The sequence below is a fragment of the Urocitellus parryii genome, chromosome 9 (genome assembly GCF_045843805.1).
Source record: "Urocitellus parryii isolate mUroPar1 chromosome 9, mUroPar1.hap1, whole genome shotgun sequence".
NCBI lineage: Eukaryota > Metazoa > Chordata > Mammalia > Rodentia > Sciuridae > Urocitellus > Urocitellus parryii.
In genome coordinates this window covers 8,208,345-8,276,700 of record NC_135539.1, presented here as the reverse complement: position 1 = coordinate 8,276,700, position 68,356 = coordinate 8,208,345, and the positions used below count along the sequence as shown (strand labels likewise).

The following is a 68,356-nucleotide window of genomic DNA, read 5'->3' as shown; positions in this document are numbered from 1 at the left end:
CACCGCACTCCCAGAAAACAGTAGGTTAGGACATGACCCAGCCTCTACACAGCCTCCAATGCCAGCCTCCAGGGAGCACCTCAAACCATCCTCGGAGTCAGAGCTGTCTCTGCTGGCCCAGTGGCTCTCATCATCCCCACTTGTGGCTGCATGCTGGCAGGGTCAGTGAGCACTGCAGCCAGCTCCTGAGGTGTCTGACATGCTCATGGACACTGTGGGTCTTCTATATGGGCCTGGTGTTGGCATCAAGTTTAGGAAGTGCTCACAACAACTTTGTTGGAACTCCATTTCCATTTTCTTGGAGCACTGAGCAGCTTTTGTGTTGTGATGCAATCCTCCGTCCACCTTAACTTGTCCCCATGTATGGCGGTGAGGTAGGGATCTATGGCCACGTTCGTGGGACACAGCTTTGTTCGGGGCGGTGGTGAAGCTGATCTTTCCCCTCCCCACCCTCTGGGTGCATGGTCTGGTACTGAGCTCAGTTCTCTTCCTTTAACTCAAATCAACCTTCAGAAGTGAACGTAATCAGCCGGGTTATGCATGACTCCGAAACAGCTGGTTAATTCAGTGAGAAGAATTGGGCACCAGATGTGGTGGGATCGTGTAACCCGAGGCCAGTTCTCTGCTTTCAGCTTCAGCAGGGATTCTGAAGATCACTTGTTCTCTGACTCACGCCCCAAGTACGTACCTCCCAGGTCTCAGGCCCCGCGCTAGGCAGGGTCCTGCTGGAGCTCATGACCTGTACCCTCCAGAAGCCAGAGACAGACAGGCACGTGCACACACCAGTGGGTTGCCGTGAGGGACAAGCATCACAGAGAAATGGGCTGTGTGGCACATGGGGCTGGACAAGGTGGGCTTCTTGGAGGAGGGTGCTTTTTTGTCTGGGTCTGAAGATAGAACCCACATGCAAAACTGGGGGGTGGAGAATTCCAGGAGGAGCAGCAGAAAGGCCCTGTGGTAGGAATGGTGTCCTGGGGAAGGGAAGAGGTGTGAAGGGCAGAGAGTGGGCCATGTAGCAGAACTGGGGTGGGGGGTGATGCCGCCAGCCCACCTGTGCACCAGGAGCCTCCCCAGAGCTCAGCGGGGTGGGCAACTACCCCTTCTGTTATGAACCAAAGGGGGGACCCCAGAACCTGTCCACCATGTCCAGGTTGCCCTCCCTGCAGCCCCCTCCTCCTGAGGCAGCCCCGCCCTGTTCCTCCTTGATTCTCAGCGAGCTACACCCCAGCCCTGCACTCAGAGCTGCAAGGTGGTCACAGGCAGGGTGCTCCATGAACCTGCTAGTGCGATTGAGCAGGGGAAGGTGAAGACAGGAGTCCGTGGACTGACACAGGACAGGGACACCAGCCTTAGTCCAGCCCTAGGGACTGGGCAGGGAAATGGTGTAGGGCCAGATGATGGGCAGCTGCTGGAGGGAGGGCCAGAGAGCAGCCCTGCGGGGGACAGTGAGTCCCCCAGGGGTCCAGCTGCTGCCCCTCCTAGCAGGAGGGCAGCAGGCCGCCAGCCACTCACCGTCCAGGCGGGACTGGAGGCGCCCTGGGCCCAGTGAGCATCAGCTGCGCCCCCTCAGGAGCCAGGGGCTGGTCAGAGGCCATAATTGGGCTCTGGCTGTGGCAGCCCTGGGCGAGGGCGGGCTGTGGAGGGGCTGCGGGAGGGAGGCGGTTTGCTCAGCATTAAGCCTGGCTCCGCTCCGCCGGCTGTGGAATTCCTCGTCTGATCCGGCTCCAGATTGGCCCAGGAAACCTTGGGGGAGAGTTGATTGGTGCCATGGTGTAGTGGCATGTCCCTCCTGACGGGCGCCAGGCGACTGTGGCGGGAGCCCTGGCCCACGCCTCTCTCCTGGGGCTCTCTGGCTCCAAGGCTCCCATTCCCCTGCCCACCCCACCCCCCTGTGCCCAGGCCAGCCTGCCCAGGCCTAAGAAGGGGAAGTTGGGGCAGCTTCAGCTCACTCCCCCAGGGGCACTCACCCTCAGAGGCAGGTCCCCAGAGGACTCATGGAGTGACATTCGTCACATGCGAGGTAGGGACTCACCCTGTCCACCAGCTCCATGCCAGGCCCAGGCCCCAGATATGGGGGCACCCTGTCCCAGGCATCCGAGCGAGGCAGGACACTCACATGGGGGCTTCAGAGGCTGTTCCAGGCCTGGGGAGCCAGTGTCCCCTCACTTGGCCTCCTGGGCCAGCACTCCACTGGGAGCTGCTGCTGAGAGGAGAGAGAAGGCTCTGGTGGGCTTCCTGCAGGGTTGGCCTGGAGTTGCTGCCCAGAGGCCATGCAGGTGAAACAGGAAGAGGCTGGTGGCCTCATCAGGGTCATACGCCCCTTCCCAGGACCCCAGTTCCCCTCACTGGGCCCCGCTGAGCGAGGCAGCCTCTGGGCAGGCAGGGAGGGACCTGTTCCCTCAGTATGTCAGCGTCTTCCCACGCCCAGCAGAGGGGTAACACCTCGGCCAGGCAGGCCTCTCAGTGGCCTGGAACTGCTTCCCCGCACTCCGGCTTCCCTACGCGGTGGTCAGGCCAACAGGCTGGGATTGTGCACAGAGTCCCTTCTGAAGCTGCCAGCCCAGTGTGGCCTCTTTGCCAGGTTTGGGCCCAGGGGCGGGAGTCGTCGGGCAGGGGCCCATGGGAGGCCCGGCCAAGATGCCAGGGAAGAGAAAGGGCCCAGACAGCCTCGCTTTCAAAGCCCAGTGGCTGGCCGGCCTCTCCAGGCTGCGGGCTGGGTGCTTTGTGAGACCCCACTCCTGTCGAGCTGTGGGGGGACATGTGTGCTGTGAGTGCCCTCAGGGCCCAGGGCTACGAGAGGGCGTCCCGCACAGGTCCTTAGCATCCCCGTCTGAGCCCATCTTCTGGACAGCCTGAGGCCATCGTGTGGCGCTCCTGTGGGACCTGGGGGCACTACCTATAGGCACTGTGTCCAGAGCGACTGCTGGCCATGGGGGCACCTTAGGCCAGGACTCTGGTCCCATCCCCCTGTGTCAGGTAGCCAGGTCCCCACCTGGTGTGAGCATCCATGCCCTCAGACCCCTGGGGAGTGTCAGGCGGAGGCCACATCGTGTTTCCTGCTGTTGGGGCCAACGTCCTCATCCCACACATCACCTGGCACCCGATTCCCAGGACAATTGCATCCCAGCAGAAGGAGCCCAGGCTGCTGCCGGGACGTCCCCTCTGTGAAGCAGTGACCTGGCCCCAGGGGTCTGCTGTGACACCGGCTCGGCGTCTGGTTGCCAGCAGCTTGTCTGACCACCGGCGTCCAGCCACCAGCCTGGCTCCAGCTGTCCTTACCTAGTGCTGCCGGGAGGGGCAGCTCGGGCGCCCCACACAGTCCCAGCCAGCAGTGTGGGGGTGGGGAGCTGGGCCTTTGCGGGAGGAAGGCAGCCAAGCCCCTCCTCACACCCCCTCCCCGCCAGCTGCCGGAAGACAGGCCACGTGGGAGCTGCTGGGGAGGGGGCTCTCAGAGAAGCGGGGTGGCCAGGGAGGGCGGGAGGGCCGCTGGTGGGCAACAGGGAGGCCTTTCAGTCAAGCCGTGACTTGGCTCTGAGGGAGAATGGAACAGCCTGGCCCTGCCCATAGGTGGGCCCCTGCTGTGGCCAGCACTCCAAGCCTGCCCTCTGCTCTTGGGCTCTCCACCTCCAGGGGTTGGCTGGACCTTTCCACCAGACCCAGCCTCCCCTCCTGGCCCCCGCCACTATCCAGGCCGCAGCTCTGGTGCCCATGTCCCAGTGCGGCCAGCCCTGGCCTGGGCTGCCACACCACATGCTGTCCAGGCTGTGGCCCTGGCCACCAAGGAGCAGGCGGGGCTAGTGTCCAGAGAATGGGCGCCTTCATCCTGCGACTGGCTGGGTGCTATGCCCTGACCCAGCCCGGCCCACCCGAGCCCCCCACCCTGCCGTGCCCGCCGTGCCCTCCTCCGCGCGCGCGGCTGGCGGCAGGGCCTCCCCGTGTGGGACCGGGCAGCCACCTGCTGCCCACAGCCGCAGCCGAACAATGGGGCCCTTGTGAGCGGGCGGACGGCGGGCGGCGGGCAGCGCCTCCCGGCCCACCCCAGGCTCAGAGCCCCGTTGTGTGGGGCGGCTGTCCTGGCTGGGCAGTGCGGAGCCACCAGGCTGGCCCCACCCGCACTGGGCCACAGAGATGCCACAGCCCCCGCCCTGGGCCGTTCCTCCTGACTCTGTGGAGAAGACCGTCTGCCTGCCTAGGGCTGGGGGTCTTCCTGGGTAAGACTCAGGCCATGGGCCCCTCCAGCACACTGGAGCCCAACAGTGGCCAGGCCAGGGTCATGGGTGCTGCCTGCCCCTGCCTTACCTTGGTCCCCAGGCCTCAGCCTCCTCCTGACAGATGACCAGGCTACCCAGCCATCGTCCTACCCCCTGACACATCCTGTTGGGAGAGGGTCCCTGAGGACCCTGCAGGGCACTGCCCAGGGCTCCCAGCAGATGGAGAGGATTGGCGGTGTCCCCAGCATCAGGAGGCCTGGGATATGAGGCTCGGGCCAAGGCCTGGTCTGCAGAGGGCTGTGGGGAAGTGGTCCTGGACACCACCTGGGAAGACCAGGTGCCCTCACTGGCAGAGGTACCACAGGCTCAGAACCAGGTTCTTGGAGCCTCAGACCCCACAAATCCTCGAGTGGACGGAGGCTTCTCTTCCCCTGGCCACGTGGACTCTGTGGAACAGGTGGGAATGTTACCAGTGTCCCCTCCCCCACACAAAGTGGCCTGTGACCCCACAGGGTCCACCTGAGCTGGATAAAAGAGGGACACAGCCTCTTGTCCCCCAGAGCACATTGTTTAGAGGAGAACACCTTTCTGGGACAGTAAGGTACAGAGAAGCTGAGCTGAGCAGTGGGCGTGGGCAAGAGAGCTGAGCACCTGGATCCAGCCTGGCCTGACGCTGTTCCCTGTTTCAAGCCCCAGCAACTTGTGCTCTTCACCGAAGTCAGAGAAACTGTGTATCTTCTAAGAACCACAGTGATCATACAAAGAGAGCTTCAGGAAGTTATGTTCCTAGTGTTTGCCTCAGGGGCCTAAAGAATGTTGAGTGGCTCTGCGTGGAGGCCAGGAGTGCTGGGGGAGGGCTTGAGTGACCCCTTCCCTCCAGGGGAGCCCACCCTTCAGTGGCCTGTGTGCAATCTGCCCACCTCCGGGCAGACGAGTGGGGCTCCTCACTTCACTGCAGGACACCCAGCAGTCCCTCCTGTGGAGGACCGGAGGCAAGTCCTGGCCCCTTTGAGCAGCCCCTCCCCATGGGCGGAGACTGGGCCTGGGTGGGCTCTGCCAAGACACCACCCTCTGGATGGGCTGTTGGGGTGGCCTCAGGTAGGGCCCAGCTTTAGTCCACTTGGAGGGGATGTCTTGTGCTTGCACTCCCTGAGTTGGCCCCAGGGGGCAGCTGGAGAAGGGGCGTCACCTAGCTCTCACCCCACACCCCCTGCCTTGGTGCACATGGGTTCCTAGGATTTATTCAGGTTCTTTCCTGGCAAGGAGCGGGGGATCCTGCTGTAAGGTCACTCCTAGCCTTAGTGAGGGCATTATCCCAGCCCAGTGCCAGGTGGTCCCAGGCAGTACCACTCCAGATCCACCAGGGCAGCCTGAAGAGGGCAGTGGCCCCCACCTGGGGCTGAGTGGTCATCTGGGACAGAGACCCCTGCCCAAGGCTGAGACACTGTTTGGAGGGGAGACCTTCCAGGGGCTGAGACCCCCACCTGGGCTAATACTCAGGCCCCTGAACCCAGGTATCCTCAGTAGTGTGAGCAGATCCTAGGACTCAGGGGTGCTGGTCCCTGGCAGGGTCCCTACCTAGCCCCCACGGTGGAGTGTGCCCCAGCCAATCCCCCTGGAGCTCTCCTCCTGGCTGCCCCAGCAGCTCCATCCTGGGGCTTGTGCAAGGCTGAGCATTCCCTCCCAGGCCCGGGGGCCCACAGCTGTGCTCACACGTGTGGGAGGAGGGGGCAGCCAGCTGGGCCAGGATAAGGCTGCAGCCTGGTGCCACAGGCTGTTCTCAGCCAGCTCAGGCGTGGCCTGGGCCAGAGAGGTGGGCTGGGGGCCAACCTGTCCCCAAGCCCCTCAGCCTGAGCAGCTGCACCCCTGGGCTGAGGGGTGGGGGCAATACCACGGGGGCATGGAGATCACCTGTCTTGAGGGCCCAGGAGCAGGCCAGTGCTGGAGCAAGACCCTTGGCCTCAATGTCCACAGCAGCAGACACTGGCAGGGCCAGCTGTGGCCCATGATCCCCACGGTCTCAGCTCAGTGAACACCTGTATTTCTCACTGGATTCTTCTGATTTTGCATTTGGTCCTATAAGTGGGACCTGGGGGTCAGAAAATGTGTCTACCAGCAGCTGAGGGGCCTGGGGTAGTGGTCAGCAGCTTCACAGGCCTCTCCCCGGCAGCCATCTGTGGTCAGTGTGGTATGGAGCTTGATGCTGTCAGGGATGCCAGAGGTGAGCTGCGGCCCCTGCCGTCTCCGTGGGACAGAGGAGGCAGCCCCCTGGGCAGCAGGATAACCCCTGCCCCACCCAGCCCTGGGAAGAGCCAATTTTAGTCAGACTCGGGGCCCATGCACCGGGTGGGTGCTGGGCACCTCTGGCTCCTACAAACCCACCCCCAGGCCCTTTGGAACCTCCACTTATCCTGAGGATGTGGCAAGCAGGGAGGCCAGGCTGGTCCTTGTGGCAGGACGGGAGAGGGTGACTGCCACATGTCCCCTGGGATCACCACAGAGCTCCATCTCCTGAGTGCAACACAGAGCCAGGTCCATTCCAGGAAGGAGCCCTTGTCCTGGAAGGGCTAGCTCAGGAAGCATGGACCAGCCCTGGGTGGGCAGTGGCCCACAGAGTTTCAGGATCTGACTTGATGGTGGTCAATAAACAGGACAGAGCTGGGCTGGGAAGGCACTGAACAATCAGGACAGCTTGCCCTGCCTGTCCTTTGTGCCCAGCACAGCAGGTACCTCTGTGGCCTGCAGAGACGGGTCCCCACCAGCCTCGGGGGCAGCCTGATAAGCAGCAAGCAATGGGGTGGGTGGAGGCCGGGACTTCTCTGGTGCTGGGGGTGGTGAGGGAATGACCCAACGACTCCTCCCGCCTTGTGTGCTGGTCCTGGGGGCCATGACCTCTGTCTTTGCCTTGCCTGGAAGTGTTGGGGAGGGCTGCTGCTGGGTGGCCCCTAACCTACTCCTTCAGCACATGTGTTGGCACCCTGTGGTGCTCTAAGCCAAGCAGGGTGGGCTCCTGCTTAGGGCCATGTCCTGTGTGCTGGAGGGGAGCTCAGCTCATAGCTGGGAGCTCCCAAGATCTATAAGGGAGGCCTCAGACTCCAGTCTCTGGAGGCAGCTGGGTGTAGGGAAATCCAGAGGGTGCGGTCTTCTCCCCCATGCTGAAGGTGAACAACAGGCCACCTGGGGCCCAGGGCCTAGGAAGGGAATGGGGCAGCAGGTCTCCTTGAGGGCCACCTAGGTACCACCGCCAGGCCTGCCCCACCTCGGCCTCAGGACAGCTGCTAGCTCCTCTGGGGAGGGGAGAATGGCTCTGTGTAGTGCAGAGAACAGGGGCCTTGCACAGGGGCCACCTGGCATGGGCCACACACACTTGTCCCAATCAGCATTGGCCTCAGCACCTCACCCTGCCCTGAGGGAGGGACTCCAGTATCAAGGTCCCTCTGTTGGCATGCAGTGGCGCTCAACAAGGGCTCTGTCTTCTTGGGAGCCTTGGGAGGCCTCCCAAGAGGTGAGGTCTGTTCTGGGCAGTAAGATGCCTGAGGGTCCTAGTGTGGTCCAGCCTGCTCCTGGCTGGAGCATTTGGTGGGAGCCTGAGCTGAGCTCGGGGCCATGGGCTGACCCACCAGGGGCACGGGTGGAGCCCGCAATCCCAAGAAGGATGGTAGAGCAATCCAGCTGAAATGCAGATCTTAATACCAAAACCACTTCTTTGGAGGGAAAACATGATAAGCAGCCAGCAGGCGCAGACACCCAGAGGTCTGGAAAAGAGAAATCTGGGGGAATGATGCCCCATGCAGAGCCACGGCAGACCTGCTGTGGAGCTATTAAACAGTGGGAGGAGGCAGTAAAATGCACATTGAGGGCAGCACTGTGTCTCTCAGAAGGGAGGGTCCCTGGGGCATCCATTCCCTCCAACTGGAATCACTAAGGGCTGGAAGGTCCCGGAGGAGACCCAAGCCCGGGCCAAGCACCTGCCTGCAGAGGTGCAGCCTGCGTGCAGCCGGCTCAGAGAAGCAAGGTGTCTGTACCCAGAAGGAAGGGGCAGAGGGCTGGGGGCCATGGGGTGGGGGGTGCTGCAGGAAGGAGCCTGCTAACCTGGACAAACAAGACCTATGGCTCAGCCCCCAGAGGCCCGGCCACTGGGAGGCCCCAGCCTGAGGCGCTCTGATTTGCACCCAGGCAACCAGGGCCAGCCGCAGACCCCCAGCTGGTGGAGCAAGAGAAGCAGAGTCCTCCTTCCTCCCCAGACCTCCCGACCCTTGCCCTGCAAACACTGCTGGAGGGCCTGGCACCCCGACACCCTGGCCCTCTGCTCTGTCCCCAAGAGACACTGGGGATAGAGTGCTAAGGTACAGCCTTAGGGCCTAGTGGCCTCTGTGGCATCTGGCACTGTGGGTGAGAGGAGCTCACCAGGGCTCTGCACCCCTTGAGACCTGGCCCTCCTGCTGCTGCCCACCCTGGCCCAGGGTGATGCTGTCCAATTGAGGACCATGGAGGCTCCTGGCTAGGCAGAGCCTCAGGGGTCAGAATGGCCACTGAAGGCCATGAGAGTGCAAGAGTTAGAGGACAGGCTGAGGCCACCACAAGCCCATGGAGGCTGGTGGAGAGTCTCAAGTCTGCCCACCTGGGGCTGAAGCAAGGACAGGCTGTGGCCCAGAGGTGGCCAGGCGGTTCTCTGCCTCACCCAGTGCTGTAGATGGGGTCTGAAATAGGGCCCTGGGGCTGCTGTAACACACAACCACAAACTGGTCATGGATTTTAAAAATGGGAACATGCTCTTTCCCGAGTGGGGAAGGCTGTGTCCACAATCCAGGCACCGGCTGCCCTGAGGCCCTGGGAGAGGCTGGCCCTGGCCTCTCCAGCCCTGGTGTCAGCTCCAGTCCTTGGTGTGCCATGGCCTGTGGCTGCACCACTCCGGACTCGGCTTTTGTTGTCAACCACTGTTCTCTGTGACTCTTCTCATGAGGATGCCTGTCATTGTATCTAGGGCCACTGGGACCAGCACGTCCTCAGCTTAACTTGGTGACATTTGCAATGACCTCATTTACACATGGTCATATCCTGAGGTCTCAGATGGAGCTAATGCTGGGGGTCATTTCACCCCAGAGAAGACCCCAGTGGTAACAGGGCAGCTGCATGGGGCAACTCCCGGGAGCCCCAGCCTTTCCTCTGTACAGGTGTTCAGGTCAGTAGCCCCAAGGGTCCCCCATCTGGGTCCTCCTGGGCCCACATGGTTAGGTGGGAGCTGCTCCCTGTCCTCAGAGAGGGTGCACGGTGCACTGCCATTGGGCCCCATGTGAACCAGGAGCGGCCCTGAGGGCAAGAAAGGGACGCACAGGCAGAGGTGGCTACATCTGCACTGTGACAGTCCAGTGGCAAAGCCAAGAAGGTTTTGGGAGCAGGGAGTGCTGGGCTGGGGGAGGCGGGCACAGAGCCTAGAGGCTGGGGGGAGGCAGTGGGGCAGGCCCCGAGCCAGAGTGGGGTGGGAGGAAACCCAGGGTAGGTCTCTGTGTGGAAGCCTCGAACAGGGAAATGGGTAGAGTTGAGCCACCCAGGTGGGCCACAGGTGGGGCAGAGGTGGGAGGCACCTGAAGGCAAAATGGGCTGCTGGGAGCCTCTACAGAGAGGACAGCAGCCTCCTGATCACAGATGTGCACAAATGGCTCCAGTAGCCCCTCTCCTGGCCATAGCTAGACACATGGAGTAGACAATGTCCATAGGCTAGGGGGCCAGCGAGGACAGTGACCTCCAGGTATTGAGGTAAGGGTGGTGTAGGCAGGGCCCCATCTGATGGGGACAGGGGGAGGCACTTGGGACTCTGGGCTTCTGCGTATCTCTGGGGCCAGGAATAGAACCCTACTCCTTGGGTGAAGTGGGCTCCTTCCCCTCTAAGCCCTTGGGCATGGCATCCTGCCCTCATTTCCACAGCCGGCCTTGCAGGGTTAGGAGGGGCTTCCCATGGAGAGCACTCTGCCAGAATAGACACAGGCTGGTCAGGGGCCTAGCTTTTGGTGCCCCCAGGCCTCAGGACACTAAAGCCAGAGTTGGCCTGGCCCCCCCAGGGCTAGACAGATGAGGGCCAAGAGCCTATGTCCCGGGACCAGTTCCTGGCAGGCTGGGCGGGGCTGTGGGGGCACACCTGCTCTGGGGAGGGATAGAGAGGGCTCTGGGCCTGCAGCTGTTGGCCCTGAGGACAGGCATGGCCTCCCCTGCGACAGCTGGGCCGGAGGTTCAGGAGCCAGGAGAGCCCAGAGCCCAGGACGACCGGCCCCATGGGATGGGTCACAGCTGCTGCAGATGCTTGGGGGAAGGCGGGGCGAGGTGGCGAATGGAGGGTTGACAGGGCTGCAGTCCCCACACTAGGCTGGGTGTGGGGACACATGGCCACCCATCTCCGGCCCCACAAAGCCCAGTCCTGTGCTGTCCAGCAAACTGTCCCCACGGTGTGCTCATTATGTGGCAGTACCAATCCCTCCAAATCCCTGATCAATGACCACAATCACCCCCAGCCTCTGTGGAAACCCCCCACTGAGCCCTTTGGGCCGAGTACAGCAACAGGTGCTGGCCCCCACACCCAGCATGGATGACCTTTCAGCACTGCTGGGGAAAAGTGGTCACAATGAACCCCTTAGTAGGTCCACCCCAGAGATGAGGACACACCAGCACACAGTAGGCACTCAATGATGCAGAGTAAGTGAACATTGGCAAGACAAACTGCTGACCACACCGTCTTGCCTCCTGCTGCCCCAGGCTGGGAAGGTGGGGGCAGAACCCCCTGCCAGGGCCCAGTGTCACCTCCTTAGCCCCTGGCTCTGACTGCCTGATGTCCAGCAAGGTGGGAGCAGGGCTGGACCCCAGGTCAGTAGCAGCTGAGGTGTGAAGCAGCAAACTCAGCTCAGGTGTGCTGGGCGCTGGCCAAGCGGCTCCTGCAGAGGCAGAGCCCCTCCTCTTGGACCCGCCCACGGTCCAGGGCCTACCCCAGGCCATACCTAGCACAGGGCCCTTTGGGTCCCATGCTGACACGCTGGGGTGGATGTCCCAGGCTCCTCAGCAGCCACCTGGACTCAGGGCAGGGATGTCAGGCGTATTCCCCACCTGTGATGACCAAGGGGATCCATCTCCCACAGAATACACCCAAACCACTGCAGCAGTACCTGGGTGGGGACACGATAGCCCCACATGGGGCTCAGGTCCAGTCAGCTCTGGCCTGGCTGACAAGGGCCAAGTGACTGCTTTGCCAGAATTTGGGGATTCTGAACCAGCTGCCGTGGCAGGTGTGGCCAGCCTTGTCGAGCAGAGTCCAAGCTGCTGGGAGGGTGGCCAGCCAGCTGCTGCTGGGCAGGGTCTACTGTGCTGGCCACTAACCATAGCAGCAAAGCCAGCAGAGGGTACATGGAGCTGGGGGAGGCAGGAGGGTCTCTGTGCTATCCCCACAACCCCAGGCAGAGACGGAGAGCTCGGAGAGATCAACAGCCACCACTGGGCCCTGGGTCTTGCCCTGAAAACCGGGGATTTCTATCCTATCCATGAAGCAAGAGAGGCACAGGCGAGAAGCTCCCTTCCCTGATCCTGGGGTCTTAACCAAGGCCAGGCAGGACCATGTTCTGCATCAGGGACATTTGTGAATGGCACGGGCGCCCCCCAGTGGATAGCGTTAGCTGTTCCAACTGTTCACAGCAGGGCTGAGGATGTCCTCTCAGGATGTTGGCCCAGAGGTGATTCTGAGTATCATCTCACTTGGAAGCAGGTTCAGGGGTCCCAGGAGGGAGGGGCAGGTGGAGGGGCTGGGGTCCCCAGGCTCAAGCCTGTGAGGGGCCCAGGGAGCCCATACGGGGATGGAATCTAGACAGCTGTCAGGATAGGTCCTGGACACCTGGGCTCAGCCCCTGTGGGGACACTGGGAACAGAGCTGAGCAGCCCAGGGCCAGGGCCAAGCACAGCCTTAGTAGTCCCCTGGTAGTCCTGCAGGCGGACAGTCGCCCACAGACCAGCCTGTGCAGGAAGGCTGGGCGCCAAGGCTAGGGGAGCCATGGGTTGCTGTGGGCTGGGTCTTGTCCCTAGCCTCTTGCCAGCCCATCTAAGGAGGAGCAGAGAAATGCCTTTCCTCACCCCCTTCCCTGTCTGTCCATGCCACACACACTCAAGGGCCCTCAAGGCCGACAAGGCAGATCCCCAAGAGAAGGCCAGCCGGGGAGTACATGGGGCCTAGGCAAGCCTTCTGGCCAGTCAGCCAAGCAGCCCCAGCAGGTGCTGCAGAGGATCTGACTTGGGCCTGGGCGCTGGCTAGGGAAGGGATCTCCTGGAAACTCCTGGCAGAGTGGACTTGTGGACAGTAAATAGCACCCTTTGTTGTCTAGGACATCAAGGCTCAGAGAGGCTGAGTGGCCAGCTGAGGAGGCACAGCTGCCCTTGCCCAGCCATGGAGAGTGCTAGATCCCTGGCCCTTGAAGTCTCCATCCTAGAGACTGTGGCCAGAGGTGACGTGGTTCATCCAGTCCCAGATCCCATTCTCTTGCCAGGGTTCCTTGTCCTAACCTGCCTCCTCCAGTAGGGATGGGATCCTCTGCAGCCCCAGACCCTGGTCACATGCAGGGACCACTGTGGCTACCAGATGGCGACAGAGGCCAGCTGATCCTGAGGCACCTGCAGTTTGACTCCAGAGAGCCAGTGGGAGGCGCCTGAGCCAGCTGCCTCCAGGAGGCCCCAGGTCAGAGCCCCAGTGTGGATGAGAGAGGGAACGGCATGTGTGGGCAGCCAGTGCTGGGCCTGTGGGAGCCCTGAGCCCAGTTCCCTCTAAGCTCTTGCCTCGCATGGGGAAGGGCTATGTCCTCCCAGGACCCCAGGAGGTGGGCCTGCACTACCTAGAGTCCCCTTCAGGCCCTCCATTCACTACCCACGTGGGGTCCAGGTGGGCAGATCTCACCTTGCCCCTGGAGCTGGGCAGAAAGGAGCAGGGGATGTCACAGCCTGATCAGGCACACAGTGAGGACATGGGAGTCCCAGGAAGAGGACCTGAAGAGCAGGCTTGGGGACAGAGGGTCAGTCGTCCAGAGGTGGGGCTTGGGGCAGACCCTGGGGTCTGGGTGTGCACTCCCCACCCTGTGTAGACTGTGCTAGGAGCCCATCATTTGTCTTTGAGGCCAGTGTTTGTTCTGGGGCAATGGTCACAATGCCAATGCCATGGGGATCGATAGGAAAGTGCCTGTGGGAGCATGGAGCCTGGCAGGGACCCAGGGGCTTGGCAGCGTCACCGTTTCCCACCTTCCCTCCCGCTGTCTGGTTTGGAGAGAAGGGGCTCACGCCCTACCCTCCTGACGTGCCCCCAGCCCCTCCAAGTTGCAGTCAGGATGCCCCTGCCGGCATGCCCATTCCTGCATTTCACCCAGAGGCCTCAGAGCCCCTTCATCTCACAGGTGGCTTTTCTACTGGAAGGTTTCCTGATTTCTCTCACCCCTTTGGCTGCAGGTCTCTGCTCTGGGTGGCCACCTTGGCCAGACTGGACCGTTTTCCCCAGGACACGCTGGGCTCTGTGTCCTGAAGCCAGACCCTACATCCCTCTCCCCACCCATCGAGCTGCCCACAGATCTCTATTAATGCCCAAGGCCTTGGGCACTGGAGTGGGCACAGGCCTCAGCACCCAGTCTTAACCCAGCCCTGCCACTCAGCTGAGCAGCTACAGGAAAGCTCTGCACCTGCCAGGATCCGTTCCCCACATCTCCCCTCCCCATGCAGGTGCCAAGAGAATATGGGGTTCACCATGGAGCTCTGCACTCACAGTGCCATCCACTCTCCTTTTTGCTGTCACCACCTGGACTCCAGCAGCCCCTCCTGATCCCTCTAGCCACAGTGAGAACCACCTGAGACTCCAGGGGCAGGCTGCACAGGGATAGACTTCAAAGAGTATCCCGTGGGACAGAGTCTGTCCAGTGCCACTTCCTGCTCCCATGCCAGAGGCTCAGGAGGGAGGGTATGGAGCCAGTGCCACTGACGGCCACTTCTCAGGCTCAGTGGCCAGGATGGGGGAGGGCAGGCCAGGCCAGGACAGAAGCCATGGCAGGTGCAGGGGGATAGTGGGTGGGGTGCGGGGGCCCATCCTCAGCCCCACTTGCAAGGAGGGCAGCCCTGATGCAACTGTAGATGCATGGGCCCAATCGCCTTAATGAGGCTAGAAATGGCGCTCTTAGAGATTTCCAGAAAACCACTGTAAGACCCCCTGAATTAATGCGCAAATAAATTGCCCAGCCAGAGTCCCCTGGGGCCAGGAACAGCCATCAGGCACTCCCAGGCCCAGGGACTCTGGCCAAGTGACAAGCCAGCCAGGCACTTGCTAGTGAGCGGTATCACCCTGGAGGTAGGTTCCCAATGACCGGGGTTCTTATAAGAGGCCACCTACAACAAGGAGAACCAGCCACACCTGAGGGCAGCAGAGACTGGAGTGGGGCCCGCCAGGAGGGGAAGGACCCTCCCCAGGGTCTTCAGTGTGGCCAGCCCACATCCCGGTTCAGGCTGCCAGACATGAGGAGCCTTCAGGTCTGACGGCTGCCCAGGAGCCCCCAGTGGGACTGTGCACAAGTCCTCGGCCCTCGGGGCTTGGTTTCCCGGCCTGGCCCCTCTGCTACAGGGGTGGCAAGATTCAGGGATGGCGCTCGGGGCTGTGGAACTACACCAGGTGCCTGTAGTCCTTGTGGTAGGGGACCGTGATGGCTGGTGACAGCTCCTGGCCAGGTGCCCCTGGTCAGCCTGGGTGCTCCCCACCCCCTACTCAGGCCGACTGAGGCCTCACAAGGCAGTTGGATGCTCTGCCCACTGGCCTGCTGGCTCTGAGGGAATTAGGCCAGACCTTATTTACCAGCTCAGGCTGTGGGGCATAGGTGCCCCCGTCCCACACAGGGCTACTCCCACTGCCATGAGGAACTGCTGGCAGGGGCACCAGCACCATCACTGGCCTTGTTCTGTGGCCTGACTCTTCCAGGGCCTGGCCCAGGTCACACACCTGGACATAGAGCCAAAGGAATGTGTCCGTGGCCCTGCAGGGCCATGTCACTGGTCCCTGGTGTGAGCCTGAGGCTGGAGGGAGTGTCCAGTGCTGCAGCATCTGGGCATCTCCACCCTTGCCTCTGCTACCTGTGACCAGCACATCAGGATGGACACCATGCCTGGAGTGACAGAGCACCTTTGGGTCCCACAGAGGCTCGGAAGCATGGATCGGCATGCAGATTGTGGGCATGGCCTTGAAAGCACAGGAAAGAACCTGAGAGGGGTGGACACAGTGGCAGGCACCAGCAGGCTGCTGTGGGTAGGCGCCCTCCACCCACAGGCCCCTAGGGCCACGTGCTGTGCACCTGAACCGTCCCCCAGTAGGGGGACTCTGTTGATGCCCAGGACTGTGGGCACTGGAGTGGGCACGGGCCTCAGCACCCAGTCTGAACCCTGCTCCCAGTAGGAGCAGCTGGCTGCTCTTCTACTACACTGAGGTGTCAACTCCTGGTCCTGGACGCCCTGCATCCAGGCTGGCTCTCCAGTGGACAGAGGGCTGGGAGTCCCGGGAAGTACAGAAGTGACTGCTGGCACCATCAGGAGCCTCCCTGCCTGGTTCTGCCATGTGGGTCTTGGGAAGTTGGCCCTGGTCACTTCTTGTAGCTGCTGGGCAGTGCGAATGGAGCACAGCCACAGGCCCCCACCATCCCTCCCCAACTCGGTGTTACAGGAGGGAGGTGCTGTGGGGGCAAAGCAAAGACACTGGCTGGATCTGCCCCAGGGGCAGGGGATCTTCAGCTTTCTGTGGGCCAGCCGGCTCTAGTCTTCTTGGTCTGGCTAAAGACACCCCTGTATGTGCATCCATGCATACATCATGTGTACACACATGTAAAGAGTCACGGCAAGGCATTGGCTGGCAGGACCACAGGCTAAGTCTGAGGTCCCTGGTGGCACAGGCTGGGAATGCTCAGCCTAAGGGAGAATCCCTCCTTCTTCAAGAAATCTCAGCTTGGCTCTGAGCCTTCAACTAATCTGCTGAGGCCCACCACGCTACTGAGGGTCATCTGCTTTATTCAAAGTCTGATTGTGGATATCATCCACATCCACAAAATGCCCTCACCATGACACTTAGATGAGCATTAGCTTGGCAAGGACCAGAGCTTCACCCTCAGTCAGCCTTTAAGTCCACATTTTACAGAGAAGGAAGCAGAGTTCCGAGGTGGCCCTTGCCCAGGGCCCAGGGCCCAGGGCTGACAGAGCAGAGCCAGGACCTCCTAACTGCACCCTTGCCTGGAGTGCCCGATGCCACCCAGGCCCCCAGGGCAGCACATCTAGGCATGACAGCCAGCTTAAAGGGCTGCAAGAGCAGGAGCAGGCCCAGCCACTGGGAAGGACATTGCCAGGGCTGCAGGGGCCCAGGTGGCCCGACCTGGCCTAGGACCTGGACACTTGTCCTTGAATTTGCCAACTACATGCAGAAATCAGGGCCATGTGCATACAATTCAGGGTCCTCTTGAAAGCTCACAACTGCTGGCTGCACAGGCCAGTGTCCTCACAGGCCAGCCCTGGGCTGAAGTGAGAGGGCACGCTGCAGGGGCCAGCCCAGTCAGAGGTGCTGGTCCCTCCAGGACATTGGCCCCATAACAGTCCTCCTGGCAGGGCACTGGGGCCACAGCCTGGCAGAGGCCATTAAGTGGAGGGCAGCGGATGCTGCTGACCCTGGTGCAACTGGTCACTGGGACAGGTGTCTGGGCTGGACCCTCAATCCCCCTGGCCCAGGTGACTGTGCATCACAAAGCTAGGAAGCCAGAGCGATGCTCTGCTCCATCCTCCAGTGACTTGTTTAGTGATTTGTTCTTGATGAGGAACTCTGTCTCCAAATGCCCTTAGATCTTCACACCAAAATGAAGTGAAGGTAGTTGGTGAGTCATAAATCCCAGCATATTAGGAAGACAGCATATCCCATTTGCCTCCGGTGAGTGAAATGGACTTCTTTTTTTATTGACTTAACAGTTGATTGATGTGAACAAATCAAGGGAAATGTGCTCCTTTGATTTGCCTCCAAGCAGGAAATCAGAGACTCGAGTGAGCTGGGAGTGAGTCAGCCGCAGACGTACCTGCATGGAAACAAGGCTCTGGGCCTTGCCAGGCAGTGTGGAGGGACACAGGGCTCCCTTCTGCTCCAGGAGGCTGGCCACAAGGACCCAGCCCACCCAGGTAACAAGCTCCTCAGGGCACACCAGAGTGCCCCAAAGCCTGGGTTTTCAGACAGGGTCCAGCCCTCCTCTCAGCCCACTGGCCTCTTGGGACCACTGGGCCCCTGCCATATTCCTCAAGCACAAGACTGGCACCAATGGGCCCTGATGCCATCCCTAGTGGGAGGAGGGTGCTGTTCAGTGGGCAGCATCTGCTGGGGCTGGGCTGAGGCAGGCCTCACACCCGGGCGGATGTCTGGGGGATTCCTGGGTCCCAGCTCTGCTTGGGCTCTGGGTTGTGTCTGTGCCGAAAGGCCAGGAAACAGGGCTGTTTCCCGTAGGACCGTTTGGGGCAGGAAAACACTAGGTTTCTGACTGGCGTGTGGCACCATGCAGGTCATTTTTGAATGGTGCTGAGCTTACAGGCTAGGGTGGAACAGTAACCGGGCCTTAATGCGCAATTTCCTGAAGGCTTGACGATGGATGGCCCTGTGCCCGTCTGGCAGCCCCAGGGCCACCAGGACGGACCCAGGCCCAGCTCAGGGAAACAGCTGTGAGACTGGGATCATAGACACAGAGCACCCAGCCCTGCTCACTCACAGCTACCCCTGCCCCTGCTCAGCAATCCCACGGACCCAGGCTACTCCCTGGAGACGCACTTGATGAACTAGTGCCCTCCCAAGGGCCACCTCCCTGGTCCCTCAGCAACACTGAGCACTTGGGGCCAGGAGGAGCAGGCGGAGAAGGCAGGGGCCCCTTCCATCCCAGCTGGGCTCTGCAGAGGGGCAGGGTGGGTTAGAGGTGGCCAATGCCGCCACTTCCCTCCCTCCCCTGGGATGGCTGGGGAAACTGCATTTTAATATGACCCCTATTTTAAAGTGGGGGGAGTACCACAGAGCATGAAACCACGTGCAGTCAGGAGGGGGCCATCCACCCCAGGTCCCCAAGGGCTGGGCTCAGGTCCTGCAGAAGGCATGTCCTCAGAAGGCTCCAGGAGCACCCTCTGTCTGTCTGGACCCAGGGTAGGTGTCCATGTTCTGCTGTCTGCCATAGCAGGCACCTGACCCTGGACCTCAGAGCGCCCTCTGGGCTGGAATCTGCTGTGGGACACCATCCTCGCACGTGATTTGAGTTACCTCCCTGGCTGGGTGAGAGGCGCTTAGGCATAGCTGTGTCAGAGCTTTCCCCACCCTTCTCCAGGTCTGAGGGCTTGTCCGTGCGGAGGCGAGTCTGGCCACTACCCTGAAGACCCAATTGTTGCCCCTGACCTTGGGATGCTGCCCCCCTTAATCTTCATTGGATGGGATTTTCCCCAGAATTTTTTGTTCCCCAATAAAACACACTCCCTGGCGTGTTCTCTCTCTCGCTAGCCTCTTCAGTAAATCTCGCTACCACAATAGGTGGCTGGAGCCTGGAGCTAGGAGGAGCTGACCTGGAGCTAGTTTAAAGGTAATTAGAGTCTGTCTCTTTAATTCAAAACTCCCTAACGGTTTCTCATGACTTGAACCTTCATTCGTGAAGCCCGCGCAGGTCCCTCGCAGGTCGCAGGCTAATATCTGCAGTGCCCTCTGTTCCGGGGGTGGGCAGGACTCCAGCAGAGCTCCAACGTGGCACATAGGCCCAGGCCTGCTCTGAGACGGCTGCCCACTGCCCTGCATACGCTGTGACTGTCCTGCTCCTGCTGGGAGCCTGGCGGAAAGTCACAGCTTGCTGGCCCTGCGGGAGGCCAAGCTCTTCTGTCTCCTCTCCCCATGGGCCATGCTGCCCACTCCAGCAGCCAGGGCCAGTGAGTGTGCTGATCAGTATTCATGGAGAGGCTGCGTGTGCCCGACCCCAAGAAAAGAGAGAACAAGAACCCCAGGTCTTGGGGCCTCCTGTGAGCTTCTGCAGGGTGGTGGACACAGCCTGTGGCAGCCAGGGAACCTCCTGGAGGAAGGGAGATGGGTGCACCAGGCATGGAGCATAGCCAGGGCAAAGGCTTGGTGGGAAGAGTTGGTGGGAGGTAGAGACCAGGGTCTCCTCGCCACCTGGGGGCACCCCAGCCTGGGGACGAGCACAGGAGGCCTCAGGTGTGCCAAGTGGAAGGAGCTGGCCTTTGGCTTGTGAATGATCACTGAGCAGGGACACCTGGCCTCTGCCTGGGCAGGGGTGGGGGCAAGGGCTGTGTCTAGCGGCCACTGTGCAGCTCCAGAAGGGGGGTCGTGGCCACACTGGGGTCATAGACGGGATGAGACCGTCCCTGGGTCGTCCGTGGGGCCATCTTTCGGTTGCCAGGGCTCCCGGCAGCTGCTAATCCTCCCGTTCTGGTTGGACCTCCGCAGTGTCCCCAGGCAGGCTTCACCTCACTTGATCCTCCCAGGGAAGCATGGGGCTGGGCACAGGCACTGCTCAGAGCATATGCAACTAGGGAGGCAGAGGTAGGCAGAGGCACCCCCAGGCCTCCCCTCTGTCCCCAGGCTCCCTGGGGACCCACTTCCAGGGCATCAAAAATCCCAGGACAGTGGTACTCTGAAGCCTTCTTCAGGAGCCCCAAACAGGATGGTCAGGCAGGTGTGAGGCCCAGGAGCTAGGAGGACAGCTCTAGTTGGGGAGGGGCTGCCAGGCAGGTGGGGACAGGTCCTGTGCAGGTTCTGGGAGGATCCACCAGGGAGCCATCACTGTGGGGGGCAAGGTGGGGCCCAGGCATCTCCAGAGAGTAGAGAGGCTTACACCAGGAAGGGCAGGGCCTGGGGAGGGGCCATGACCCAGCTTACTGCCTCCCCACACCCAGCCCTGACCCAAGGCAAGGATGGAGGGAAGGGACCTGGGACAGAAGGGCACCCAGCCTGGGCTGGGTGGAAAGAAGGTGTGAGGGAGAGGAGGCAGAGTCTTTGAGACCTTCCCTTCAGAGGGTCCCTCCCTCAAGCTTTTTCCCAGGGTCCCAGGGTCCCAGGTCAGGGCTGGCCTAGAAGGGTCTCTGTGGGCCCTGTGATTGCCCAGTGCCAGGGTCTCAGGACAGCTCGTATCCCTTTACTGGTTTGTCCCTACCAGAGTCTCGGGAGAGAAGAAGGAGAATTTGGTTGTCTGATAACTGTAACCAGGGTGGACCCCTTGCCTGGGTCCTCAGTTTCCCCAGATATAGGGTGGTTGGATGGCCTCTGGGTTGGGCCCAGGGGTCAGAGGCTGTTCTGTGCTCTGTTCTAGCAAGCACCACCTCTGGTCCTGTCCAGGGCCTGAGGCCAGGCTCTTGTCTCCCCGCTCCCAGTGGTAAGAGAACAGGCCTGGGAAGGGACCTGTGTTGGTCAAGCCTGTCTTGCTGCAGGGTTCCATGAGAAACCTGGGTCTTCGCCCTGAAGGGTGGTGAGCTGGGGACACTGGCTGCTGCTGGGCCCAGTGTCCCCATGCTGGAGTTGGGGGTAGGGCCAGGCCCAGGCCTGAGTCCCTGTTAGGGGGAGCCCTAGGCAGTCAGAGATAGAAGGGCCTGCTCTTGGTGGACAGCACAGCGTCTGGAGCCAAGGACACTGACTGCCTCTGCTGACCCAGCTCCTGGAGCCAGCCAGGCCTGGAAGGTCTGAAGCAGGTTTGTTACGTGGAAATTAAGATGCATGGTCAGACTGGATGCACCCAGTCAGCCCTCTGACACCTCCTGAGCCCGGAACTGGCCCTCTCCCCAAGACGTGGACACATCAGGAAGCTTGGGCTGCTCCCACTTAGCTCTCTGATCCAGGGGGCCTCGGCAATCAGCAAGTGGGAGAAGGGACAGTGGTGGGACAGAAACAGAACTGGCCCCACAACACAGTGAGAGGAGTCCTCCTGGAGACCTGGCCAGTATCGCCACCTTTCTGGCCTCACCTACCTAGCCACACACTTCTCTCTGCCCCAGACCTTTGCACCTGTGGCTCTCTTCCTCACTGGGCCACTCCTCCCTGGAGAAGTAATCCTGGCCCCTAGTGCCTGTTATTTTTGTCATTATGCTTCTCTCTGTATTTATTACAATCTAAAACTTTCTACCTTTAAAAGATATATATATATATATATATATATATATATATATATATATATATATATATATATATATATTGAGCTGGGTGCAGTGGCCCACACCTATACTCCCAGAGATTCAGAGGCTGAGGCAGGAAAATCACAAGTTCAAGGCCTGCCTCAGCAATTTGGGGGGACCCTGTCTCAAAAAAGTAAAAGAAATGGGGGAATGTAACTCAATAACTCAGTGGTTGAGTGCCCCTGGGTTCAATTCCCAGTACAAAAAATTTTAAGGGCTGAGGGTGTAGCTCAGTGGTAGAGCACTTGCTTAGTACATGTGAGGCTTGCCTAGCCCTGGGTTCAATCCTCAACACCACATAAAAATAAATTAATTAAATAAAGGTATTGTGTCCAACTACAACTAAAATTTTTTTTTTAATTTTTAAAAAATGTTTCTTGGTTTGTTGCATGTCTCAGCTCTGCCCTAAGCTGTGGGCAGATGCTGTTTCACCACAGGCACCTCTGTACCACTGAGGGCAGCCGGACACCTGAGGAGCACTCTTTCTAGGTATGTAGAGATGGTTTGCTGAATCTGCTGGTGTGCAGCAGACCACACCTGTGTGCTTGGGGAGGCTGCCTTGCCAGCCAGCAGGCCCAGCTTACACCTCATCCCAAGGAGCCGCCCATGGGACCCAGGTGCTGGACCCCAGCACAGGCTGAGCCTGCTTCCACGGAGTCCTGGATAGCCAGGATGGCTCAGCCTGCCTGCCCAGGGCAGAGGGTGCTCTGCCCCCTGCCCCCCGCCCCTGTTGCTGTGGCAGCATCTCAGGGAAGGACATCAGCTCAGCCAGAGCCAGCCTGGCAGCTCCTCCAACCTGAGAGGCAGCCATGGGGCCGGTGGGGAGGGCTGCCTCCCACAGGCTGGCTTTCCTCTTTCCAACTCCATTTTTTCCAAACTGGGTGCCTGGCCCTCCACGGGGATGGGGTCTATTCAGCCCCTTGAGAGCCTGGGGTCTGGAGGTGGGAGAAGGACAGCTGGACGACTTCCTGAACATTAAGATCCAAGTCTGGGTAGGGAAGGGTACTGTGAGCCTCAAGGACCAGCCAGGGCCTCCACATGATAGCAGGCACTAGCTTTGAGGCTGGGCTTCTTAGTTCTCTAAGCACTTTCTCCATTACAAACAGAATCACATTCCTAGCAGGAAATACGGAGTCATAAAGAACAAAAAGAAGCATAAAGAACAAAAAGAAGCCAGGTGCAGTGGCACACACCTATACTCCCAGCTACTCAGGAGGCTGAAGCAGGAGGATCACCAAGTTCAAGGATAGCCTCAACAATCTAGTGAGAACCTGTCTCAAAATAAAATATAAAAAAAGTTCTGGGATGTAGTTAAGTGGTAGAGCAACCCTTGGTTAAACCTCAAGTATGAGAGAGAGAGAGAGAGAGAGAGAAAGAGAGAGAGAGAGAGAGAGAGAGAGAGAGGGAAAGAGAGAGAAGGAGAAGAAAACAGTCCGGGTACCCAGCCTCCCTGAGAAGGGAGTTGCCCAGGGACAACAGGAGGGGAGCAGCAGCATGCCCACCTGTGGACAGGCAGCTAGGCTGCTCCCCACACTCCTCCAGGTACAGGTGCCTCCTGGAACCCCTCATTCACTCAGACAGTGGCCAGGCTCCAGGTGCAGGGTAAGGGTCCTGGGAACTTCATCCCAGGGTGGGATTTCCTCAGGTCCCACTCAGCTATCTGTGCCTAGCAGGGGAGTTCTCCTTGTTAAAACCAGGGGCTAGCATTGATGGCCCAGTGACACTTGCAGAGGCCGCGCCTGTGCTTTGGCCCCTGGGAACCCCGTTCTGCTACAGCGAGACCCTGCCACAGATGAACCAGCAGGCACACAAAGCATCCTGCGATTCCCAGGACCACTAAGCCGGCTGGGAATCTGCCCTCCCTTTTCCTCCCACCTCAGAGAGTCCTCGGTAAACCCCTCGGCCTCCCGCTGCGCGAGGACGCCCCCTCTTCAGTCCTCAGACTAAGGACTATAGAGGGACTCCATTGGCCCTCTGCTGGGGTCTGCGGCCCAGAGTGAACAGCAAAAGAATGGGGTGGGGACAGGGACCCTCATCAGAGTCACAGCCAACAGGATCGGGACCACAGGTCCCTGTGCAGAGGTGTTGGGAATGACCTACGGCCAGGGCTGGCGACCCACGGGGAGCCAAGCAGAAGTGTCAGCTCTGCTCCCACAGTCTCGCTCCAGAGCGCCACCCGCCCGCCCACACGTGACCCGCCTCGACCCCCTCACCCAACCCTCGTACTGTCTCTTCCCCTCCTCAAGGCAAGCCCCCGACACCCCCAAACCCGGAACTCGCCCCGCCCCGCCCCGACCCCCCAGCGCTCGCCCCGCCCCCGACCCGACCCGCCTCCCCTCCCGGCGCGGGGAGCGATCGCTGCGCGGACACTGCTACGGGAACCGGAGGGAGCCGCTGGCCAGGTGAGTGCCGCCGCGCTGCCCACCGCATCCCGCGCGGGAGCCCCTGCCCTGCGCCCCTGCCCAGGTCCCGCTCGGGTCTATTTTACCGTCTCCGAAGGTCTCAGCGCTCTGCACGCAACCCTGGCCTGGGGACCGGCTGCGCACCCAGTGCCTGAGGCGCGCCCAGGCGCCCACGCAACCAGCTCGGGACACTCGCAGGATTCACCTGCCGCTGCCCTGTGTCCCCCTCTGTCTGCTCTCCAGATTGGGCAGCTGCACTCCTTCCTCTCCTCAGCCCCCTCCCCTCGTCGCCCTCAGGCCTCTGCGTTCTGGAGGCCGCCCCTAGTACCCGGGTCAGGGCAGAAGCTACAGGAACCCAGATGGCCCTGCTCTGGGACTGGTGGGAGGGCTCTGAGGCTGGGACTGGTGGGGGTTCAGGAAACGGTATGGAGGCAGTAGGAGCCTAGGGTGCAGGATAGGCGTCTTGTAAGGTGGGGTTGGCCAACTTTGGGCTGGGGAAGGAGGAGGGAGGTGGAGATCCATGTACTCAGCCAAGGGTTCTCAAGCTGCAGTTAAGCTGCAGGTAGAGTATGACCAACTCTGGGGCCCAAGGCCTGATGCAGCATTAAGGTCTGGGGTTCTGGAGGTGCCTCTCACAACTGGGGGACTGGGGTGCACCCCTGCCTGCTGGGAACAGAGCTTCATCTACCCTAGCTGGGCACTTGTGCCCACATGACCTCCAAGTATACCCACTCCTCCAGGAAATCAAGAATACCCTGCAGTGGGGTGCAGACCCTGTCCACCCCAGAACCTGCCAGCTGCCAGGTGTGTGACAGGGCAAGGAGGCTAGGAGCCAGGTCACCCAGAGCCAGTTGTGGTTACCAAGTGTGTTGGAACAGTCCCCAAGCTCTGGGAATAGGGTGGGACCGGAGCCTCCGGGGCAGAGGTGGTCCATACATTAATGATCATGACCCAGTATTGATTCCCCAGGAAAGTAACCATGGAAATTTCCAAAGAAGTGGGCTGGAGGTGGAAGGCAGTCTTGAAATATCTACTGGCCATACAGACCCTTCTGAGCCCTTGAGGGGGGCTGTGCAGCTCTGGCCTGCCTGCTCCCACCTGTTTCTCTTAATGTGAGGAGGATACTGCCCCTGGCCCCAGGCTGCCCTAAAGACAGTGGAGGGGCAGGAGTGGGGTTGCCAATGGTTGCACAGTCAGAGCCTTGCTGGGGGCGGGGGAGGGGGTCCCAACAGAGGAAGCAGAGGTCAGGAAGCTTGTCCTCAGGGAGGGTGGCAGGATTAGGCTGCTGTCTCAGCCAAGATGCAGTCTATGCTTGCTCCTGCTCACAAGAACACTGGTATGCTCTCCCCCTGGTGAGGCAGCGGTCTGGGAGTCCCCTGAGTTGCAGCACTCGTACCTCTCCAAGCTCCAGCTACCTGATGATGCTGGCTATTGCAGACTTTATTGGGGGCTGGCCTGACCATGGCTGCCAGGCCCAGGGGACACAGGTTCTGAGACCCATCCTTGTTCCCAGGCCCTTGTCCCGCCCACCTTCTCCCAGGAGCCTGGGCAGATGCCCTTCCTGATGCTGGGGAGAAGCTGAGCTACCTAGGGTGGCCTGTGGGAACAATGACTGAGCACCAGGCCCTACACCTGGTGTCTTCATGCCTGAGCTTATCTCATGTGTTCAGTAACTTTGCAGTTGGCAGGAGGTGCTGCTCCTGAAGCCAGGGTTCAGAGAAGCAGCCTGGCTTGCTCAGGAGCACACAGCCAGAGTGGGGCAGGTGTGTGGGCCGGGCCTGCTCCTGGTGCCATGAGAGTGGGCCAGCTAAGTAGATCCTCTCCTGGGGGGGGGGCGGGTCTGGGTGCCACAGGCTCCATGGTCACTTCCCTCCTGCTGCATCTGAAAGGGGCCTGGGGCAATTTTTCATAGGTGCCTACTTTTTGAGACTAAAGTTGCTGCTTCTGATTAACGGCCTGTCAGGATGAGCTTCCAAGAGGCTGGAGTAGCATGGGGGCCTGTTTCCTTCTTTCCTGCTATGAAGTATAACTGGAGAGTTGACGTGGTTACCAGCAGCAGAAGTGGAGGCCTGATAGCCTGCTGAGCTCTCCTGGGTTCTGGGCAACTGGGGCACCTGGGAGTGGCTGAGAGCTGCAGACAAGAGGAATTTACTTAAGATCAAACATATGTTCAGGAGTCCAAGGCCTGTGACAGAAAGGACCTGAGCCACCCCCACCAGTGGGCAGCCCACCTTCAGGGCTGCTTGATCATCTCTGCCCTGCTCAGGCCTCAGGGGTATGGGCTAGAAGCCCTTCCTTGGTGTTGTGGGGAGAGGGTGACCACAGCCCATGCACGTCACTCACCTTGCCTCTCATAGGATCTGCTGTCTCCAGACCACAGGCCTCCTAGAGGCCTTCCCACAGCTGTCCATGGGAGCCATAAACATTACTTTAAATGCTCAGCTTTCTTTAGAAATGTGGAGAGGCCCTTGGGGCCAGGCCTTGGGGACAGATAAACAAGCCCCCTTGCTGTCCTCCAGGGCCAGCTTCTAGGGCAGCCTGTATCTGAGGCAGACTCGCTCCTGGCCACATGCAGATGCTGGTTGAAGCAACGGGTACCATGTCCCATGCCCTGACAGCCCTTCAGACCCGAGGACTTGGAGTCCAGCCAGAGGGACTCCCTGACACGGCCTTAAAAAAGCAGTCATTTCCGACAGGCATCTACCTTGACTTTTTGCTAGGTAGGTTTCTGCAACACAAATGTTCACCACACACCTGCAGCCTCACTGACCACCCGGGCAACACAGCCCTGAGCAGTCCTCCCCTTTCTGGCTCCGGGCGCTCCACTAGGAGGACTCCAGGCGCTCCACTAGGAGGACTCCAGGTGGTAGCCTGGTCTCTCAGGTTTGCCCGGCTGCAGCTCCTCTTTGCTGATGGAAGCACGTTGTCCTCCCGTCACTCCTGACACCAGGTGATGCTTTCCTCTTGTCTCCGCCTGGTCTTCTTGAGGGTTCCCTCCTCGTCCTTGATGCTGTGCTGCTCAGTGGCTATGACTTTCCTCTGCTGGTGACACAGCATGTCTGCGGGAGACGCCTCTCTGTTCTTTGCGGCTTCGCCCTGTAGCCCTGGCTGATATTTTAGTCTGCTGTGCTGGGCTCCTTCAGCCCCATTCAGTTCCCCGATTATCTGTTCTACACTCTCCAAACTGGAGCTGATCTGGACTTTGCTGGGCTTGGGTTTTGTTTGTGCATTTAAATGACTGTATTTGTTCATGACAAAGGTCTATTATTTTTAAGAATAGACACTTGTTCATTTTACTTCTTAAAAGTCAAATTTATAGGGACTGGGTACGGTACAGTGCTCACGCTTATAATCCCAGCAACTTGGGGCTGAGGCAGGAAGATCACAAGTTCAAGGCCAGACTGGAAAGAAAGTGAGACCCTGTCTTAAAATAAAAAATAAAAAGGTCTGGGGGTGCTGCTTGGTGGCAGAGCACCCTTGGATTCAATCCCTACCACCTTCCCACCAAGAAAGTCAATTTCCTTGACAATCTTTGTCCAGGCCTTGCTTGAGACCCCTAACACACTGAAGCAGTCTCTCTGCAGCAGGTAACCCCCATGGCCCTGCTGGACCTGAAGTGAGCTCATGGCCCATCTCCCTGCCAACTTTCCAGGCCGACTAGCCAGTGCTGAGCAGCCTGGCCTGCAACCTAGGTGACTGGAGGTGTGGGTGTGGACCCCAGGGTAGAAGGGTGTCCTGTCTTGTCTTCCAGGCTTCATTGCCTATGCCACATCCCTGGTGTCCCCAGCCCTGGCAGTGGTGTGAGCATCCCCTGTCTGAGATAGCATGGGTCACTCAGGACACTGATCGTGGCTAGCAGCCCTGGCTCAGGCCCAGGGGCTCTGTGGGTCCAGAGTGGCTGCCCCTTGGTGCCCTTCCTCCTGGGCAGGCAGCTGCTCCCTCGTGAGCCTCATCTTCCTATGAAAGATGCACCTTGATGTGTGCCTACCCCTGGACTTGCCATGTCGATGTACTCTGTGCCTGTCTCTGCCTCTCCACTGATACCACACGTGCCTGTCCCCACTGGGCTCTGTCCCCCCAGTCCTGCACCCTCCTGGGCTGTGTCCTTGGCCAGCACCTTCTGTACATCTCTCATGTCCACCTGCTTCCATGCTGTTTCCTAGGTCATTTAGCTCTGTGTCACCCTCTCTGGAGTCCACAGGCTGTGGCCACTGTCCAGGTATAGGGACCTCTGGAGCCTTTGCCACTGCACAGCTTCTCAAAACAGGCTGCTGGGAGGTGGACATCATGTGCCAGGGATAGCATTCCCTAGAGCCAGGTGGACACTGGCAGAGCCTCCTGGGGGAGGAAGGCCCAGGCCCTGTGGAGCCCAGCATTGCCCACTCCCAGCAGAGCTGGGCTGAGGTCACTGCATGTCCTGCAGGTCAGCTGGGTGCTGCAGTCCTGCTCTGGAGGCCCCTGACCACCTGGTGCCTTTCCTGTTGTGCTGCCCCTAGGGGTCTAAGAGGCCTCAGGGCCAGTGGAGTGGGAGGTCACAGAGCGGCCACTGTGGCTATCAACAGCCACGTCTGTCTTGGCTCACCAGGACGCCTGTCTACTGACCACATGGCTTTTCCTTCCTCCCTTGTTTTCCAAACAATTTGCTTAATGTGATTTCCAGCCCAGTTGAACATGACTAACAATGTTCACCTGCCACCAGGTGGGCGGGGCAGGGAGGCAGGAGGAAGGAATGCCGTCTGCCCCACTCATCGCACCTGTCCTTCTCTTCTCTAGAGACGGCTTCGGCCAGTACATGGCCTTGGCCCCCACCATGGAGCCCCTGTTCCCAGCCTCCATGCAGGACTGGAATGTGTCGGTCACCCCTGGAGGTGGCCACAACGGGACACAGGGGGGAGCAGCATCCTCGGTGGGTGCCCGGGCAGTGCTTGTGCCCATCCTGTATCTGCTGGTGTGCGTGGTAGGGCTGGGTGGCAACACACTGGTCATCTATGTGGTACTGCGCCACGCCAAGATGAAGACGGTCACCAACGTGTACATCCTCAACCTCGCCGTGGCCGACGTGCTGCTCATGCTGGGGCTGCCCTTCCTGGCCACACAGAACGCAGTCTCCTACTGGCCATTCGGCTCTTTCCTGTGCCGCCTGGTCATGACGCTGGATGGCATCAACCAGTTCACCAGCATCTTCTGCCTGACCGTCATGAGTGTGGACCGCTACCTGGCCGTGGTCCATCCACTGCGCTCTGCCCGGTGGCGCCGCCCGCGGGTGGCCAAACTGGCCAGCGCAGCCGTCTGGGCCTTCTCTCTGCTCATGTCGCTGCCGCTGCTGGTCTTCGCTGACGTCCAGGAGGGATGGGGCACCTGCAACCTCAGCTGGCCGGAGCCAGTGGGACTGTGGGGTGCCGCCTTCATCACCTACACGTCCGTGCTGGGCTTCTTCGGGCCGCTGCTGGTCATCTGCCTCTGCTACCTGCTGATTGTGGTGAAGGTGAAGGCGTCGGGTGTGCGTGTGGGCTCTTCGCGGCGACGGCGGTCGGAGCGCAAGGTGACACGCATGGTGGTGGTGGTGGTGCTGGTGTTCGTGGGCTGCTGGCTGCCTTTCTTCATAGTCAACATCGTCAACCTGGCCTTCACGCTGCCCGAGGAGCCCACCTCCGCCGGCCTCTACTTCTTCGTGGTGGTCCTGTCCTATGCCAACAGCTGCGCCAACCCCCTGCTCTACGGCTTCCTCTCTGACAACTTCCGCCAGAGCTTCCGGAAGGTTCTGTGCCTCCGTGGGGGCTATGGTGCAGAGGATGCAGACACCGTGGAGCCACAGCCGGACAAGAGTGGACGGCCGCAGGAGGTGGCGCTGCCTGTGCGCAGCTGTGAGGCCAATGGGCGCATGCAGACCAGCCGGCTATGAGGCCGCAGCAGTGCCCAGGTCCTGCAGGCTCCCCATTGCCCAGCCCTGGGGCTACAAGATGGATACTCCTCAGTGGCCCTGTGACGATGGGGCTGAATGGGGCCAGGGCAGGTGTGGACATGGCACGATGGGTGCCTCAGTGACCAGCTGGTTGTCGGCCTGTCCTCCCGCTCAGGCCAGGTTCTAGAGAGGAAGAAGGGGTTTGGTCATGCCCCAGGAAGTGCCTGGACATCTCCGCCTCCCATCCTGGCCCCAACCTACATCAGCCATCCAGGCCAGGGAGCAGTTTCTCCAGGAGGCCAGCTGTGGGGAGACACTCCTCCTGACCACTGGTGTGAGCCTGTGCTGGGGCTCTGCCCACTCTTTGTTTGTACCCTTGTCCTTGAGCCCTGAGTCACCTGGTCACAGAGCACAATGCCCTGTATGCTCAGCTCTGGCCTCTGCTCCCCAGATCTCCCGGGGACCAGTGGCCACCCCAGCTCCTTGCTGGCCCTGTAGCTGTGTGGACCTCGGGGAGGCAGGTGCAAAGCCATGTAGGTCTTGGGCAGCCAGCATGAACTGGGATCCCAGAGGATACCCTCTCCTCGGGGCCTCTGTCCACCCACCTGTCCCCCACCACCTCTGTCCAGGGGGGAGAGAGGCACCCTCCCGGGCTCCACAGTGGGATGGAGGAGGGGCACCCACAGGGACAGGGCATGGCCACACTGGCAGGGGTTTAGTCTGAGGGGCCCAGCGGGGGCAGGGAGGTGTCTTTGAGGTCAGGGGCCGCGAGGCAGCACAGTCCTGTCTTTTGCCTGGTTGGGGGCTCAGGAGGCAGCCTGTAGCCATCCATAGGGGCCGCGCTATGTGGGTTAACACAAATGCCAGCAAGCGTGGGTCCCCGAGGAATATGCCCTCTAGGCTGGAACTGCCCAGGTGCAGGGGCCAAGCACCCCTGTGCCAGACCTTGCTGGGATTCCCCCCAGGGGGCACACTGCTTTGGGGCAGCCCTGCCTGGCACTGCGCAGCCCTGCAGGAAGGTGCTGGGCCAGGCTAAGCAGGGCTGGGTAGCACAAAGGCCAGGCTGGTGCTGCTGGGCAGCAGGCACGACCCTCTGCCAGAGGCCAAGCCTGGACACTCATTCTGTGTGCTGAGGGCACTTGTGTTCGAGAACCTGCTCCCTGAATGAATTAGAGAATAAATGTTTGATCCTTCCTCAAAGCAAATATTGTCCCTGAAGCCGTGGGAAGCCAGCAGGACCCAGAGTGTGTTGTAGGTGTGAGGCCCGCAGCCCAGGCGAGGCTGGGATGGGTTGGCCACGCCCAGTTGGGAGTGGGCAGCAGGGTTCACAAAGTGGGGGTCATCGGGGTGCCGAGCTGGGGCTGGCCATCCCTGGCCTCCTGGGATTAGCCACTCTGGGCAGGTGAAGTGTTCTCAATGTGGGTTCCACAGAACTCTGCCTGCTCCCAGGGGCTACAGGCAAAACCCACCCTTGCCAACAGGTCCAGCATCCCAAGGCACGTCCAGGGAAAGATATCCAGGGAGAGACCAAGGCCTGTTTGCTCTGCAGCTCCCACCTCCTGTCAGGCCTCCCCTAGGATTTGGAGAAAAGGTGCTCCTGTTGGAACAGCTTGGGGGAGAGCAGATGGCTCGGAAATCTCTGCCCAGACCAACCTCCCCAGTCGATCTGATCTGACAGAGGCCCTCCCTGGGTGGGGCCAGCAGAATGTCCTGCCCGGAGCCCAGCAGGCCAGCTCCTAGTCACAGAGAAGGGACTACAGGGCCTCTGTGCAGTAAGGCAGGTGCCCCCCCCCCAGAGGACGCTTGGCCCTCCTGGAAGCCTCCTGCCCCATCTTGTCAGTCTGAGGCCCCTGTGAAATTGTAGCATTGTCCAGACACCAGCCTCAGGACCCCTTGTCCCTCTGTCTAACACCCCAGCCCCACAGCCCTGCTGGACCCACATGCTCACCTGGCTGCAGGTGCTCACTTGGCTGCCTTTGCTGATAGTCTTCCCCTCGTTGGGGGCACACCCCCCTCTGGTCAACCTGAGCAGCATAAGCCTTCGCCCTGAGGCCCATCAGGGACAGTGAGCTCCAGGGATGGCCCACTGCTGAACCTGGTTCACATCTCACTAGTGCGGGCCCCTGGCCTGGGAGATCAGAAAGTGTGTGTCCTTGGACAAGCACTGGTGTGCACCTACTGTGTGCCCACTGGGGTTTAGTTGCAGGGAGCGTTGAAGTGCATTCCAGGCAAAGGAAACAGCATGTGTGAAGATCCAGAGGCAAAGGAGCACAGACCCGAGCTCTCCAGCCTGGGGTGGGGTGGCTGGGACAGCACAGACAGCAGGTGATGCCCTGTCCTAGCTTCCGGGAAGGAAGGAGGACAGGAGAGATCAGGAGCACCAAGACTGGAGAGAGAGGGAGCCGATGGAGGGCAGGCCCTCCAGGGAAGGGGCAAGGCGGCCGGCCCAGGCCAGGTATCTGGGGCGGGGAGTGTGGGCTCCCAGGGTGCTGAAGAGGCAGAATCATTGTCCCTGGCATGGCATAGGGCCATGCTGGCTTCCAGTTGGGGCATGAGGGAGAGACAGACCCCAGATGGTGGGCTGAGCCTGTGGGATGTTCTGGGAGGTTCTATGCAGCCCATGGCCCCTGGGACCAGTCCTGACCTGTCTGGGCAAGGTAGGACACCTCAGGGCACCTGTGTAAAAGCCTGAGCTTGGACAGCCCTTGGAGTCCTTGAGCTGCTCCCTGCCCTCCCGTTGACATCTTGAGGTCCCCAGTCTCCACAGATGTGACCGAGGGGCAGAGACACCACAGAGGACACAGAGCCTCCACCATCTGCAGGCTGCGGCCAGTAGGGTGGGGGTGGTGCAGGGCAAACATCCTGGGCGGGAGCGGCAACCTGCTTTATGGGCGCTCTGTCCGCATCGATGGGTTTTATTGGCCACTGGGCTCCAGCGGTTCCCAGAGTGACCTTGCTCAGGAAATCCGGCCTGCGAGGCAGGGACGAGGATGGGGGACAGGAGGTCTCTATTTGCCCAGCAGGGCAGGGTGCAGGTCAGGAAAGGTGGGTGTTGGGGAGCAGCCCCCACAGGCAGAGCAGGCATTCCCCCCCTAGGATGGCAGCCGAGTAAGTCTGGGCTCACAGGACTGGGCAGTGGCTCCTGCCAGCCCACCTACCTCCTCATGTTGGGGGTCCCAGGTGGGTGCTGGGGAGGGCATGTCCCCACCCTGCTGTGGTGTCCTGGGGAAAGTGAGAGCAGCAGGGGTGAGGGTAGGCACTGGGCAGAATAGATGGGGCATAGGTGGCCAGGGGGCTGGGGATGCCATTGCCTCCCATCAAAGAGTCTGCCAAGGTGGGAGTTGGTGGGGCTGTGGGGTCCCAGGAAGCCAGGTAAGGACATCCACTTGTGACTCTCTCCTGCTCGCCTCTGGGGCTCCCTATCCCCATGCTTCCTGAGGCACCTCCCGCATGGAAAGAAGTATCACTCGGGAGCAGTATGAGGAGGTCCTGATCACGGCAGTTGAGTGGTTGGCCCTGGGGCTTTTCCTCCCTGGATGGAGATGGACCGGCCCCCAGGCTCATGCCCTGCTGGGCTCCTATGGGCTGACACCCCTGGTCAGTGCAGGGCAGCGAGAAGGCCAAGATGGGGCCAGCAAATCCAAGAGCATGGCCCCTCCACCCAAGTTCACGAGGTGAGGGTCATGAGCCTGAGCAGGCGGCCAGGAGTGAGGGCATCCCAGAGCTGCCCTATGCTGGCAGGGCTCCTGCTGCTCCCCCACTTGGGCCTGTCCTGCCCTGGCCAAGCCTGTGTTTGTCCCCTTGCTCTGAACAGCCTGAGGGCTCAGGCCCAGGGCCCCTGGAGCCAGGCAGGGGCCCAGGAGAGAGGAGCCTTATCACTTCTCTACCCACATGGCTGTGGCTCTCCTGGAGGATGTGACCTCTCAGGATGGCAGCACAGAGGATTGGCCCTTTTGTGACTGGTTTATGTCACCCAGCACCCTGTCCTCAGGGCCCATCCAAGCAGGTGTCCAGGGTTCCCTTGTGCTTGGGCACCACATTGCCACCTGTGTCCCTCTCATGGGGAAGCTCCCGGTCATTCTCCCAAGCGTCTTGAGGTTGCCACCCAGCCACGGCCTTCCCTCCTTCATTCCTGGTTGGACCAAGGGCTCACAGCTGGCATTCACCATGCTCCTGGCTGTCGCTCTTGCCCTCTCACTGGATGGGAAGTGAGGGTGCTAGTGACAGGTCTCCAGCCTCTTTCTGAGGACCATCCTCAACCTGCCTGGGCTGGCCTGTGCCCCTTGGGCTTTTATCACTTTGAAGAAAATTGAATGTGACTTTCTCATCTTCTTCCATTTCTTGGTCATTTTTAAAAATAAATAACTGCTGTCTCATCCTGGGCCAGGACAGTGACCCTAAGCACATCCCCACAAGTGCATTGAGGCTGGGGGTTAGGTGTCCCACTGCCTCTCTAACCCAGCATATAGGGTTTAACAGATACGCTTCGCCACCGTCAGAGAGACGGGGTCCCCTCGCTGGCCTGTCCACATGATAGCTGTGCTACTGTCAGCAGGTGCCACTGCTCTCGTCCCTCCAGTGGGCAACCTGGCAGCAGGCCTGGCACTGGTCCTACCTGGGCCCTTGTCTGGACTCATCCCTGCCTCCCCGTGTGGTGGTGGGCAATTCCTGGGCTCTGGAGATCAGGAACTCCCTGCAGTGCCTCCTGCAGAGTGGGGCTTTCTGCAGAGAAGGAGGCTGCACGTCCAAGGTGGCTGGTCCAGGGCTGTCCTCCAGAATTCCTGGGTGCCCCCATCCAGAGCCTGGTGTGGATAGGTGTTCTCCTTGCCCTGGCAGACCTTGTCCAAGGCTGCCTTCTCAAGGGGACCCTTGCCCCAGGGCCCCCATAGAGTTCTGGACAGCTGCATTCATGCTGAGTGGGTGGAAGTAGGGAGAGTGGCTACCACATTGGCCCCCGTGTCTGCAGGCTCCTCCAGGCCCAGCACCCAGACCTAGCTCAGCCCCAGGCAAGGTTGCTCAACCTGCACTGGAGGCCCAAACAGAGGCCCTTTGCACCCCACTGCAGGACAGGGAAGTGGAGGCTGCAGAGCAGGGGAGACAGAACGTAGGATGTTTGGAGCCAGCTGGGCTGGAACTGGACCTGGATTTCACCGTGTGGCTCCTGTGAGCACCAATCACACACCCTGGTTCTTCAGAGAGGTCAGGCAACATGCCTGAGGATGCACAGCCAGGACTGGGCTGGGACTTCTCTCCTGGATCCCTTCTGGCCAGGCTGACCCTCAGGATGTAGGGACATGGGTGTCCTGGATGGGCAGGAGGGGAGTTCAGGAGTGGGAGGATGTAGATACCTTGTGTAGATACCTCTTCTCTGTAGGGAAGCCTCTCTGCCGCCACGTACTGCCACACCACTAGCATTCAGGCAGCTCCTTGCTGTGCCTGCCAGTTGCCACCAGCCCAGGTGTGTCCAGCTACTCCAGCCATAAGAGGACACAGGGGCTTCCCACGCCTCAGCATCCCGGGTGGGGCTGGTTCTCTGGGATGGAGTTTCCAGGTGCCAGAGCCTGGCCCCCAGTCCCCACCCTGGCCCTAAGCCCCTCCTGAGCCCTGTCCCCAGAGCCCCCCTGCCTGGCCTCCTCCTTAACTTTCACAAGACCTCTAGACACACCAGGGAAGCCTGGAGGAAGGGCCCCTGGAAGGGCAGGTGGGAAACTGGCTGCTACAGATGGGGAGGGATGGGGGCTGCAGGCTCTAGCCACGGCTGGAAGAAGCCCCCTCCCCCACTGATGAGCTTCTGTGGACAGCAAAGGGGCCAGCCCTTCAGGGCCTGCTGCTGCATGCAGCCCTCGCTCCTGCCTCCGCACTGTTGGGCTGCACTTGTCCTCTCAGCCCTGCCCACCAGGGGCCCTTCCTCTAGGAGGTCGACTCTCAGAACTGCAAGTGCTGGGTGCTTTGCGGGCCCTGGCTGGACCTCAGCTCTCTACCTGTCCTCAGAAGCCAGCCAGAACACTCAGTGTCCCTGTGGAGTGGACATCTCTCTATGAGGATGAGGGGTGCTTCCAAGAGTCGGGCTGGGCCCATCTCACAAGGGAGCAGTGCCCTGTGCCTGGTAGGGCAGCTGCTGCCAACCTTCTGCAGCTCTGCCTCCCTGCCCCGGCTGCCTCTCCTGCCACCTCTGCCCACTGTCCCTGCACCTGGGCCACCAGGTAGGAGGGAAAAAATGACTACTGGCTCTGGCTCCAGCCTTGGTTCAGGGCTGCAGGCCTGTGAGGTAACTGGCGTCTACCCCTCCACTGGCCCCATGGTGACCGGGAGGGCTGCTATTTCCAGCTGTGTCCCCCACACCAGGTCAGGAGAATAGGAGAATCTTCTCCAGGTCATGCTGTGTAAGGGGCAAGTGGGGCCCGACTCCTGGGGTGAGCCCTGGTGGCCAAGGAGGAGCCTGTCCCCTCAGGGCCTCCTGGGCCGAGGTACGAAAGTCCCAGCTGGTTGGGATTCATCTCTTGACCCCAGTCAGAGGCCCTTGGAGGCAGAGAGTGGGGCCAGGGCAAGAGAGGACAAGGGTACTCCTCAGGCCAGGGGCCTTCCAGAATGGACAAGGCCCAAGGGGCCAGCGTCCGTGGAACCTAGCACTAGTGCCTCCCAAGGGGAGAGGGGCTCCTTGGCCACCAGAAGCTGCCTTCTGCCACCTTCCAGACCCTGGCCTGCAGCTTTGTGTGCCTTCCCAGAGTGTCAGCCAGCTCAGCCATTTGGTGATTCTAGACGCTGTTCCTGCCAGTGCCCTGTGGTCTCATTGCCAGAGAACACAGGCTAGGGATGGGGAGAAGGAAGAGCCCCTGAGAAGAGACACAAGGAGGCCCCAGAGAGGAGGAGGTCAGAGCAGGAGAGAGGCCAGAGGGGCCAAGGAAATTAGGAAGGTCATGCGGGGACATGTGGCAGGCAAAGTCTGATTCCAGACCTGGGGGCGGATGGAGGTTCCCAGGACCTAGCCTGGCCAGACCCCAAGGGCAGGAAAGAGAGACACAGCCCACACTCCTTTCCCAAATGGACCCCTATAATTGCTCCCACAGATTTGGCCAAGTCACCTGTGACCTGGGGTTGGCTCCAAGCTCTGCGGCATGGAGTGCCAACTCCCCCCAGCCCAGCCCTCTGCAGACACGGGGGACCCTGGAGACCCAGAAAAGCAGCCCTACAGTGCTCAGTCACATTTCACCCCAAGGGCAAGCCTCCCACCCCTGGCTAGCACCCCTCTCTGCTCGTGCAGCCCTTGACCCCAGGAAGTTTGCTGTCTTTCTTCTGCTGGAATCTGGTCCCTCAAAGACCAGCAATTTCCTGCGACCCCTGGCCTCCCCCAGCCCAGCCCAGCCCCCATTGGTGCCTCTGAACCCCCAACAAAGAGCAAGCCCGTGTGTGGCCCTGGGGCCTGGCATAGCCTTTATGAGCAGATAGAACAGGTCCCACGGTGGCACCCAGCCACCATGGTAGACCAGGCCCATGATATCCCTCTGCCCCCTGTGACTGGGTGTGGCCACTCCATCTGTGGAAGACCTCACAAGGACAGGCCAAGTGCTGAGTTGCTCTCCCCACACACCAGTGCTCAGCCACTCAATCCCTGCACTGGGCAGAGGTCTGGAAGTGAAGGCCACGGGACCATGAGCTAGAGCTCACTAGCCGGCTTGACCTCTTGATATAGAGGTCCCCGGGCTCTCCGTGGATGGCGTTGTCCTGGTCACGGTGGAACATGCGCGCACCCAGACGGTGCTGCTGGCCTCCAGTGGCAGCAGTAGGCTCTGGGCCTGCATGAGGCTGCGCTCGCTGGGTTGTGCATACAGCACGGCCATGGGCCGCTGGTCCAGCATGATGTGCAGGTAGGCCTCCTTGAAGTTCCAGGTGTGCACGTGCAGGCTCAGGAAGTAGATGCCCGGCACCTTGCAGCGGAAGCGGCCCGTGGCCAGGTCGAAGGTGCCGTCCAGGTTGACCAGCTCCATATCAAAGGGCACTGCTTGGAAGTCCTCCACACTGTGCAGTCCCTCACGCCGACCCACAGAGAAGGCCACGTGGGCATGCTGGCACGGGGCACCCGGAAACCCCATCTGCCCCTTCTGGCCTTTGTGGCCCTGCAGGCCGCAGGAGCCCTGGGGACCCTCCTTCCCGCTCCTTCCTGCATGACCTCTGGCCCCTGCCTCACCCTTCTCTCCTGCAGGGAGCAAGCAGGGCCTGGGTCAGCGCGGTCCCCACCTCCCGCCGCCCGCAGGCCCCATTACCATGCCAGGTCCAAGGCTGGGGCTCCAGGCCTCAAGGCCACCCAGGCCATGGCCTCACTTCTCCCCATCCTGAGTTTCCTCATCTGTAAGGGCCCCAATCTGCTTCTCAGGACAGTGAGAAACCACTCGCCAAAGGGGCCGCCGTGCTGAGGCAGCTGCAGAGGAGGGTTTGAGCTGGGTTGTGCAGAGCAAGAGCCGGGAAGTTCCTACCCAGGTCTGAGCTAAGCACAGCCTGCTGTCCAGCCTCAGGACCCTCCCTGCCCCAGAGTCCCAGCACCCACTCAGTCCCCCGGAGCAGCCTGCTTCTTGCTTGTGGGGCAGAGGCTGGGTTCAGGTGGCACCCCTGTGCACACTCACCTTTGAGGATAGAGATGTCAATGGTGGGCCGCACACGGGGCAGCCCCACCCACGGGGCCTGTTCACTCAAAGGGATGTGTGGGCCAGGGGCGGCAGCAGGGGGCCATGGTGGACGGCAGCAGTGCACACAGGGCCTCCTGGACAGGCCCAGGCTAGGCCAGGCCCCTGCAGGCAGCACAAGCACCAGGACCATGAGGGCGGGGGCTGCCATCCTGGTCAGACCTGGGGTGGGGGAGAGTGGCGTCTGAGAAGGAGCCTGCTAGAGCCCCTAGTGTGTCAGGTCAGGGCCTCAGGGCTGCAGTGGGAGCCCAGCCAAGGCCTGAGGGCTGCTCTGCCCAGTGCACCCTGTGGACCCTGCCCTCCCAAGCTGCAGCTCCCCCAATTGCAGCACCCTGACTGCCCAGAGTCCAGGAGCCCAGAGCACCCTGGACCAGGCAGATGGGTGGGGAACAGCTATGGGGGTTACAGCCTGCCCCAGTAGCTTGGGGACCCCTATCTGCTACAACCCACAGTCCGGTTACCTCTCAGCGGCGAGCGCTACCAGCTATAGCCCCGTGAGCTCCCACAGTCCTGCAGCAGTCTGTGAAAGGAGCCTTTCACACTGCCTGGCGCCTGCGGCTTCCCGGGATGGCCAAGACCAACGGGCGGAGGGCAGCTCCACACTGCCCCTGGGCCAGGCGCAGGCAGAGCCCCCTGCCCACTGCCAGGCCTCCCCCAGTCACCTGCCCCAAAGGGCTGCACAGCCTGCCAGGGCTCCAGCTCCTCCTGCCCAACCTAGTGGCCCTCATGAGCAGGGGCCTGGGGTGGCCTGGGCAGGCAGGTTGGTGGGTGGCGCCTCAGGCTGGAGCCTGCTCCCCACAGGAAACCAAGGTTGCTTCCCTGTTTGGGGAGGGATGACTGGAGCAGGCAGAGCATGGGCAGGGTGCTGAAGGCCACGTGTTAGTGTGGGGGGCCCAGGCCATGGCCCCCATGTGCACCAGGCTATCTGGGCCACCAACCCACCTGGTGACACAGAGAGCGTCTGGCCATGGACAGAGGGAGCCCTGGAGAGTAGACTGTGTTCGGGGTCTGTGGTGTCTGCCCCTACTCCTCCATGAAACCCCCAGAAGCCCTGGCACGAGGACAGACGTTTAAGGATAATGACAGTGCCCCTTGGTGCCATGCCCCCCACCCCCAGCAGTGGAGCCTCCCCAGTCAGTGGCAGGTAGGGCTGTGTTCAGTGTTAGCCAAAGATCAATTCCACACAGGGCCCTGGCCCCACAACCTGGGACATGGGACATGGTGACTCCCCAGGGCTGACTCCCCCTGAGCCAGGCTGCCTGCTGGAGAGGCAGCAGGAGTAGCCTGAGAACTGGGGTGGCCCATCCCTGGCTGCTGGTTCTGCTTGGCTGGCCCAGCTCCCCCACCAGCCTGCCCCCTGGCTGTCCACACTGATGACCAGGGAGGAGAGAAGAGCGGGAGGCAGTGGTGGGGGATGGGAGACCCAGCTGTGGGTGTTTGCAGGCTGGAGGGTAGGCAGGGGCTGTCGAAGGCTGGCAAAAGCCAGCGCAGGGCTGCTGGCCTCAGAGGTGACAGCTCACACCCCAGCTTGGCACCCAGCAGGGCCTGGTGGCCCCCTCTGGGGACAGCTGTCTTCACCCACTGTGGGCTGTGGCAACACAGAAGAAGGTGTGAAGATCTGAAGCCCCATGACTGACTCGCCCATCCCACCCTGGCCTGCAGCCCCCCGAGTGGCTCTCTCGCCTGGATTGTAGACGTCAGGAGGCACCATGTCCCCACAGAAGCTGGGTGGGGTGGACAGGGCTTCTCTGTGCTGCCCCAGCATTGCCCTTGGAGTGCTGAAGGTCCTAGGGTTCCCGAACACTGGATCCTTGTCTCTGAGACTTGGGCACCAATGGCAGCTCTGGAGTGGCTGAGAAGGTCACTATCTGGTCAAAATGGTGAACTCCAGCCTCAGAGGACACTGCCAGCCTCAGCCATGTACCAGGGCTCAGGGTCATCTCCCCACCACTGTTCAGTGCTCCCGATACCAGCAGAGCTGCCCCCAATGAGAGATGGACCCTTACCCTGAACTTTGTGGGGCTGGCCAAGGACCCCCCAAGAGCCAGTGGGGATGAAGAACCTCTTCAAGGGGAGAGAAAAAGCCCAGGAAGGGGCCTGGGGCCCCTCAGGTCTGGTGGCCCTCGGGGGCCCAGTCCTCCTGGACCCTGCCTGGGAGAGTGTCTGGGCAGGAGCTAGTGGGCAGCACATGCACCCTGGGGCTCTGCAGGGAGGGGCCATTGCAGGGAGGGTGACTCCGCGGGGGCAGGACAATGAGTCTCAGGACAGAAATAGCCCTAGCTCAGACACGGACACTGTCATCTCCATGACAACTGGAGAGCGTGGCTGGGCGTCATGGTCCCCGAGGTAGACATCCTGCAGTGTTGTGGAAGGGGGTTCTGTGTCCCCGCTGGTTGCCCCCCTGCCCCCACCTGCCAGGATCCTGGGAGGGTGACGCTTTCTTCCTATGGAAATGGGAGCCTGTGTCAGCAGGGAGGGGCCAGATGCCAGGCTCAGTACCCTGACACCTCTGCAGTCAGTACCCCTGTGGGTCTTGGGATTCTCCACTGGCAAGGGGTAGCCAGTGTCCCCAGGAGGACACTTGGACCTACCTAGGCAGCAGGCAGGGCTCAGAGGGTGTCAGTATTACACTATTGGTGCCTAGGAGGTTGGGGGCTCTGTGGCCCATGACCCCCACCCCGGGGTGGCCTGAGTGCAGACAGTTGGTATGGGTTCTGGGGTAACATGCATAGAGTCGGAGTCCACTACAGCTGCCCAAGTCTGGCCATCCCGGGGAAGGACAGACCATGGACTCTGTAGCCAGAGGCCCTAAGGTCGGTCCAGGGCCAGCTCTTTGCTGCCTATGAGAGCAACCATGTGGCCTGGTCAGGGGTGCACAGATAGGGGAATGCAGGCGATTGGAAGGGGGCCGCGATGCCTTGATTTGCCAGGAAGCTATGTCCAGGTATGGCTGGATGATGCTTTGTATGAAGCAAAGCTGACTCTAGTGCACAGGGTCACTAGAGAGCTGGGGGGGGGGGTCAAATCTGTAGCTGGGAGCAGCCCTCCCTCTCCACCCTTGTCCTCCTGGGATCAAGAAAAGCCATGGGGTCCTAGCAGACCCCTGGGTGGCAGAGAGTGTCCCCTGTCCAAGGAGAAGCAAGCTGGGCCCATTATGGGCAGAGGAGCAGCTCAAGGTGGGTACCTGTCCTCCTGGCTACTGTGGAGGCCTGAGTCACCTGGAGCTTCTCTCACCCTCCCTAGGACCCCTGTGTGATCTCTTCAGCAGGAAGGGGATCCACAGAGGGACCTTCTGTGACCAGATGGATTCAGGGATGAGGGGCTGGACAATCCGGGAGTCTAAAGGGCACTCATCAAGAGTAGGAGACCCCAGTGGTCCGGCCAGGCAGCTCCAGGCTGAAGCCCATCCCACTGCCATGTTGCCATCGGCCTCACTGCAAAACCAGGCCCTGGAGATGTGGCTCACCTGCCATGGAGCCCGGGTGTGTGGGGTCAAATGCACACAAACCCTCGGTGGCCCCGGGAGCCTGAGCAGCCGGAACACACAGTGTGACTAGAGTAACTCCTCCTGAGCCACCCCCACCCCAGCATTCGGGGTGAAGAGCTTCACCCAGGAACAGCCCCCACACCCCCACACTCCTCAGCCCAGCAGCCTGCTGCTCTCCCACACCAGGGACGAGGGCCCTGTGTGCTGATGGGCAGGGTGCGCAGAGCAGCTTGAGCCTGCAGGTGATAATGAGGCTGGCAGCAGAGGCCCAGAGGGGCTGTTATCTCCTGAGCCTCTTCGCAGACACTCTGCTGCTAGAGCTGGTGATGATCTGCCACTAGCGGTGAGGGGCGAGGCGTGGTGGGACAGCAGAGAGTGTCTCACCCCCCAGCACCTGGCCAACATGGGGCAGCAGCTCTGCACAGAGTGACAGGACAAGGGACAGGTAGGCAGCCTGACTCCCCCCTTGGTAGTGGCATTCAAGGGTCTGGAACTGGTGACCCCACCCCAGCCACTTGGCCCCTGGGGTGTTTACTCCAGGAGGCAGGGATTGCAGGCTATTGAGGGGTCACTGTTCCAGGTCCTGCCTGGTGGCCTCCAGGGGCTTTGAAGAACTGTGTGGACATGACATGAACAGTCCTCAGCCCTCACGGTGGTATGGCTGGCGGTGCTCCTGGGCCCCTACCCATGAGCTGGAGAGGGGTACAGGCCACCTGCTCCATGTACTGCTGAGAGGCACAGCTTCCAAGTCTCTGCCAGCCCCAGAATCCCTGGACTGTCCCCCCACTGGAGGTTCATGGTGGCAGCACCCAGAGTGAATTTAAATGGCACACTAGAGAGCAAGAGCAGGGCTCTGGCTGTCGCCGTGGTGACCAAGCCATGATAAGTGGTTTCTGTGGGGCCAGGAGGCAACATTACTGAAGGGAAGACCTGGAGGCTCCTCCCATGCTTGCTGCCCCTCCCCTGCAGGTGTCAAGGCTGCAGAAGAAAGGGCAGGGCTGCCAGGCAAAGGCTGGGTGGGGCCTGGCAGGGGCAGCTATGTGAGAGTGACCCGCACAGAAAGCAGAAGGCTGCTGCCTAGGCCATGTTTGCCTCTCCCCCTCAGTGGGCAGTGAGAGTCCAGGGAGCCAAGGGCCTGGCCCAGAAGAATGCCAAAGAGGGCAAGAGGCTTCAGGACTCTCTCTATCCAGCATTTCCACCTCCTCCCCTGACCCAGGCTCTGTGCCTTGGTCCACACTGCAGCAGCCAAGGCCTCCCGCAGGAAGCCCTCCCTGCCCTGCTCCCACTCAGGCGCCCCATCCCCATCCTGGTGGATGATGATCCCAGGAAGGCTCTCTGCACTTGCCTGCTCTCCTGGGGTCTGTGACTGCAGGGGTCTACACAGGGACTTGGAGTGGCCTATGTAGGGGTCAGCAAGTGGTGGGGGCAGGGGCAGCAGAGCCCAGGCTCTTGGGGCTAGGTGTCCATGTGCAGATGGTTTTTGCACCTCTGTTCCTCTCCCCTTTCCCTGTAGGACAGTACTAGCACCCTGTGGGCCTGGGCCTCAGAGACAAGAGCCTCCTCCCCACTCTTCAGGGTATGACCAGCCCCCTTCCTGGGTCCTATGGAGGCAGGGTGCTGGGGAGGATCAGCCCATCCTGAGGATACAGGAGCTGAGGGTAAGGCCTGGGGTGTAGGGGAAGGAGCCATGAGGTGACCCCAACAGGATGCCCAAGGCCAGAGATGGCAGGAAGAAGCCAGCCCAGAGGGGAGGGGAAGGCCCAGCTGGACAGCCCTGCTCTGGACTGGACAGTGCAACAGTGAAGTTGGGTTGTAGAGAGCCTCTGTCTTCACTTAGGCTGATGATGTCCACTGAAGCATAGGACCACTGGCCCTCATCTCTCCAGGCCAGGACAATGGGGTCTACAGGCAAAACCTGGCTGTACAGGTTGGGAGATGCTACACAGATGGACAGCAATTGGACTCCACCCTGGACCACACGCATCTGCAGAAAATCAAAATGTTTTTTATTTGGGACAGCACAGTACCACCGGGTGCCAGCAGCAGTCACTGGTAGCCGGCCAGCTGGAGGACGCTGGGGTACCGGGCACGGTGGGCCATGCACTTCTGGCGGTCGATGAACAGGCTGTTGGTCTTGATGGCGATGTCCTTCTCCAGGCTCAGACGGGTATCCTCCAGGTTGCGCAATGCCTGCTCTGCCTCCTGGAGCTTCTCCCTTAGTGCATCCAGGGACATGTGCAGTTCCTCCACCTCGCTCACCAGCCTGTGGGCGGAGGCGCATAAGTGGGTGCTCGGTGGGGAGCAGAGTTCCAGAAGTTGGGGACTCTGGGCAGGCAGGAAACCCACAGGGAAGCTGACCCTATGGCACGCAAGACAGGGCCAGGGCTATGCCCTGGGGTGGAGCCCTAAGGGCCACAGTGTGAAGGAAGAGGCTCTTCTCTCCAAGTTATGCAGGACCTCCACCAGCTGCTCCCAGCAGGGAAGTGGAGCCTTTGCCCTGGGCTCTGCAAGACCCTGGGCAATAGCAGCACCAAGTGGCCATGGTAAGCAGTAGCCAGCTGACCAGGCTCAATCCCTGATGACTGGATACAGTACCCACCACTGGAACCTGCTGAGGCCTCCAGTTTCTTGAACAAATTGAAGGACAGAGAAGGAGAAAGAAGGGGGGACTCATGTTAGAAGGGCAATTGGGACTTGATGAACTAGGAAAACAAGCATGTGACCCATTCATGCCTCAGAAGGAACAGTCACTCTACAGCAGAGAGGCAGGGTGGGCAGACAGGCCTGCAGGGCCTTCCTCTGGGCCTGTGGCCTCAGAAGTTCAGCTTGTCAGGCCCTGAGGTCCCTTGCAGGAAGATCAGACAGCCCCGAGTGACATGGAACCCTGACATGCAAGCCCCACCCAGGATCACGTCCAGGGTCCATATCTGCTTGTGTGAGAGGCTTCAATGGCTGAGGGAGATCAGAGACTCTGGGCACCTGAACTGGGCAGTGTCCCGGCACAGCTCCACATTGGGCCGGAATGAGCGTTGGTACAGGCGGGTCTGGGCCACGCGCAGCGGGGCCTCCTTGTCCTTGATGGCCTGCTTCAGCACTGCCACCTGGTGCTCCTGGTCAGTGATCTCCCGCAGGATCTGCAGAGGACAGTGTCATGGCCCTGAGCCAGGCCTGCACCTGCAGGCTGCCCTCTCTCCCTCCCGGGCACTTCCTCCTTCCCTGGCCACGCTGTCCAGGCCTGGCTGGAGACCCCAGCCTCAGGGCTGTGTCTAGCAGGAGCCCCATCCAGGGGCACCCAGTGCAGCCTGCTACATCCCAGCTCTGGCCTGAGAGTCCAGAGCCCTGGTGGTCAACATGCCCCAACCCTGGGACATGGAGGCAAGCAAAGGCCACGCTAAGTGCCTGGGGTCAGAGAGAGGCCAAGACACACTGTGCCCCACACCTCCTGACCCCAGCCCACCCTGCAGGCTGTCACTGCTGGTCAGCCACCCAGAAACTTGGAACTTCCAATGGAACCTGGTTTTACACCAGCTTAAGGAGTGAGATGTGAATGCCTGCTTCTGAGGTCTCACAGGGGCAGGGGGCGGTGCCCGGAAGGCAGAGGAGGCTGAGGAGGCCCCTCATGGCTGGGCATACCGCAGAGGATCCAGTCTCTCTTTATGGGGCAAGAATTTCCAGGAGTGGGCGTGTCCCAGGGAGGACTTGTCCCATAAGGAGTGGGAGTGCCCACGCGGGGGTGTGTCCGGGCTGGCGCTTTTGACAGGGTAGGCTTCCCAGAGGCGGGTATGTCCCTGCGACCCCCACCTTGTGCAGGTGGCACCGCAGCTTGTGGAGCGCGTCCTCCAGTTCCTCGCAGCGGCGCGAGAAGGCCAGGTTGACGGCGTCGCACTGCAGCCGCAGGTCCTCACTAGTGTCCCGCAGGATTGCGTCGATGAGCGTCCGCAAGTTGGCCGAGGCCAGAAGCTCCCGCTCGGCGCGGAGCAGGTTGTCTTGAGTGAACCTGGCCCAGGTCTCGGGCGTGGAGGCGCTGCGGGCGGGGACGTGGCCGGTCGGTCGGGTGGACTGTGCGGACCGTTCTGGCGCTTCCCGCGTGCTCTCCCGCCCCGCCCCGCGTGACCTCGCCAAGTGCCCCCCGCGCCCCTGTAGCCCCTCCCTGTAGCGTTCTCGGTGCCCCCGCGGTCCCATGACCCAGCAAGTCCTGGTAACTCCACCTCGTCCCCATGTGTCCTTCTCCGAGATTCCAAGGCCCCGCTACGTCCCATGGCGCCCCATCCCTCGCCCCACGGCCAAGCCACATCCCCACCGCCCCCCACCCCAGGTGGTGTTGACTCCGGCGGGTGCCGCGTGCCCTCTGCTGGTCGCGTGCGGAAACGCAACCTGGCGCCTCCCTGGCCCTGTGTTAACTGCACGGATGCTGGGCACAGGGTCAGCGGTCTTTTTTCGGGGAGCTACCAAGGATTGAACTCAGGGGTACTCGACCACTGAACCACACCCCAGCCCTATTTTGTATCTTATTTAAAGACGTGGTCTCGCTGAGTTGCTTAGTGCCTCGCTTTTGCTGAGGCTGGCTTTGCACTTGGGATCCTCCTGTCTCAGCCTCCAGAGGCGCTGGGATTACAGGCCTATGCTACTGTGCCTGGCTGGAGCAGGGGTCTTGTTTGCTTGTGGGTCCCGGGAGCAGAGTGCTGCCCAAGAGGCTTGGGCAATGAGAGTATTTGGGGTCTGGGGGAAGGAGTCCTGCAGATCTCCACAGGGGCAGCTGCGAGTGGGCAGGTGTTGGGCTTGCCCTGGGGTTCCCACCTTTCCTCCAGCTTGGTGGAGTGTGGGTGGAACTGCACTTGGGTGCTCTGGTTGTTGTAGCGGGCACAGGTATCATCAATGTTGTAGGACTCCACCTTGTCTGACCAGTCCATCTCGCAAGTCTCCTTGTGCTCCCGGTTCAGCCTGGGGAGGGAAGGGTGGTCTGGAGCCGCATGGCACCAGGACCATAACCCCTCCCAGCTGCATGGGCTCCAGCTCAGCTCCAGGACCTGGACTGTCCAGGGTGTCCCTGGGGCCCTCACAAGCCAGCAGTGCCAGGAGCAGCCCCCCAGGTAGGAGACTTCAGAACAGATGCTGGCCTGGTTGAAACTGTCAGCCCTGTGCTACCGACTGGCCTGGTGGCCCCCTCCCCTCTCTGAGCCACAGGGTCACACACCCCCATGTCCCACCCCACAGCTAGCCTATGGCTGGAGACAGGGCCATCCCTAGGCCACCCTGGGGGCCACTGTGACCCACCGTATCTGGTTCACAGCCTGCATGATGGTCCTCTTCAGCAACTGCTGGATGTTCCTGATGAGCTCAGCCTCCTGGAGGAGGAGGAGACCCCTCTTGAGTAGCAGCCCTCCTGCTATCACCCCTGGTGAGGGTCTGAGGAGGCACAGGCTACTATGGGCCCTGGATCCCTATAGAACTTCAGGTCCAGTCCCTCGTCAGCCTTCACCCCACTGATTTTTCCTGGAGAACAGGGTGAGCCAGCTTTCTTCCTGGGCTCATTCTGGGCTTCTTAACCTTTTTGGTGGCGTTTTTTTGCCAGGGGCTTCTAGGGGCTGCGGGGAGGGTCACCTGAGACAGTTTCCCTAGGCTCTGAGATTATCCCCAAAGCCCACCCAGTGCACTGAAAGTGCTAGCCTTACCCTCTGAGGACCTCAGAGAATCAAGAATGTGAGGGGAATGCTGGGTTTCCTTTTGGGGAGTGTGGGGGGGGGTGCTGGGGATGAAGCCCAGGTTTGCTCTACAACTGAACTACACCCTTTTAATTTTTGAGACATATCTCATTAAGATCCTCAAAAATTAAATGAGATGACTCAAACTTGGGATCCTCCTGCCTCAGCCTCCTAGGCTGCTGGGTTTACAGGAGTGCACCACCATGCCCAGTGTGGGTTTCTGTTCTGTGTGTGAAGGACCCTCTTCCCTGTGACTTGGGTTTGGTAGGGTTTCTACGCCCCTCCTCCTCTGTGGTCTGTGTCCCCACTCCTGCACCTTCCTTGGTGTTCTTGTTAGGGAATCTTGAGCAGGCAGACAGCCTCGCAGGGGCCCTTGGAGGGAGTGGGTGGGCATGTGGAGAGAATGTGGGAGGGGAGGGACTCAAGTTGCTGCCTGAGTATGGGCTGGGGCAGGGGCTTCCTGAGGCCCTGGGACTGGCTCTTTATCTCCCTGAATCTCAGGTTGCCATAGGCCTTTGCATACAGAGGCCCTGACTTTGAGAGACTCAGGAATTCTGCAGACCCAGGAGCAGCAACCAGGCCTGTTAGTCCTCCTGGGGCTCCCAAGGCCATGTCATGCTGGGTTTGAAGGAGACAGGGAACATTCAGAGAAGGGAAACTCAGGAGGTGAGGAAGGGGCGGCATGTGGCATGAACAGGCGCAAACAGCTCCTGGCCCGCCCCTATGCCTTCTGCTGTGACTGGCCTGAGTTTCCATTGTGAGAACAGAAGTCCAGGGCAGGGCGTCCTGGGAGGGGGAGCCTCAAACTCGGCCCTGGGGCCAGGGCCAGGCTTCACTTCCCAGAGCTCTGGAGAGGTCGGGCCGGGCCCTAGGGCGGCAGGTGCTGTCCTCTGCTCACCTTCAGCAGCTCCACCTCCACATGGTCCCGAACGAGGTCCGGGTGCTGGCGGCGCTCCCGGCACTGCAGGTTGTCCATGGCGATGGAGTAAGGCACCGCCGAGGCGTCCAGGGCACGCTCCAGCCGCAGCTTCTGGGCCAGCAGCAAGTCAGTATCCGCGATCAGCTCCTCCACCTCCCGCTGCAGCTCTGACTTCCAGCTGTGCATGTCTTGCAGGCGCTCGCCCACCCTGCGCGTGGAGTCCTGCTGCGTGCGCTGGGCCAGCGCCTCCGTCTCCGATGCCAGGTGCTGGCTCTCATGCCGCTGCCGCTCTGAGTGGTCACGGTCCGCAAAGGCCTGGTGGTAGTGGGCGTACAAGTTCTGGTACCACTCGTCCATCAGGTACTTGGCCGTGCGGAAGCCGGTGGTGGCCAGGCCTGAGGACGTATAGGCCCCTGTATTGCAGGCCACATCATACACCTTGGGTGATAGCTCACACGGTGGCACAGTCTGCGGGGCTGGCTCCTTAGTCAGTAGCACATCAGTCTGCGCCATGGTGCTGGCCACCCAGCCAGGGGCTGGGTGGGGCACAAGGGGGAGGGTCACTGGCAGTCAGCAGGGAAGTCAGCAGGACAGCACCAGCCACAGTGTCTCAAGAGAACGCAGCTCCTGGTCGCCCAAGCGACAGGACACTGTACACACCAAGGGCCTCCTGTTGCTGGGCAGCAGGGCCCCTCCTTCGGGGGAGGGGGAAGTCAGGGCAGAACTGCCTCTTAAAGGGCCCAGCAGCTCCTCCCCATCATCCCCCCCCCCCCCATGACTAAGGTGCAGATCTCCTGGAGGTTCCTGGGTCCAGTCCCAGGCCTATGTGTCCCTGTTCTAGGGGGGACAGAGCAGGGGGCCATCCCAGGCCTGTGTGTCCCTGTGATCTGGGAGCCTTCGGGGAGGGGGGGATCCTGTAGCCCTAGGCACTCTGTTACCTTTGTTGGCTCATCTGTCCTTTGTGCCTAGGGTTGTTTTCCGGGCCTGGCCCTGTGCTGGACTCTGTGCTCCAATAGCAAGACAGTGAGGCCCTGTCTCTTATGAGGCCCTGTTGGAGGGAGGGGCTGTCCGGGATGGGCCTGGGGTGGGTGCTAGTGCAGACAGTGCACCTCACCTCTGCAGTCCTTGAGGGGGCTTCTCTCCTGCCTCCATGTCCCCCATACCAGCTCCACTCCACACCAGTGGTCCCTCAGCCAACCCCTAACCTGCCATCTCAACCAGTCAGAGCCTGCAGCCCCAGGGAAAGCAGTCCCAACCCAGTCCCTGCTCCACACTTGGGAGACTGAGCCCAGGGCAGTGCCTACTGGGACCCTGGCCACATCTGCTCCTCCTAGCTGTCCCAGCTTAGGTCTTCCTGGGACAGTGCAGGGAGGTGGCTGTGTGGGGTTGAGCTCAGCCTGTGCCTGAAGTCAGACTGCCACATCTACCTCGGAGGGAGGCAGCAGTCTGCCCAGTGTGTCCCAAGGTCACTCAGAGCTGGGTTGCACCCCAGGAAACACATCCCATCCATCCTGGGGCCAGGGAGAGCCAGGCCAGGGCGACACCCAACATGAGCAGCAGGTGGCACTATTGGCTGTAGAATGTTTCTGGGCACCAGCTCCCTGACCACCCTGCTCTGGGTGGCCCTGCAGCCTCTCTGCTGGCTCCCTGGAGGCACCCCACCACACACTGTCCTCCCAGCAGGAAACCTGCATCCTACCCCAACAGGGGTCCTGTGGCTCCAGCCTTTTCTGCCTCCTCTCCCTCCAGTTCCCCTGGCCCCCAGCCTCCTCCTCAGACAAACCAGCTTTGGCCTGACCTTAACCAGGCTGTGCCTCCTGGTGCCCTCCCCTACACTGACCTCTCAGCAAGGCCCTCATTCCATGCTGCTTTCACAGAGGTACAGGTCTGGCTTGGCCTTACCTCCCACATGCAGCGTGGCCCTTATACCACCTGTGCAGCAGGTGCTTCGTGCACAAGGGCTTTGGGGACAGCAGTCCTGAGACTTCCCTGACCAGACTGAGCAGCTGCTCCTGCTATCCTTCCGGGGCGGGAGGTGGGACCTTGGGGGCTGATGTGGCCTGGGGCCCATCCTCAAGCCTCTCTGCGACTTCCCCAGATGGCTGCAGGCACAGGGCTACTTGGGCAGGACCCCTGGCTCTGCCTTCTGTCTAGAGCCTGTGCTTCACAGGATGCCCTTTCCCATAGCCAGAGTGGTGGGGAGCTGCCGGCCTCCATCCCCTGGCCTACACCCGGAGGACTGCAAAGGAAGAGGAGGCCCGGCTGAGCCAAGCTTGGTGACCCTCAGCCTCAGTGTCCAGGTTCCAGGGAGCATGGTAGGTGGGCCCTGCTCCCATGAGGCTCCGTCCCAGGCAGAGCTCCAGGAGGCTGGCTGCACAGCCTGGTGGGTAGAGTACCTGGGGGGATGGGTAGGGCCTTTCCCTCTCAACCACTGTCCTTGGCCCTCTGTCCAGAAGCCAGAGGTGTTCATGGGTGAAGGTAGCCTGAGAATAGCTCCTGCCCCATCCTCTATGTAGCCAGGCAGGGGCGCTGGCAGCCTGTTTCCCTGCCTACTCAGGGCATAGCCTGAGTGGAAGCCACTAAATGGTGACCTTGAGGCCTTCATGCCCCACACAGCCTGGGCAGTCAAGTACAGGAGCAAGGCCAGGGTGGGCAGCTGGCTAGGTGGGCACAGCCATGCAGGGTGTGGTGCTGGAGCTGAGAGGACACTTGTGGCACTCAGGCCTATTGGATTTGCTGGTTTCCAAATTACATTTTCGATGGGAGGATTGGTTCTTGGAACTTGCCATGGTTCCCTGGGGCTTGGGCCTTGGCACCCCTCCCCTTGAGGATTTGGAGCCTCAGTGGGGTCAGAAAGGCCCAGGGTCCCATCCAGACTGTGCTTGCTGCTCAGAGACCAGGAGCTCCTTCCTCCCAGAGCAGCCCCAAAGGATGCCCCTAACCAGTTCTCTGCAGAGTCCCTTCCCTCTAGGTGCCCCTGTCGTGTGGGGTCTCACCTCACAAGCCCCAGGCAGCCCCTGAGCTGGGCCAGAGGGGGCCTGTTAGAGTCCTGCTCAAGCACAGGGTTGGAGAGGGTAGGGCCATGGTCACCTGGCTAGCTGCAGGCAGTGGCCCAGGAGCTGTATGGCTGTGGGGCCTGGCTCTGAAACATGCATCTCTGTACAGGGGCCACTGGGATTGTGGATGGGGTGGGGGGGCTGCCCTGGCCTCAGCCCACCCCATGCCGCCCAGGCAGTGTTCTGTTGAGTCCTAGTCTTGTCCCACCAGGGTAGCCGCAGAGTCACTGGCCCTGGCTACAGAAGGGCGGCTTTGATACCAGTCCTCTGTGGTAATGGCCTTGGGCCCCAGGGGGCCCAGGAGACTCCAGGGCTCCATCCCAGTTTCACCCAGGGACATGACCTTGGCCTGACTAGTAGCTCAGACCTCAAAGTTCTCCCTGGAAATGCTGTGACCATCCTTGACCACCTCTTTTTTTTTAATGTATCAGTTATTTAATTAGTTTCTATGTAAGAAATTTAGAACATCAATTTGTGATGGTAAATTTTATTTGTGAGAGCAAAAACGGATGGCATATAGCCCTGGAGATAAGGAACAGCTTTGGTTTGGGGTAAAATTTGTGAGTCCACAGCTTTCTGATCAACCTTACGCTGCTCTGTGATCTCGTATTTCTCTTTCTTTGTTGAAGATTCCACCTTCCTGGTGTCTGGGCTTTTTTTTTTTTTTTAAGAGAGAGAGAGAATTTTTTAATATTTATTTTTCAGTTTTCGGTGGACACAACATCTTTTTCTATTTGTATGTGGTGCTGAGGATCGAAGCCAGCGCCCCGTGCTTGCCAGGCGAGTGCGTTACCACTTGAGCCACATCCCCAGCCCCAACTTCTTCTTCTTGAAGTAAGCATCAGTGAGGTATTTGGGATTTTCATGTTGCTGACATCAGCCTTTGTGGCAGTGGCGATGGCACATTTCTGGTGTGTTCTATGCAGAGGAACTTGCTTAAAGGAAAGAGGTGCCGACCCAAGTAGCAAGCCACTGCTCAGCGGCTTTGGGAAGACCCCTCTCTTGCCTCCGTGGCGCCCGGTGAGAAAGATCAGGATGGGCCTGGAGTGAGGCTGGCTCGCAGTTTCCCACCCGCTGTCTGGGGGTGTTTTGCCATGGCTTAGCAGCTTTCCTGGCACATCTGCAGTGGGAGAGCATCTAGGCATTTTGCAAAGCCTCACCACCCTGGCACCTCCCGTTCTTGTCACCACCAACTGGTGCTGTGACAGCAACAAGAACCTTCTCCTCGACTTTGATGCAGCAGCTGAGTGCTTCCTCTCGTACACGGCCCTTCAGGAACACCTCGCGGATTGGGAGTATCTGCAGCTCCTCCAGCCAGGACAGGGTCTCGGCTGCAGTGGGGCTTCCCCTCTTGGGCTTCTCAGCTTGGGGTCTCCCTTTTTAACTTTCCAACGGCATCAGCCTTCTTGGCTGCAGGTTTCTTCTCCTAGTGTCCAGATCAGCCTTCTCAACTGCTGTTGTGTAAGATGGGAAAGAGAACTGAGTCATCCTTGACCTCCCGTACCTACACGGCACGTAGATGCAGAAAGCTTCTTCTGGAGCAGCAGTGACCATGGCCTGTCCCCAGAGACTCTCTAGATACCATTACTGGGGTGGGCCTGGGTGAGAGGGACCTTCCTGCTGGGTCTGGCCAGCTGGCCTCAGGCCAAAGGCCCCTGCCTGCTGTCTCCAGCCTGGAAGGTACCAGCAGGTGACCAGCATGTCACCTCCACTTAGCTTCACAGCCTCCACCTGTGACAGGCGTTTCCTGGGAAGCCCAGATAGCCAGGACGGGCCCAAGGTCATGCAGCATGATGGGACTGGGAGAGAGATTGAGCCACCTGGCTGTCCCCCACCCTGTCCTGGCCCCCCTACTTATCCTGGCAGGAACGACAACTTAAGGAGCTGTGCAGGGGTGCGGGGGGTGGCACATCCCTGCACCTCTCCTGGGACCAGCAAGACGTTTTGATAAACAGGAGGACTTAAAGCAGTTTGGACAGCTATGAGCTGGCCCTGCAGCAAATGGACACCATGTGTCACATGGACACGGGAAGCGAGGGAGAAGAGGCTTGGGGGAGGCAGGCCCAGGAGGCTTTCTGGAGGAAGAGCACTGTAGGCCACAGTCTGCAGGGGACACAAGTCGTGCCTGTGTGGTGACAGGGGCTTGGGGTGACCCTCCATGGAGTCCCCACTGTGTCTCTGCACATGGCAGACCAGGTGGACCAGGAGGCTGGGGATCCACTTCCTCGATCACACCCCGGCCTCAGGCGGGTGCAGAAGGGGCCCTAGGACCACTGATATTGCCACAGAGGCAGAGCCCAGGCGAGGCCCTATAGCAGCTCACCTGCTTGAAGCTGAGCAGCTGGCTTCTGGGCATCTGTGTCTACCTCCAGCACCCAGGTGCTCTGCCCAGCCTCTGCATCAGGCAGCCCAGTGACCCAGTGCCCAGAATGTCTGCCCCGGGGGTCTTAGCAGTCCATTCGGCTTTCTGGAAATGGTCTACTCTTGCACCTGCCTTGGCAGTCCCTGCCTTACAAGTGACCCCCACACTATAGAAAAGGACTGCAAACAATGGGGGCAGGACAAGAAGGACAGGCAATAGCCCATCCCTACCAAGAGTGCCTGGCACAAGCACACACACCCTCAGAAGTTGGGAAGCACCCACAGGAGGGCAGGACCCATCAAAGGAGCTGTTCTACAGATCTGGACATCCAGGGTCTGAGACAGACTTGTACTAAGACGTGGCTGGAAGCTACCTGGTGCCCTGATGGCAGCATGATGGGCGTGGAGCTGGAGGGATGTGGGCAAAAGGCCTGGGCCTAGACTGGATCCACAGAAACTGGATGGAGGCTGGGCAGCCAGAAGAGACCCTGGCTGTCTGGGCAGGAGGCAGTCAAGAGGAGGGTGCTGCTGGTCTCCATCAGGCTGGTGGGACTCCTAGGGCAGAGCTTTAGCCCTGGCCAGCCCAAGTGCCCACTGCCCACCCTGGCAGAGGAGCTGAGAAAGGCCCTGAAGTTCTCTGTCTTCTTTCAGGGCCCAGGGTGTCCTTGGGTCTGACCCTCGCATGTCCTTGCCAGGTGTCCCTGAAGCCCAGGAGCCAGGAGGCGGGTGCCTGCCTATGCAGGCTTGCTGTGGGGTGCTGGCCCACGGCAGAGGAGGGGGGCATCCTGGGCTGCTGCCTGCGAGAATGGCCAAATCCCCAGTTTATCAGCTCAGCTTTATCTCCAGAACTCCTACAATTTTCTAGAGAAGAAAATTAAATAGAGGATTTAGCAGAGATTTTGCTTCTGCAGAGCCAGGTCAGGATGGGCCAGCTTCGTGGAGGTTGCTGATGTCCAAGCTGAGGACATGCAGGTGGGAAAGGGTGCTGGCCCTGAAGGCTTGACAGCCAGTAGCAATGTGACCCCCGTGCTAACCAACCATTGGGCATCCAGCCACACGCAGAGGTCAACAGGCCCCATGCCCATGTCTCCCTCCTCCCCCACTCCAAGCACCTTGGTGGGAAAACTGAGGCGCAGAGAGGTCAAGTAATTACCTGGCCCAAGATCCCAGGCTGGTGGGGGCTGATAGGTGGCCTCATTCTAAGACACCCCAATAAGGGAGTCAGAGTGTTCAAGACTTGTGTTCTCCATAGGACTATGGCCACAGCCTCACTGGGGACTCAGTCCTGGGGACAAGGTGGGGGCAGCCCAGGGAGATGGGCTTCACTGGACCCTAAGAAAGACCCCAATGCCAGAAGCTGGAGCCCTCCCCGCATACTCACTAGCCCCCCAGACACCAGGGCTCCCAGCACTCCTTCCCACGGAAGGAGGAAGGTCAGATGAGCATACAGCAGCCTCTGCCCATGGAGGGAAGCACCTCCTCCCCTTCCTATTCCTCCTCCTGCTCAGTTCACGTGGCTGCTAACTTATGTGACACATCTGACGTCTTCACACAGGATCCTCAGCATCTCTGGACTGAGCAATTGTGGAGACAATTGGGGGAGGGGTCAGGGCTGCACCCTGAGCTCCACCTAGCACCTTGGTTTCATCAGCACGGGGGCCATGGGTGACCAAGGTGACCACAGGGTCTGTCCACCTCCTGCATCATCTCTACCCCAGCCCAGGGCTGCAGGTTAGCCACCCACGGCAGGGCCTCTTCTCTGGCCATAGCAGGAGCAAGAGTGCCCTGGGCCTTAGCCCCCATGTAGCCCACACCCTGACTCTTGGCCTCTGGAATCCCAGGGTGGGTGGCCCGCACCACTTGTGCCTCTGACTGGTGGGTCTAAGGCGGGCAGAGAGCACTAGGGAGAAGCAAGATCCTCCTGATGGTCTCGGGCCCCACTTCTGGTGGTCCCCACAGAGGATCCAGGTGCAGAGGGGATAGGGAACCACTGGGGTTCACGGGGTCCCGTCTGTCTCCATGTCAAAGGTCTGAGGCCTCAGCTTCCCTTCAAGGTAAGAATCCTAGGATCTGCTGGTGAGGGGCCCAGCACACCCCTGGGACACCTCAGTCACAGGCCTGGAAACAGGAGGGGAGGCAGCAGCACCAGTGGCACGGGAATCCAGCCCAGCCCTGGGTTTAGCAGGTGGACTCTGAGGGGCTGAAGAGCCTGGGTCTGGGAGGGGATGGGGGCTGCCATTGGAAGCTTTCCAACCTCACCTGGGGGCTGGGCAGAGAGTGTGATCCCCCAGAGACAAGGCCAGCTGCCAGGCTCTGAGGCCAAGGCAGTCCCCGCTCCTCAGAGGATGGCTCAAAGGCCAGCATAGCCTTTGAAAACTCCTAGGAGACCTTCCAGCCTCGCAGGGTCAGGGACAGCACAGAGTAAAGAGGCCCCGTGCCGAGTGGGCGATCAGAGCAGCTCCTCCCTGCCAGGCCTGTGGAGCTGGCAGCCTCACCTGCCTGTGCCCAGAAGAACCAGGACCAGTTCCCAGGGCTGCAGCACAGGAGCCCCCAGCCAGGCTGAGGCACCCAGCACCAATGGGCTGAACCTTGGGACAGGACTTGAGAGCTCACAGCACCTGCCAGGGACAACCTGTGCAGTGTGTTGGTGGTTCCAGTCCCAGCCCCGTGGCCCCAGGAAGGACTCACCATGCCTCCCAAATGTGCAGGGCTCAGAGAGGGTCACACACCTACTGCAGCCCACCCTGGGTTCCTGGGCAGCTCCCCACCTGCTGCCTCCACGGGCTTCCCAGCATTCACACCACATGCCTCCAAAGGCCCTGGACTTGACGGTGACGAGGGTCCCAGCCGTGGGGAGAGGTGGGTAGTAGCATGGCTTGCTGTCCTCTAGTTATGTGGGATGGAGGACAGCATGGCTTCTGTCCAGGGGCCTGTGATTCTGGTCAGAATGGGCCCTGCTTGGCCGAAGGCAGGACCTACTGCAGAGAGAAGAGAGAAGCGGTCTGACCTGTCCCTCCACCTCTGGTCAGCCCTCCACCTCTGGTCAACCCCTCTCTGCCATGATAGGTCTGGCCTCACTATGTCCTCTACAAACTGACCTCCCCAGTCCCCCATGGAGTTTCCTACCCTGGGCAGGCTCTGGTGGTCTTGGCAGGGCCTGTGGGGAGTCATGACCATATCACCTCTGGCTAGATCCAGCAGACCCCAGTGGAACCAGCTGGCTGAGGGCCTGACCTTTCCTAGGAGGGAAGACTCCAGCCAGATGGGGATACTGGACCCTTGTCCCAAGGTGGGCAGATGTGGGCCGCTACAGTGGAGGTTCAGGCTGGGCACTAGGCACATCATTGGAGTCCAAAAGCAGGGACTCTGGGGCCCATCCAGCCCCGCCTCACTGGTGATTTTGCAGAAGTCTCTACACTGTGTACTCGTCTACCCACAAATAGGAAGGACCAGGTAAAAGGCCCCGCCGGGGAAGGAGGCCCAGAAGGCTGGGCTGGTATAGCGGATGGTGACACCTCAGGTTCCATCTGGGACAGAGACATCCTGCCCCTGACTACTGCAAATCACACCCTGACTCTCCAGCCTTGAGCTGACCACTGATGTCCTTGCTGCCCTGGGCTATAGTCTCTGTGGAGCTTCCTCCATCCTGAGTTCCTTGACCCTGTGTCCTCTGCAGCCCTAGGCAGTCCAGCTGGGAGGGAGGACTTTTCCACAACCTTTCTAAGATGGGTCTCCTGCCTCTGGTCAGGACATAGAACATGCCCCATGCAGCATTTATAGAAGCCAAGCTCAGTCCTGAGCTGCAGACTGTGAGGTCTGGGGATGAGGACCTGGAAGCAACCTTGGAGGGGCCACACCGGGTCCCCAGCTGCTGCAGGGTCTGCCACCCACACTGACCTTCCTTCAGCCAGCTGCCCACTTCCCCTCCCAGCAGGTCTCTGGTGGCCACACAATCTGGCCCTGTTCTCGGGTTCAGCCAGCCGTGGCAGTGGCCCCTGAGACCTTGGGCCGTCCCAGAAGAAGCTTTGGGGAGGGGCAGTGCTGGGAGCTCTCAGCAATCTGTGATGCTAAGAGACTTGGGAACATCTTCTGCAGAGCATTCTTGGGCAACAGAGCTGATTAGGGGTGTGCTGGAGTGAGATAAGGGCTGGGAGAGTCATTTGTAGGGCAGGCCCTGAGAGCCACCAGGGTGCTGGTCCTCCCCAGCCCTGTCCCGCTGGGAGGCGGCCAGTGAAGGACACAGTGCCGCCCTGAGATCAGGACACTGTGGGGTCCTACAGCCTACCAAGGGCATACCAAGTGCAGCTGGGGGGTGTCAGGACCCTGGACCGCAGGCCTGGTCTGGCTAGCCCCATGTGCCCCCCACCTGAGTGCAAAAATAGATGGGAGGGTCTGTGCCCCACCCAGCACTTAGTCCAGACAGCCGAAAATAGACTTGGAGAATGTCGACTGGACGCACACACCAGGTCCCCAGAGGTCCTCTCTGGAACAGTGGATGTGGCCTGGAGTCACTTAGCTGATGGACCCAGGGGCACTCAGAGTTCATCTCTTCTCCAGGAGGAGGCTAAGAGCCCACAGGAGAAGTGCAGGTCACAGCCACCCCACCCTGCCCACCAGCACCCCGCCCGGCCCGCCTGCTGCTCAGGCCCCCTCCACCTCCTGCTCCCAGTCAGGGCTTTGGGCCTCAGGACCCCTCCTCTGATGTGACCTTCCTTAAAGGAGATCCCCTCCTGCTGGCCTCCTTCCCTCAAAGCCAACCTCAACCTTCCCTCCCCCCTCCCCTCCCCCCTCAGCCTGGTGGTGCACTGCACTCTGCCCCCACCCCCCACCCCTGCCCAGAACCCCTACTGTGATGAGATGCCCAACCCCAGGGCCAGCCCAGCTGTAGAGTCCACCCCTACAGCCTCATTAGCACTGGCCCGGGCAGAGCCCTTCCTGGGAGCCCATGGCTGCACCCACCTTCTGGAGTGGAGCAGCTGCCCAACAGAGAATAAGCTCTGATGTGTCCACTCCACCCAAGGACTGGTCTCAATGCCAGGAAGGAGAGTGGGCATTGCCTAGCAATGGGGAGGGCCAGGCCTGAAGACAGCATCTGCCCAGGAACCTAACACGCCCATGAGCTCCCAGTGGGTGTGAGGACGGGTTCAGGTAGAAGGTCCCATAGCACCCTAAACACACTCACCAGAGACAGCAGCTGCAAACGATCCTCGGGGTGCCTAGCCTGCTAGAGTGGAAGGGCCTGGCAGCGCTGGCCCACAGTCATCAAGGCACACTCTCGACATGCCCAAACCCCTGCTTCTCAGGCCACCAGAAGGGCAGGAGTTTCCTGGGAACCAGGGCTCTTTGCACATAGCGGTTAAAAGCAGACGTGCAGCAATCCAGGGCAGGGAAGGTCCCACCACTCAGGCAGGGCCCAGAAAGACAAGGCAGAGCCAGGCAGGCGGGCAAACAGGCAGCCCTCCTGGCTCCCCATTAAGGGCGTCTGCCCCATGCATCCCCCTGGGCATGCTCTAAGTAGATGCATCGACTTTCCACCACGCAGCCCACACAAAGGGCCTGTAAAGACACTGCTGCCGCCAGTGAGATGGACCAGACCCCTCCCTGCAGCGCTAATGCACTCTGCATTATTGGAAATCTTGCTTTTCTGAACGAGAGAGCAAAGAGGGTGCTCTGGGGAGCTCGCCTCGACTCGGGGGCAGGCGCCATGTGCTGACTAACACCATCGCTCCAGATGCACAGGAGTGGTTTTCTAGGGGCTGCTGCTGAACTCTGAGCTGCCCGAATCACCAGCGAGTCCCCACCAGCCCCTCCCCTGGTCCTTGTGACTTCATGGCTGGCTGTCCACCTCCCTCCATGCCCAGGACCCACCCTGGGACCCCTCCTGAAGCTGGGCTCAGCTCCCACAGATCCCAGGCCCTCCTACTTGCCTCTGGGGTTGCCCTCACCTCTGCCTCCCTCTGGAAGCATAGTGGGCTCTGGAAGCGTAGCTTGGGCCTGACCAAGAGATGCCCAAAGCCAACATACTCTGGCAGATGTATGCACCATTGCAAGAGTCCCAGAGGGACCACCACTGACTGGATGGACAGTGGCCAGCAAGGGCTCAACCCTGAGTGGGCATTGGGGTTCATAGGGACTGGAAGAGCTGCCAGCTCAGCCCAGGCTGCAGAGCCCTGGTCTCCTGAGGGCCACTTCACCAGTCAACTTGCCTAACTCACCATCATGGACCAAGAGAGAACCCAGCCAGAGGCATCTGAGTGCCTGGGAAACAGGGCAGGGGCGGGGGTGGCAGCTGGTGCCAGCTTATTGGAAGCATTTTCTTAGAGAACACAGCCAACCCCACAGCCAGGTGGACGGTGCTTCATGCACCTCTCATACCGCCCTAGCAGCACCTTAAGATCACCACAAAACCACCGGGCATGGCTGGTTTCCCAGAACCATCCCAGCCAAGCACCCGCAGCCCTCGGAGCCAAAACAACAGACACCCCTGCTCTGCTGCCCCAGGACCAGAAGTCTGAACTCAAGGTGTGGCAGGGCCAGTGGGTTGGCTCCCTCCACAGGCTCCAGGGGGGAGCTTCCTACCTCCTCCAGCTCCCAGGGCCCCCAGTTGGCTCATGGCTAACACAGACACTGACCCAGCATGAGACTCGATGTGTCCACTCACCAGCTGGGGCCTGGTAGCAGTGTGGCATGTCAGGGGGCCATGGAGATGGATGGGGTCAGGAGGGACAGGAGAGACATGAGGACTGAATCTGGGTGATGGCACCCATAGGGGAGGGGTACAGGTTGGAACTGACCCTGTGTGTCCCCTTAGCAAATCTGGGAGAAGAGGCTACCTGTCCCCAGCCACCCTAAGTTCTGGCTAGAGTAGGAGACCCATAGCCATGGGGCAATCTGGGAACGTGGCCTGTTGCTATGATAATGGCTTCCCATCTTGATCTTGGTGGGGATCACTAGACCTTTGGGAGAGGGGGCTGAGGGTCAAGCCAGGCCCCTCACTGCCCAGCTAGGTCAGGGGCTCCCACTGGCTCCACTCCTGCCTGCAGCACATCCTCAGCTACCCTGGGGCCCTTGAGTTGGGGCTTGCTTGTGCTCTACCTATCTCCCCTCGGTCCCCTGCCTGTACCCCTCAGCCTGTCCCTGAGGCCAGGGCTCCTCTCAGAGGATAAACAGCTCCCCAGGCACCCAGACCTGCCTTAGACCCTCACTCGCCCCTCTGCTCCTTGCTCATGAACCAACATTCTTGTCCTTGTCCCCCTGGACTCCTACTTCCCATTTAGGGTAGTGGCCCCAGGAAGCTGAGCCCTGCTCCCTAGAGCTGTGTAGCAGCCCCAAGTGCCAGTGAGAGTCAGAAAGGGCATGAAGAGGCTGGGTCTCCTGGGTCCTGGAGTGGACAGTGTCTCCCAGGGGCCAGGCCCAGGAAGGGAGGCTCCCTGGGGGAGATCAATGTCCCTACCTGCACATGGATCATCCCTCCCTCTGCCTGAGGTGCACTTTTATGTTACAGCCACTTCTCAGCCAAGTGCCCACATCCTGCCCTGAACTTTGGCCCCGGGATCCATGACAAATTGTTATTTTTAAACTCCTTAATGGTGTGTGGGATACATAATGGAGTTTACCATGGGATAATTGTCCCTGATCAATATGAAGAACCAAGGTTCAGTGAGGCTGCTGTCAGGCCAGCCCCCTCCTCAGCCCCATCTGTCACCACAGTGAGCCCAGAACCCTCCAGAAGGTAGAGAGACTCCATGGCCAGGGACATCAGTTCTGAAAGGACACAGCTGCTGGGGTTGGGAGCAGGCAAGCCTAGGGAGGGCTCGGGGTTGAGGCTGAGGGCCCCCATCCTTCAGGATGTCTGTGTGGCTGCTAGGGGAGTGTGGGCACTCAGCCCCCGACTACAGGGGCTGGGGGCTTCCCTGTCAGCAGGAAGGTAGCTGGGTGGGGTCTTGGGCCCAGGCCCTGGGCTGGGGGTGCTGACCTGCCAATGTGCGGCACTTAGAGTTTCACCCACATGCCCCATGCTGGGCAAAGGCAGACCCTAGCTCTCTCTGGCCAAGCACAACTCCAAGTCTGCCCCACCCATCTCCAGGTCGTGTTCACTGGCTGGTTTACACTCTGTAGTCCTTCCTCCAGGTCACTATTCTAAGAAACCCCTGCACCTCAAGGAGGGCCTGGGCTGCCACTGTGGGGTTCTCAGCTGCCCTGAGCCAGCAGGACCCACGGAGAGACAGATGGGCTGGCCTGTCCCCTCTGCCACTAAGAAATGGCCATCAAGAGAGAGGTTGGCTAGCAAGACATAGAATCCCCAACATCCCAGTTGAGAAAGTTCCTATAGAGTGCCCTGACCACTGGGCACTCAGTGTGATAAGCTCAATCCTCTCCTGATCCCTCCCTGACCCCAGCTGCCCTCACCAGGAGACCCTCCCACCATAGGGGTTCAGGCTGGGCAGGGGCTGGAGGAAACCTTGGGTTGCTTGCAGAGCCCCCCTGGACCAGTGCTGAGTTCAAGTTCAAGTCCTTGCTGGCTGAGGAGTGCCTTGGCTCTAGGCTCTGCCCTGAGAATGAATTGTGTACTGGATCTGTGAAACTTAAATTCAACAGAGGATTGGGGGCTTCCCTGTCAGCAGGAAGGGACAGGGGGCTGAGGGGGTCGAGGGTGAGGAGCAGTTGAAGGGAGAGAGCTTTGACAATTAGATGGGAAGATTATCACCTGTCATCAGGCTCTGGAGAATTACTAGTCTGGTTGCTCCCCAGCAGGTGGCAGGAGGTGCCAGGGTCCCCCAGGGGCAAGAGGTTCTCATGCACTGACCCCTTCAAGGCCAGCTCCCCAGAAAGCCTCCTCCTGCCCTGCACAGTGCCCCACTTCCCCCGTCAATTCATGAAGCTTCCAGGCTGAGGTCGGGGCTGCTGTGGCCTGGACCTAGATCCTGGTCAGGCTGACCACTGAGCACTCAGGACATGGGGCAGCCCCAGCTGGTGCCTGACCAGCCCTGGGTTGCAGGAGAGTGTGGACAATTGGAGTTCAGGGGCCAGGTGTACGGCTGAGGCGCAGATCACTGAGGGACCCAGAGACCACCCTCAGGACAGGTGAGGCACGGCCACAGTTGGAAGGTGTGCCACAGCTACTTGGAAGAGGGAGTCCCCAAGACAGTAAGAGGTGGACGCTTGGCACTGCCCAAGGGTGGAGCCACATTATGTCCAGAGAAGCACAGGGTCACAGTAAAACCCCAGCCACATGAGGGGCCTTTGCCATCCACCCAGCCCTGGACACTTCCCAGGAGGGATTGCAGGCCTGGAGGTGCAGGGGATGCTCTCCCTGACCTGAGTTGTGGAGGAGATGGACCACAGAAGGTGCAGAACACCAGTCCCTGGCCAGGCATGGGCTTTGTTCCAAGAGGGTGGACAGGTGGGAACTGGGCCTGCAGGGACTATGTCCTCTGGATGCTCAGCTGGCAGGAGACCCCTCTCCAAGGCCTCAGATGCAACCCCAGGGCAGTGAGGCCTGTCCAGCGTGAGCTTGCCTCTGGCCCTGCCTCCCCTACAGCTTGACATCACTCCTGGAGCCCACAGCACCCAGTTCTCCAGCCTGGAAGTGCTCTGGCACTTTGGTCACCAGAACTGTTGGGGACCCACCAAGTCACCCAAGGTGCCCTTTGCACACACCATGGTCCCTCACTGCAGAGCTGAGCTCAGAGCACCCTGTAGGGAGTCCCTGCTGGGTATGAAGTCCCCCACTGAGGCCCAGTTTCTGCCCAAGATGGTCCAGGAGGGGCTGGACCCTGGGTGGGTCTCTAGTCACTTTGGCCCAGGCAGAGGGACAAGCAGCCCCTGGTGACATTTTTAGTGCATCAGGAAGACCCCCTTTGGCCCCCATCATGTGGCTCCCAGCTCTGAGCCACAGGAAGTTGCTGGGAGAACTTGGGCTCCTGTCCTGAGAGCAGAGCTTGGGTTTTCAGCAGGCTCCATTCTCCCCAGGGGATACAGCCCTGGACATAACCCTTGCTGCCATGAAGGAAGGGCACCTGGGCAGCATCCCCGAAACACACACACACACACTGTCCAGAATGAAAGCAGCACCTTCAAGTGCAAAGCACACGCATTGGAACCCGGGGCTTATCCACCCCACGTGCAGAGATGCAGCGGATGCTGAGGCGGTTGCCTGGCAACCCCCTGCCTGTGCCGGAGCCCCTGCGCCCACGCAGCCATCCCTGCCTCCACTCAGCACCTCCTGCCCATGGGCTCCTGCTTGCCAGGCTGGAGTGAGCTGTGGGTGGAAGACACCCCAGTTCCCCTCACAACCCTGCCAGGCCTGGGTCTTTGTCCCCTGGGGTGGGGACCCTGGACCAGAGAAAAAGAGCAAATGGGACTCCGCCTCATGCAGAGCACTCTGGCCTCACCAAGGCCTCTAAGTGGCCCTGGAGCTGTGACCTTGTTGCCATCCTTGGGTGAAGAAACTGAGGCACAGAGGGTTATGCTAATCCAAGGCAAGGTATCTGTTAGACCTGAGCAGATGCTGGACAGCCCTTCTGAGAAGCAGAAACCCAGTTGAGACCAGGGGCCATGTACCCCCAATTGTACAATGATCTAGCACTCGCACAAAGATGGGTGACACAGTCCCCATGGGGTGGGAGCACTCCATTGCCTGAGCTCCAGGAGGTGACTCAACTATCACCTGGTCATGGAGAGCTCCTGAGGTCACACTGCTCGGCCTGAGCCACGCCCAGAGCCCAGCCACCCCTCTTGTCTCACCCCTCCCAGGGGTGCTGGCGAGAGCTGCCTCTCCCACCTCAGGACTCACCTGCCCAGGGCTCCTGTGGCCTCTCTGCTCCCCCACAGCACCCGCAGGGCTGGGAAACCAGCCCAGCCCAGCCCAGCCAGTCTGAATGCGTGGACACAAAGCGGGTGGAAGTCCCTGCCTCTAGAGAGACAGGAATGAATCGGGTGGCAGAGCATCTGGGGTTTGTGACCCTGCTCAGGGCCAGTGTCCAGGGGTAGGGAGGCTTTGGGGGAAGGCGACAAGAAAGGCCCCAGAGGACAGGAGGAGGCCTGAGCTGTAGGGGGCAGAGGGTGACAAGGCCAGGGACAGGAACACCAGGGGCTGAGTGGAGGGAGGAAGTGACACCTGGGCTTCTTCTGTGGCCTGTGAGAGGGGCCGGAGCAGGCAGGAGTGCCCCGGGTCTTCCTGAGCCGCTTGGGGAGGGAGGGTAGGAGCCATCCAGGTGCACTCTCCTGGGGCAGCGCCTCACTGGCTCAAGCTGACCCAAGGAAGGAGTTCTTCAATTCTACTGCCCACAGAGAAAGCCCAGCAAGGGGCTAGCTCAGGACAGATCAGAATACCTGCCTCCAACGGCACTGCCAGGGCCTCTACAGAAACCCCGTCCCCAGCCAGGGATCCCCCGGAACCCCACCCAGCCCTGGAACTCCCTTCCTGCAACTCACTCTGTGGGGGACTCTGCTGCCACCCACCTGAAAGCAGGCTGGCCCCATGCCCCTCCCCCAAGCAAGGCACTGGCCCTATCCTCCTGGGAGCACGTGGGCCCATCTGGAATGGTGAGGAGGACAGGCTGGGCCTGGTCCCAAGCTCCTGGCTTTGGCAGGTTCTCAGCCCTGAGCCTCAGCCGCTGTCTCTGAGCTGGGGACATGTGTTCCCCAAACCCCCAGAGTAGGGGGCTCGGCTGGTTTATCACTGTGATATCCACTGTCTGAGAGGTGGTCTGACTCACCTATGGCGTCCCAGGTGTCATCTGCTGACCCTAAGCAGAGGCAACCATGACCTTGGGGGTATCCAGATGGATCTTGGCTCCCTGCTGCCAGGCCCAGGCATCCCTCCATGCCTTGGCCCCAAGGGATCAGACTGCAGGTCTCTCCTTACTCTCAAAGCACAGTGTCAGCCTGGGCATCGGCCCTCAGCCAGGGTCTCTGGAACATCCACAAGCCCCTCTCCTGGCAGCCTGGACAGGGGTCTGGGCAGTTTGAAAATGAGGGCTATTAGTCCCTATTGGGGCTGGGAGCTGGAGTGACCCAGCCTATGCTGGATTTGGCACCTGCTGGGACCTCTGTCCCCCTGCAGAACGCTTGCAGTTTCTGCTGGTGAGAGGCAAGTCCCGCCAGCATCCTCAGCAGAGTGTTTGAGGGTCTGATTCCCCTCTGCCTCTCCAGATGCCCAGCAGAGAGCAGCATGGGTTCCCCCAGTCCCAAGACAACTTCCTAGAAAAGGGGGCAATAGCTGATGGTCTGGGGCTTCAGGGAACATGGGCAGCAGGGGACAAGGGGCTCCCTCCTGGGCTGCACCCACACACCAGGCCGTAGGTGGCATCTTACTGAGCACCTACTGCATACAGGATGACTGGCAGCTGCAACCCCTCTGTGCAGCCAGGTCAGGAACGGGAAGATCAGAGCTTACGATATTTGGCAATTCAGTCTGGACTTCAGAGAGTAAGCAGAAAACACAGGCTGGCTTGTTGGGGTGAGGCTGGAGGTAACCTAGCAGGGCGCTGGGTGGCCTCGCCCAACCCAGCTCCTCCTGTCCCACCCTGCACTACAGTGACCTCCCCACCCTTGGCTCCAGTGGGTTTGGGACGGAATCAGAGGGGCTGCAGAATCAGAAGGACTGGGGCTGGGTCTACCACCTTGGCCCTGATGTCCAGGGTGGCCAGAGCCTTACTGCTGCCTATTTGTCTGTGCCCTGCCAGGCTGAAGGGGTCTGAGTTTGAGGAACAGGCCTCAGTTCTGGCTTCTGGCCACACCCTCCAAGGGGCAGCTGCATCCCTCACTGACCCCATAGGGGCCACTCCTGAGACAGGGGGTGGGGGGATGCTTGGGCAGTTCATGGGGCACTGACCTGTTCTGAACCAGACTTTTGTGGGGTCTCCCAGGGCCCCTGGGATGTAAGCCTCAGCTGCTCATCTATAAAACCCATGATGGGGTCACATGCCGACTTCTGGGCTATCACTGGGCAGAGCTGAAGATGCCCTGCCTGGCTCTCCGGGGGGCAGTAGGCATGGTCATCTCTCCCAGAAGCCCAGGAATGGTGCAGGCTCCTCCAGGCCCAAATGCAAACTATTTATTGGAAATAGAGCAATGACATTTGCATTTCAAGGCCACAGCCTGGGAACCAAACACTATGCTCTGGGATCAGGCTGCCAGGGGCCACGCACACACCTCTAGCCTACAGAAAAAGGAGGTGGGGACATCTGGGTTACCAGGCCCCAGCCCACCCCAGGCTGTTCCCCTCATGGAGTTCAGACTCCATCTCCCTAGGGATGGCTGGGGGAAGTGCCCCATCACTGGGCTCAGCCTGTACTTCCCTGTGGAGTCTGACTGTCCTGCTCAGGATGGGCACTCAGTGTCCATTGTTCTGCACCTAGTAGGCATCTCCTTTGTTGCCTCTTGGATTCTGTGCACCACCCACTTTGTACCAGATCCTGGAGGACCAGGAGTCCATGGTCCTGGGAACTTTCCTAGCTGGTGAGCCCAGGAAGACAGGGTCAGCCTGTCAGTGTCACTGCCCCCAGCAGCACAGGGCTTGGCACACAGGCACACGTCACGTTTATGGAATGAGTGGGGGATCTCAGGAGCCTCGCCCCAGCACACCACTGCCTGGGGTCCCTATTGGGACCCTGACAAGCCCGAGTCCCCTCATCCTCCCACTTCCCAAGCTGAGCCCGGCCCAGCCCTGACTACACCCTGGAAAGGTCTGGTCGTGCCTTCTTCTCCCCTCCTATCCAACAGGCCAGACTTGCCCACCCCCGAGGCACTGGACAGCCTTCCTCCAAGGGGCAGAGGCACCTTTTGTTTATCTGAATCACTCGATGGGCAGAGGCTTCTAGTCACCAGGAGGCTCCCCCACAGGCTCTGAAGGGCCAGTGGAGACCTGGGCCTAGGTTGCCCCTGCTGGTTCCTGTAGAGGCAGGAAGGAGCCCCACATGTCCCCAAGTCCACTCCTGAGCACAAGGCCCTCAGGGGCCTCTGACCTGCAGGAGGTTTAGAGGGGCTGGTGGCCAGAGCACCTTCTGCAAGCTGGGCCTATGTAACGCTTGGGCCTCCTCAGCCACATCAGGCTGCCCGCCCTGGGACTGGGGCATTGCTGGGGAGCCAGAGGTGGGGGCATGACTCCCTGGCATGACTGATAGATAGGAATAGGGTAGAGCTGAGTGTCTGGGCTCAGGGGCTCCTAGGGCGCCATGCTACATCTTCTGTGTTGTTACAGGCTCGCCTGGCCCAAGGCAAGCAAGGGGCATCTGATATGTACCCACCTGCCCTCCCACATAAGGCCCCACCACTCAGCTTCTCCCCTTCTGCCTGATGCACCACCACTCAGCTTCTCCCCTCCTGTGTGATAATCTACTTCTCTACCCTACAAACCCTGAGATCTGGAGAGATTGGTTTTGGGTATGGCCTGGGCTCTGCTGAGGACAGGTACAGGCCAGGTTG

General features: G+C 60.5%; 3 protein-coding genes and 1 pseudogene across 4 annotated transcripts; 1 reads left to right on the top strand and 3 right to left on the bottom strand.

Moving 5' to 3' along the window:
* The first annotated feature begins 28,631 nt into the window (after positions 1-28,631).
* On the top strand, positions 28,632-29,723 carry Sstr5 (somatostatin receptor 5). Its single transcript, XM_026385644.1, has one exon. The coding sequence runs from the start codon at positions 28,632-28,634 to the stop codon at positions 29,721-29,723; it is 1,092 nt and encodes a 363-aa protein (XP_026241429.1).
* A 7,602-nt stretch (positions 29,724-37,325) lies between these two features.
* C1qtnf8 (C1q and TNF related 8) lies at positions 37,326-38,552 on the bottom strand. The gene is given in 3 exon segments (XM_026385220.2): positions 37,326-37,466; positions 37,469-37,917; positions 38,342-38,552. Coding segments are annotated over 3 exon segments (801 nt in total).
* Positions 38,553-43,934: 5,382 nt separating this feature from the next.
* On the bottom strand, positions 43,935-49,022 carry Tekt4 (tektin 4). Of its 2 annotated transcripts, none has more exons than XM_026385655.2 (6): positions 48,489-49,022; positions 47,163-47,233; positions 46,686-46,829; positions 45,690-45,912; positions 44,868-45,022; positions 43,935-44,151 (listed from the first exon to the last, which is right to left on the bottom strand). In XM_026385655.2, the coding sequence occupies exons 1-6, from the start codon at positions 49,020-49,022 to the stop codon at positions 43,935-43,937; spliced, it is 1,344 nt and encodes a 447-aa protein (XP_026241440.2). The 2 variants fall into 2 exon arrangements, with proteins under 2 accessions (XP_026241440.2, XP_077659009.1); XM_077802883.1 differs by having other exon boundaries at positions 48,504-49,022.
* Positions 49,023-52,024: 3,002 nt separating this feature from the next.
* On the bottom strand, positions 52,025-52,710 carry LOC113180399 (large ribosomal subunit protein eL6-like; annotated as a pseudogene).
* Between the last annotated feature and the right edge of the window lie 15,646 nt (positions 52,711-68,356).

Bases quoted from the DNA above. Each gene is read 5' to 3' on its own strand.
- Tekt4 (XM_026385655.2), bottom strand. From the start codon at position 49,022: ATGGCGCAGACTGATGTGCTACTGACTAAGGAGCCAGCCCCGCAGACT. The intron at 46,830-47,162 runs GTGGGTCACAGT...TTCCCTCCCCAG, and splicing joins CAGGCTGTGAACCAGATACG to GCTGAACCGGGAGCACAAGG. The intron at 44,152-44,867 runs GTGCCCAGAGTC...CTCCGCCCACAG, and splicing joins CGGGACACTGCCCAGTTCAG to GCTGGTGAGCGAGGTGGAGG.
- Sstr5 (XM_026385644.1), top strand. From the start codon at position 28,632: ATGGAGCCCCTGTTCCCAGCCTCCATGCAGGACTGGAATGTGTCGGTC.